At 36.8% G+C, this 72,089-nt stretch overlaps 5 protein-coding genes and 1 pseudogene across 5 annotated transcripts; 5 read left to right on the forward strand and 1 right to left on the reverse strand.

The window, feature by feature from the left end:
- Positions 1 to 3,542: 3,542 nt before the first annotated feature.
- On the forward strand, positions 3,543 to 4,481 carry LOC147358638 (olfactory receptor 5J3-like). The gene has a single exon (XM_086342091.1). It carries the CDS (start codon positions 3,543 to 3,545, stop codon positions 4,479 to 4,481), a length of 939 nt encoding a protein of 312 aa, XP_086198217.1.
- Positions 4,482 to 14,426: 9,945 nt separating this feature from the next.
- Positions 14,427 to 15,377, forward strand: LOC147358639 (olfactory receptor 8I2). The gene has a single exon (XM_086342092.1). The coding sequence runs from the start codon at positions 14,448 to 14,450 to the stop codon at positions 15,375 to 15,377; it is 930 nt and encodes a 309-aa protein (XP_086198218.1). The 5' UTR covers positions 14,427 to 14,447.
- A 6,192-nt stretch (positions 15,378 to 21,569) lies between these two features.
- Positions 21,570 to 22,514, forward strand: LOC147358640 (olfactory receptor 8H1-like; annotated as a pseudogene).
- Positions 22,515 to 33,527: 11,013 nt separating this feature from the next.
- Positions 33,528 to 34,475, forward strand: LOC147358641 (olfactory receptor 8H1-like). Its single transcript, XM_086342093.1, has one exon. The coding sequence runs from the start codon at positions 33,528 to 33,530 to the stop codon at positions 34,473 to 34,475; it is 948 nt and encodes a 315-aa protein (XP_086198219.1).
- A 12,632-nt stretch (positions 34,476 to 47,107) lies between these two features.
- LOC147358642 (olfactory receptor 8H3-like) lies at positions 47,108 to 48,037 on the forward strand. The gene has a single exon (XM_086338200.1). The coding sequence runs from the start codon at positions 47,108 to 47,110 to the stop codon at positions 48,035 to 48,037; it is 930 nt and encodes a 309-aa protein (XP_086194326.1).
- Positions 48,038 to 57,834: 9,797 nt separating this feature from the next.
- LOC147358643 (olfactory receptor 5T3-like) lies at positions 57,835 to 61,706 on the reverse strand. The gene is made up of 3 exons (XM_086338201.1): positions 61,675 to 61,706; positions 58,124 to 58,800; positions 57,835 to 57,929 (listed from the first exon to the last, which is right to left on the reverse strand). Exons 1-3 carry the CDS (start codon positions 61,704 to 61,706, stop codon positions 57,835 to 57,837), a joined length of 804 nt encoding a protein of 267 aa, XP_086194327.1.
- Between the last annotated feature and the right edge of the window lie 10,383 nt (positions 61,707 to 72,089).

Raw genomic sequence — 72,089 nt, forward strand, 5'->3', positions numbered from 1 at the left:
TCTTGAAAGCATCAGTGGGCTTAGTCCATATTTCCTCAAGTAGCTGTGCTTAAAATTTCACATAACTATATAAATTAAAACAAATAATATATTCAAAGAAATTCTTTAAGAACTAAAACGAATTCTTGCAAACTGTTGAATTTTGTTAAATCTGAGGGAAAGAACAGTCATTTATTACCAAAGCTAATCTTGAAACTCAAAGATTAATTTATTTTATATACCTGAATTTATAGCAAAAGAAAAGTGCTGTTATAAGTCAGTATAGAGGAAAATTGCTATTTATTAAGTGATCCTTGGTGGCTCAGATAGTAAAGAATTTGCCTGTAATGTGGGAGACTTGTGTTTGATCTGTTGGTCAGAAAGATTGCCTGCAGAAGGGGATTCCACTCCAGTACTATTGTCTGGAGAATTTCATGGACAGAAGAACCTGGCGGTCTATAGTCCATGGGGTTGGAAAGAGTCAGACATGACTGAGAAATTGACACTCAAGCAAAAAAGAAATATGAAATCAATGAAATAAGAAACTCATCATTAAAGAAAGTTAGTCAATGCAAAGTTAACAAAACGAAACCCAAAACAGCAAAGATCCAAAAAGTGATTTTAGCCAAAAGCTGTTTGTCCTGTGTATCAACAGATAGTCTTATCTCTATTTTCCCTATTAGTTTTACTTTGAATATAAAGCAACCTTTCAGAGAGTACCTATGGTATACAACATGGCTTTCACATGTTTTATTTAATTCCCATAACTACATCTGAGGAAGGGCTTTATGTGAAGCTAAGAGACATGAAACCACAGCTTAAGGTGGTAAAAAGTGTCTAGTCATTCTTTTTTACATCTTGTGCTTTGGTAACATGGACATAATCAAAGGTATTTTGTAACATGGTTTGCAGTATTTGAATTGTTATTAATAACTTACATCAGATCAGATCAGATCAGATCAGTCGCTCAGTCATGTCCGACTCTTTGGACCCCATGAATCGCAGCACACCAGGCCTCCCTGTCCATCACCAACTCCCAGAGTTCACTCAGACTCACATCCATCGAGTCAGTGATGCCATCCAGCCATCTCATGCTCCATCGTCCCCTTCTCCTCCTGCCCCCAATCCCTCCCAGCATCAGAGTCTTTTCCAATGAGTCAACTCTTCGCATGAGGTGGCCAAAGTACTGGAGTTTCAGCTTTAGCATCGTTCCTTCCAAAGAAATCCCAGGGCTGATCTCCTTCAGAACGGACTGGTTGGATCTCAATAATTTTATTAAATAGCTTACTTTACACCACATTGATAATAAGGTATAGAGATCCAAACTCATTCATTCTTCATTCAATACCAGGAAGTATTATTTCCAAAGCATGGATTTTTGGAACATAATATTCATTAATTTTTAGTGAAAATATATTCAACTGTTAATTGGATGTGAAACACGTTCAACATGTTCTATATTTATTTATTTGTTGGCACTCACAAAACATAGTCATATACTATGCACTACTAAAAGTTCTGCAGTAAAGAAAACCTTCCTTAAAAATTGTTTAATCAAGTATTTCCCCAATATATTAAATATCAAAACCTTGATTTTTAAAATTTATTTATTTTTAATTAAAGGATAATTGCTTTACAAGAACCTTGACTTTTATGTACTTTGAGTTATATGATAAAAATCTAAAAGAACATAATGATCTAACTATTCCTGGATAATTATACCTGAGTGAAAATTCACTCCAGTGTTCTTGCCTGGAGAATCCCAGGGACTGCAGAGCCTGGTGGGCTGCCATCTATGGGGTCACACAGAGTCGGACATGACTGAAGTGACTTAGCAGCAGCAGCAAAAATTCAGATATGGGATGAAATATGACAAAAGCATATGCATTATACTTGAAATTAGATTTGAGACTTTTTGACTGCCAGGATTAAAAAATATTGAAAGTTTTCTATCTTAATTTAAAAATCTGATATGGACTAATTCAAGCCATTGGATAATAAAATGGGAAATCAGGATGAAATAATAAATATCTATTGAAGGAGCAAAGAATGACTTCCTGCAGTGAGTGAGTTTTAACAATTAAGGTATGTTAGGAGAGACAGTTTTTAAATTTGTTACTTTCTATATTCTAGATGCCCATAATTGTCATTTTCCATTTTTTATGGATAATCATTAATTTTATTAGGTGAAATTATATACATGCATATATATATGCATATATATTCTATTCATTTGTTATTTTTATTGCTCAACATATGTTTTTTGTCTAAGTGGAAAAGTTGTTATAGAGAATAATTTTGCTAGATGTCCCAATAATTTATCTGTTAAATACTGATTTTTTTTTTTTTTTGCTCTTTGTTAACAAATGTACTTTCTTTAAATATGAGATTCTTGTCTATGTCTGGAATTTGGACTATACTGTTATCCAGGATCTATCTCCTGAATTTTCTTTTTTAAATATAGGGCTCTTCATGAGGAATTTAATTTCTCTAGCGGTTCTTGTATGGTGGATAATGCCAGGTTACATGCACTGGTGACACTTTGTACCAAATAAAGTTTTATATCTGGTAAACTTTTCATACTAAAAAGAATTAGATTATTATACATTCAGATCAGATCAGATCAGTTGCTCAGTCGTGTTCGACTCTTTGGACCCCATGAATTGCAGCATGCCAGGCCTCCCTGTGGATCACCAACTCCTGGAGTTCACTCAGACTCATGTCCATCGAGTCAGTGATGCCATCCAGCCATCTCATCCTCTGTTGTCCCCTTCTCCTCCTGCCCCCAATCCCTCCCAGCATCAGAGTCTTTTCCAATGAGTCAACTCTTCGCATAGGTGGCCAAAGTACTGGAGTTTCAGCTTTAGCATTATTCCTTCCAAAGAAATCCCAGGGCTGATCTTTAGAATGGACTGGTTGGCTCTCCTTGCAGTCCAAGGGACTCTCAAGAGTCTTCTCCAACACCACAGTTCAAAAGCATCAATTCTTCGGCACTCAGCCTTCTTCACAGTCCAACTCTCACATCCATACATGACCACAGGAAAAACCATAGCCTTGACTAGATGAACCTTTTTTGGCAAAGTAACGCCTCTGCTTTTGAATATGCTATCTAGGTTGGTCATAACTTTCCTTCCAAGGAGTAAGCATCTTTTAATTTCATGGCTGCAGTCAACATCTGCAGTTATACATTACTATTATTATTATTGAGGCTTCCCTGGTTGCTCAGGCAGTAAATAATCTGCCTACAATGCAGGAGACCCAGGTCCCATCCCTGGGTCAGGAGGATCCTCTGGAGAAAGCAGTGTCAACACAGTCTAGTATTCTTGCTTGCAGAACTCCCTGAACAGAGGAGCCTGGCAGGTTTACAGTTCATGGGTCCACAAAGAGCTGAACAAGACTGACTGCCTAGCACTTCACTTTCACTTTCAGCTTATTATTATTAACTAAAACCATGCAGTTTTCTAAAGCTACTAGCAGATGGAATTCATATATTCAAGTTATTCCTTTGCTTATTTTCTTTCTTCTCTTACCCTCTGCAGATCCGTCTTAGAGGAGTCACATAAATGGCTGACAGCAATGTCAGTGGGATAACTGAATTCATCCTCCTGGGGCTGACTGATAACCCGGAACTGAATACAGTCCTATTTGTGGTGTTTCTCTTAATCTATCTCATTACTGTCCTGGGCAATGTCTGGATCATCACCATCATCCTGGTTAGTGATCAGCTCCACTCTCCCAAGTACTTTTTCCTTAGCCAGTTGGCTTTCCTGGATTTCTGCTATTCCTCAGTCTTCATTCCTAAGCTGTTGGTGAACTATGTAGCAGGACAGAAAGTTATCTCCTACAGTGGTTGCCTCCTGCAATACTCCTTTGTCAGCTTGTTCCTGACCACGGAATGCTTCCTCTTGGCTGCCATGGCCTATGATCGGTACCTTGCCATCTGCCGCCCTCTTCACTATAAAGGTCTCATGACACCCACCTTCTGCATCCACCTGGTCACTGCCTCCTATCTACTGGGCTGTGCCAACTCACTCACCCACCTGTCTGGTTTGCTCAGTCTGTCCTTCTGTGGACACAATGTCATTAACCACTATTTCTGTGATATCCCACTGCTTTTCCAACTTGCCTGTTCTGACACCCATTACAGTGAGGCTTTATTTACCATCCTCTCTGGAGCCACATCAGTGGCTACCTTTCTGATGGTGGTTAGTTCTTATCTGGGAATCCTTCTCACAGTCCTGAAGACACGGTCTTTGAGAAGCAGATACAAAGCCTTCTCCACATGTGCCTCCCACCTAACGATAGTGAGTGTCTTCTATGGAACAATGATTTTTACTTATTTGGGGACCAGCTCTAGCTACCCAGATGAGAAAGCCAAAATCTTGTCTGTGTTCTATACCCTTTTGCTGCCAATACTAAATCTTCTGATATACAGCATAAGGAACACAGAAGCCAAAGAAGCAATGAAAAGAATTATCATGAGAAAAATATTTGCTCAGTGACTATGATTTTCAAGCAGAAACTTTTAACAATAGTAGTTGATGCTACATATGGATACATTATTAAATATGTGAGAGAATTTTGGAGAAAAGAAGGATGATATTTTAAATTTAGCATATGCACAAAGATACTTTTCATTGGCGTTTGGAAACAGATGCCCAAACATTATATCACATCTTATGTGTGTGCATATACATTCATACATATGCAATACTTTCTGTCACGAAGGAAGAAACCTTTTCTTTTACTTTCTTAGGTTTATTAATTAAAGGACTGTGGATTAAATTGACAAAAGGTAGATTAATGGGAGAATAAATGAAGTTTATTCATATGAACATCAGGAAGTTCACGGTTCACATATTGCTGAAGCCTGGCTTGAAGAATTTTGAGCATTACTTTACTAGCGTGTGAGATGAGTGCAATTGTGTGGTAGTTTGAGCATTCTTTAGCATTGCCTTTCTTTGGGGTTGGAATGAAAACTGACCTTTTCCAGTCCTGTGGCCACTGCTGAGTTTTCCAAATTTGCTGGCATTTGAGTGCAGCACTTTCACAGCATCAATAATTCAATAATGTGACAATATAGGAAAGGAAGAATGAGAAATGGCTTCTGTGAGAAAAACAAATGGGCTTATAAGGGAAGAGATGGGAGATAAGAAATCTTGGGGCATCATTTATTTAAGATAGAGGCAGGTGGCCTTCTCTGTCTTTTCCTGGAAGACAAAGAAGCCCCAAAGAGAGGTGGTTTATGGCAGCCTCACTCTCAGAAGTTCTGCCTTCAGTCAGATAAAGGAATCTCTGAGAAGTCTCTCTACATTGAATCCAAAGTATCTCCAGTATACAATAATTTTATACCACTGTACACTTTGGATTCCTTCAATTCCAAAATTATTATTTTGAATCTCTTCTAACTTCTTATGTAAGAAACTGACACCATCTTCTACAGGTTGTTTAGTTATAAAATATGATTTTCAGTTTTGATTGAATAATAATGAACCAGTAGATGATAATCACACAAACACCCAGACATACATGCTTCTATACAAAGCACTTCCCCCCAAAAATCAGTTACAGACAGTGGTCTCAATTTTCCTTCTTTTTTAAACTCTATAGGAACTAATCCATTTTGTAGTTGAGGAAACAAAGGATCAATGGAGTTAAAAGCTTGATCAATGGAGAACACAGGTATACCTGTGGTGGATTCATTTCGATATTTGGCAAAACTAATACAATATTATAAAGTTTAAAAATAAAATAAAATTAAAAAAAAAATGAACTATCATCTGAGGATCCAAATGTTAAACCCCTAGTTACTGTTTCTAAGTTAACTGGAATAAATAAACAAAAAGGAAAGATTAAAAAAAAAAAAAGCTTGATCAAGATCAAAAAAATCAAGATTTCAGAAGTAGAATTCAAGCACGCATATGTTCATATATTAGAATATAGTCCTCCTACCATTTTACATAAACAAATAGAATTCCCTATATGTATTTTGTAATTCCATATCAACCTACAGAAGACACCAACACAACATTGTACATCAATTATACTCCAATAAAAATTTTTAAAAATGTATAAAAATAAACAACAAAAAATCATGATTAGTATGAAAGTCAAACAGTAGAGGAAACAGTTCAATAAATGTGGATGTATGGTTGTAATAGATTATTACAAAGCATTTATATTAAGGACATGAGATACTGACTGAATGTGTGCTTAGTCATTCAGTCATGTCTGACTCTTTGCGACCCAATGGACTGTAGACCACCATACTCCTCTGTCCTTGGGGATTCTCCAGGCAAGAATACTGGAGTAGGCTTGCTCCATGCAAGATCCAGGGGATCTTCCCAACCCAGGGATGAAACTCAAGTCGTCCACATTGCAGGCAGATTCTTTACCATCTGAGCCACCAGGGAACTGATTGAATATATCAAAATCCACTAAGGTATCTATTGAATACCTGGTAAAATCTTAATACCATGCAGCATATTTTATAATTTAATTTAATTTTCACAAACGTGTAAGGTGGGTACTACTACTGTCACTTTGCAGACAAGGACACTGTGAATCAAAGTGATAAGAAATGCTTACATGGCCATAAAGCTAGCAAATGGTTTTTCTGAACACAAACTCAGAATTATGTTTCCCAGTTCTAAACATCTTCAACTAAACCATAGAGTCTTCATTTATAAAATTATGATTAGAAAGACTTGAAACTTAAAAACATTAAAAATGTTAAAAACTTTTATATATTCTTAAGGGAAAAATATAAATGCACGCACGAAAATGAAATGCAAGTGAAAATAAAATATCCTGGATTCCAAACACCCTACTCTCATAAAAGATAATGCATCCTTGGAAAAGTGGTTGTTTCCCCAGGAAAATATAAAATAAACCTGGAGTACCTTGCGCTTCCAGGGTGTAAGAAGTAAAAATAAAACAAAGAGAAATGACAAGCATGTACAAACAACAGTGCACAGAGGAACAGTGATGTCCCCACTAACAAAGCTAGAACAATTTGAACAACAAAGTAAGTGATGACAGTGTTGGATAATAACCTCAAAGGACAAAGCACTTATAAACAAGTACGTACTGGTATAAATAAATGCATAAGAACCACTCTCCCTTAGAGGACATTTTCAATTAAAATAATTGAAAGAATATGGGAAATGGAAATTTACTATGAAAGCACCACTGTGATATTCATTAGATGTAGCTTATTGATGGATTCCAAAAAGTATCAATGAAATAACCTTACATAGTCTGTTTTCTTACATACATATGAAAATGTATAAAAGACATAGTAAATGATATCAATTTAAGTAAGAATGTTCATACTGCATATATATGTAATTATATATTCATATTAATTTATGTAAATTACATAATAAGGAATCATATTTTTACAGTAAAGAATTCAGGCAGACACTACCTTAACTAAGTGACCAAGTTTAATATTACTAGAAATATTGATCAATGTAATGTATCCTCTGATAATATGAAAAAGGCATATATATGGGCCTCTGGTACTTTTTCCCATAATGAATAATTTCAAGTTAGTCATGAGAAAAAACCAGGCTAACTTAAATTGAGAGACATTTTTCAAAATACTTGACCAATTTCTTTAAAATACATCAAGATCATGAAGGAAAAGGAAAGGAAAAGAGGCAATCACTGATAACAGAAAACTAAAGAGATAAGACATTAACTGTGTTGCCAAAAAAATGACCTCTCTTTGCTAATATTGAAAAGAAATATGGAGACAGAGTTTTGGAGGAGTAGAAAGGAGTAGCTATATTACTTTGCCAGTCAAAGGGGAACCACAGCAAACTAATACTTCCAAGACTGCACCCCCTTCCTCAGAAGTTGGAAGAAGTCTTATAGTCTCAGGATGGAAAGTGGGGCTGAAGACAAAGATCAGGGTTGATGTGGTCTTGTATTCTTCTCCTCCTGGAGGCATTGAGATCTTTAGGGTGATTCCAGGACCTCAGGTGATTCTAGGACAGGTTCTGATGTTTCTTGAGATCATCATCCTGTAATACTCTTTCTGGAATGAAGAATGCCCTCAGAGGAAAGGACTGTTAAGAGAGTGTTGTCTTGGAGGGGTGTAGCTAAAGGGTAAACATTTTCAGAGTGCAATTAAGCAAGAAAGAGAGGAAGAACAAACATCTGTAGGTTAAATGGGTGGAGAAAACAAGAGCTGAAGAAAGGCTAACATAATGGGGTGCCTCAACAGTGTCTGCGAGAGCAACTGCCGCATGCTATGCTGACTCAGATCTTGGAACAGGAAAAAAGAACTTAGTGTAAACACTGGTAAAATTAAGTAAACTCTTTAATTTATTTCTTCTTTATGCTAATAATTATGCTATAATCATGTAAGCTGTTAGCGTTCCTGAGCAAGGTAAGGTGCATCTGTAAGTCTGAAAATATCTAATAAAAAGTAAAAATATAGCTGATTAACAGCCAGAACCCAAAGTGGGTTTATTTTCTTGTTATTGTTGTTTACTGGCTAAATCATACCTGACTCTTTGCAACCCTATGGCCTTCAGCATGCCAAGCTCCTGTCATTCACTATTGCTCAAATTCACGTCCGTTGAGTCAGTAATGCTCTCAACCATCTCATCCTCTGCCACTCACTTCTGTTGCCTTCAGTCTTTCCCAGCATCAGGGTCTTTTCTTCACATCAGGTCTTCTTGTCTTCACATCAGGTGGCCAAAGTTTGGAGCTTCAGCATCAGTCCTTCCAATGAATATTCAGGGTTGATTTCCTTTAGGATGGACTGGTTGGATCTCCTTGCAGTCCAAGGGACTCTTAAGAGTCTTCTCCAGCATCACAATTTGAAAGCATCAGTTCTTTAGCACTCAGCCTTCTTTGTGGTCTAACTCTCACATGGTGTAACTCACGGTCTAACTCAGTCCCTACATGGCTAATGGAAAAGCCACAGCTCTGATTTTATGGATCTTTGTCAGCAAAGTGACATCTCTGCTTTCTAATACACTGTCTAGGTTTGTCACAGCTTTTCTTCCAAGGAGCAAGAATTTTTCAGTTTCATAGCTGCAGTCACTTCCTGCAGTGATTTTGGAGCCCAAGAAAATAAAATCTGTCAATAAAATCTTCCACTATTTCCCCTTCTATTTTCCATGAAGTGATGGGACTAGATGTCATGATCTTCATTTGTTTGTTTGTTTTAATGTTGAGTTTCAAGGCAGTTTTTTTCACTCTCTTATAAATGGGTTTATAAGATATATGAACTGAATTGAGCAAGCATTTATTACATAGTAAAGAACCCTCCTGCTAAGGCAGCAGACATGAGCCGTGGGTTCCATCCTGGGTTGGGAAGATCCCCTGGAGGAGGGCACAGGAACCCACTCCAGTATTCTTGCCTGGAGAATCCCCATGGACAGAGGAGCCTGGTGAGCTGCAGTCCATGGGTTGCAAAGGGCTGGACATGACTGAAGTGACTTAGCATGCACGCACACACTTACTCTATAGCACAGCCAAACAAAGTCCCTAAACCAATTAAGCAATGGTAGCCACGATAACTTTAGCTCATCAAACATCAGAATTTTGAAGAACTGAGACAAATTTTGAAACTTGAAGGAGGCAACCGACTCTAAGGGATGCAAAAGTAGAGATGATTTTATTCTCATCTTTGTTTTCCCACATAAAGCACAGTTGCTGCTAAGTCACGTCGGTCGTGTCCAACTCTGTGCGGCCCCATAGATGGCAGCCCAACAGGCTCCTCTGTCCCTGGGATTCTCCAGGCAAGAATACTGGAGTGGGTTGCCATTTCCTTCTCCAATAAACCGCAATGAACCTTAAACATATCGAACAAGATTAAATGATTAAAAGTTTAAATGTTCTTCGTAGTTTCCAGACCATCCCTAATTCTGCTACACCATAAACTGCAGGTACTGAACGAATGTTCAAAACCACGGGTATATGTGGCAGATCCATGTTGATGTATGGCAAAACCAATACAATATTGTAAAGTAATTAACCTCCAATTAAAATAAATTTATATAAAAAAAAAACATACTCCATAAGCTCTGCTGTCAAAAGGAGGAGTTTATCTTGTCTCATAATTTCACAATGATACAGGAAAACAGGTTTCCCACTAGGCTGTTAATAAACTGCGAAATGGCAGTAAAGTACAGATCGGGGAAATGGCACGTAACAACGGGTCTACCTAGCCAACTACGTCTATGCAACTCTACCGGTGAGAAAGGTAAAGAGACAAGCCGCTCAGAGTCCGAGAGATGCGGAGACAACATTTCTAACCCAGCACAGTTAGAAAGCACCATATCTGTTATTTAATAGTTGCTCGATAAAAGTATGTTGAAAGAAGTAAGATAATGGATGGAAATTTGATATTTACAGCCCAATGTTTTAAAAGTCTAAGTTTTTCAAGATACATACTAGAGGGGGAGAAATGTAGTACAATTTCTTGCTTCCTAATGTCTTAATTTGCTGTCCACCTTTAACTGATATGGCCCATGCATAATAGATTTTATTTCTCTTTTTAAATCTATAGTGCAACAAGTAGAATTAGAGATGTGTTTTTTTTTCTTCCCCAATGAAAAATCTGTCATGTTTCATCATTGTAATACTAAATCCCTTCTAAAGGTAAGTAAAATAATAAAATATAATGATACCAATTGAAAAGTAACTTAATTAGATAAATCTGTGAGATTCTTCTAAGCTAGTATTTGGAAAGAGTCCATGGACCTGAGACACTTTAAAAATTTCACCTTTGTGGGTCAGTCACAGATTTACTAACCTAGAATCTTTATAGGGTGTGTCCTACCAAGCTGATTAGAAAATAAAGAAACAATAATAATATAATTAAATTGTTTCAAATTTCTGACCATTCCACTGAGCATGAAACTCAGAGCACAAACTTTAAGATTTTTTGTTTATTTTTCTAGATGGCGTACTTATTCTCAGTTAGTTATTTTGTGTACATACAATGGAGCAAGTCAATTAAAAATCACTGAATGCCTGCAATAAAAAAAAAAAGCATACATGATTTATCAACCTGGGTGGTAACATAATTTCAATGTTAAATCAGTAGATAGGAAGATGCACTTTTCTTTTGGGAGAGCTACCTGGGAAGCTTAGAAAGGGGCAGTAGTTATCTGATATTTTCTAATACCATGAATCTCATATACATTTCATATTTTAGAAAAGCTGTTATATATATTTATATATAATATGAATAATATAATATATATATAACACTTTAATAACAGAAAATCTTAAATGTATAAAATAAAAACAAATATAATAAGTATAATGTTAATAATTTAAATGTATAATAAAAATAAATATAATTTTGAAAACCATATTAAATTGCACTTTTCAGTATGCCTATGGACATTTAAACAAATACACACAATAAGGGCTATTTATTTCCAAACTTTTTCACTGTGGATGTATCCCATGCAAATTAAAAATAAACCTTGGGGTACAATTAAAATACAAATCTCAAGAGATGAAAGGTGCTAATTGACCAGTTTCTTTATGATATATATTTGTGAGTTTAAACAGAGATTTTGATACAAAAAGACAGTTTAAGACTAGATTTCTGAAGATAATTCTTTGTCATAAGAATGCTTTATAAAAACACTGAGAACAAAAATAATTCTGAATGTAAATCTAAATTTGAACTAAAAAATAGATTTGAATTCTTGAGAAGGTACATACAGATAAACAATCACTTTGCTATTTTGGCTCATATTTTATCCCATCATTGGAAGGTGATATATGTATTTTCCATAATTGTCATCAAAACCACCACCATTTTCCCCATCAACTTCCTGATATCATTAGGGGTCCATTATGTTAGAAATAGAGCTCTGTGATAAGCCCAGTGGCAGCAAAAACAGCAACAGATCCAAGTCATCTTACTGGGAATTCACAGAGTTCAGAATTATAGGTGAGAAAAATATAGTTATGTGCCAAAAATTATGATGAATTTTGCAAGTATTAAGCAATGTTTTCTCTTTCTATTGTCTGATCATAAACCTGAAAAAAGGTAGAAGAGTCCTGAGTGAAAAGAGAGTTTCCTTTTGATGACTAAATCCCAGGTAAGTCTCATTTTATCACCCTCTTCTTTTAATTATTGTGTAGTTATGTGCGTTTCTCACATTGACACAGTTTTTATTTTTATACACCTGCAGCTTCCAGTATGCTTTAAGAAAAGTGCCTTTAATGACAGCCAAGACAAAATGTCTTCATTGACTAAATGCTAAATAAAGGAATGAGTGCATAAGTAAATAGGAACACTGTGAACATGAGAGATACTAAGGGATTAAGTATACTTTATATAACATAAGATTCCTTTGGGCTACTCAAGCAGAGTGCCACATGTCTGAAATAAACTTATCACATGCTTATGTCAATGTAACTAGGAAAATAAGTTATTTAATTTTTAGTGAAATCACTTTATATTTAAATTTTCTGTTTTAAATATAACAAATCATTCATTTTACCATTTGTAGGCTTCTTCACATCATATTATTGAGTTGAATCCTGTTATTGGCAACGAATTAGTTATTGCCTGATGTTGTAGATAACCAAATGTTTCATTCTGTCAATAAACCTGATTCTAACCACAGAGGCAAAACAATTTGGCTGCATCATAGACTATGTTCCCCATTTAGAAATGTTCACCAATAGAAACAAAGGGTATGTGATAGAAAAAAAAAAAGTAGAGAGGATTTTAGCATTAACATATAAAATAAACAAGATGTTTCTTTCCTTTTATAATAACATATAAGTCCCCTACATATGAATGAGTTCTGTTCCTAGAGCACATTGGGAAGTCCAGTTTGTTCATTAAGTCCAACAAAGTTAAGTTAGGTACCTAGCTAACACAATCAGCTATATAGTTTTGTCCTGTAGTAGGTTTATAATAATTTTTGCACACATAATGCATAAAAAACAAACACAAAAGAGAAAGAAAACATTTTTAGTCTTACAGAACAGTACCTTGAAAAGCACAGTACTACAGAACAACAGCTGGCATACAGGGGTTGGCACTGAGTGAGGAGGCAAGAAAAACAACCGACTGAAGGGAAGAGAGGAGCTGAGAGATGGCAGAGCTGAAGATCGTCAGTGATAGTAACAGGGAAAGCTGCGGTGTCACTCAGGCCTGACGCTGATGCACAGGTTCTTGCTCCTTGCTGGATTCAGTTCTATCGATGAATACCCTCTTGAAAAATCGATGCAACGATGTCTGAGTAGTAGCTCTTTTATTCTTGTCATAGATGACAGGCTAGCAATGGATTGCATTCTGAACGGCTGCTGCAGCTTTCATGCACCATTCTACATTTGGGTCCTGTGCCTCAAAAAACTGCAGTGTCTCCTCAAATAAATAAAATCCCTTTACCATTTCCTGAGTCTCTTCTGAGCAGTGCCAGCTACATCACTGCTGCTTTTATGCTTGCTTCCCCCCAACCTGCACTTGAAATAAAGATCCTGCACTACTGCACTCCACATAGCAATGTACAGTAAAATACACAGAAGCACAACCAATTGTAGAGGACGGACAACACACGCCAGACATGTAAACTGACATGCAATTGAACATGTGAACTCACATTTGCATCTTTGAAAGCTCACAACTTGGGGGTTCGTATTAGGGGACTTACATGTATACATATAAAGTGTGTGTGTGTTAGTCACTCAGTTGTGTCCAAATCTTTGTGACCCCATGGACTCTAGCTCACCAGGGTCCTCTGTCCATGGGATTCTCCAGGCAAGAATGCTGGAGTGGGTTGCCATCCCCTTCTCCATTTTATATATATAATATCTCACTTACTCTATGTAAATATATGCATATGTTTATATATAACATTTTGTAAAATATACATTTTATATATTTAAATGCATATATATATTTGCAAAATGTAGCAAGCTTTATTGAGTCCAAGGAACTATTAGATATGCCCACTGAAGATCTCATTAAGCACCTAAAACAAGCCTGTAAAGTAGTTATTGGCTGCTGAAATCTTATGACTGCCACACAAGGTATCATTGCATACCAAAATTTAAATTTCCAGTTGAGCTCCATGTTTTCTAAGAATAATACATAATCAATCACAGTATGTAAGTTTCTAAGTATATGAATTGAGTCCCAGTGATAGATAAGGGAAGAGGATGGTTTATCTCTAGAGAAATTTCTTTAAAAAGCAATCCAGATAGATTTGGTTTTTTAGAGTGCAACCAATTCCAGTGAATGTGCACTTGGAATTTTTGATTAGTGTTTGTTAGTTCTATTGTTTTTAAATTAAAATCATGTATAAATTCTCAATTAACTTGAAGTCATTTTATATTTGTTTTCCATCTGTTACTGTCTCATTATAGGAGTCTAGGTCAGGGCTGGTTATCATGCCTTTGGACTTGAATTTCCTCTAACTTTTCTTATCATTTTTCAGTAGAGAAGTCAAGGGTCTGAGTTGACAGAAATGGCTGGGAACAATTTCACGGAGGTGACGTTCTTCATTCTCTCTGGATTTGCAAATCACCCTGAACTACACGTCAGCCTCTTCATGATGTTCCTTTTTATTTATCTCATCACTGTTTTAGGGAACCTTGGACTAATTCTGATAATCAGAATTGACTCTCAGCTCCACACACCTATGTACTTTTTCCTTAGCAATTTAGCATTCATTGATATATTTTATTCTTCTACTGTAACACCCAAGGCACTGGTAAATCTCCAGTCAATTCAGAAAACCATCTCCTTCGTTGCTTGCTTTGTTCAAATGTACTTTTTTGTGGGTTTAGTGTGTAGTGAGTGTTTTCTTCTGGGGTCCATGGCCTATGACCGCTATGTAGCTATCTGCAATCCCTTACTGTATCCCGTGGTCATGTCACAGAAGGTGTGCAGGTGGTTGGGAGTCATGCCTTATATGATTGGCTTCACCAATTCTCTGGTCTCCATCTGTGTGATCAGCAGGTTGGCATTCTGTGAGGCCAGCATCAATCACTTTTTCTGCGACACCACAGCTCTTCTGGCTCTGTCCTGTGTGGATGCATTCAGCACAGAAATGGTGATCTTTGTTTTAGCTGGCTTCACCCTTCTTAGCTCTCTCTTCATCATCACAGTCACCTACATTGCCATCATCTCAGCCATCCTGCAGATCCGGTCTGCAGCAGGCAGAGAGAAAGCCTTTTCCACCTGTGTGTCCCACATCGTGGGGGTGACCGTCTTCTATGGGTCCCTGATTTTCACGTATTTGCAGCCTGATAACACATCTTCCTTGACCCAGGCACAGGTGGCATCTGTATTCTATACCATTGTCATTCCCATGCTGAATCCACTTATCTATAGTTTGAGGAACAAAGATGTAAAAAATGCTCTCCTGAAAGCATTTCAAAAACTGTTTCCATGACAAATCTGTGCATACTGCAACTAAAGCAAACCTGGAGTGCTTCAGGCATTCAATGGCTCAAAAATTTGGGAGCTAGTAGAGTAACCCCCAAAAGAATAAAACAAAGTAAATGATAACAGAGTCATGAAATGCAGGAGCTGAATTATCAGTTTATTTATTGATATGGATACTGGATCACCATGGAAGGTGTTCATTTCAGTACTAAAATTATTCAGACATAGACATGCACAGATATGTAAAGCATCTGAATGGTGGCTAAACCCACCTATGATTATGCCATCACACTGCAAAATGTTGAACTACTATTAAATTGATTTTTTATACGTTTTGACATGGTGTTTTCTCCACTGTCAACAAATTGAGAGTAGAAAATTGGTAGATTAAGAAATGGTGACTCAAATACTATTAACAAGAAATGATTGCTGATTAGCTGAGAGGAAGTGAAAGCATACTGCTGCTGCTGCTGCTAAGTTGCTTCAGCCATAGAGAAATAATAAAAGCGATTATAAATCTGTGGCCGGGAGGGAGTGGTGAGGGTTAGAGTTATTAATTTTCATGAGGTGTAAACACAAGTGATAAGAGGACATTGGGTGATACAGAGAGATCTCTTGGTAATGCGCATTCATTTTGCCGGGAGGGTTAAAATCCTTACCATTTATCTATGAAACCTCATTTTATGAAGTAGAGAATATTTCAAAAACCACAGAGTTCCATTTCTTAACAAATACAACGTGCCTCTCTAAGTTCAAAGACTGAATAAACTGTGTGTGTGTGTAGATTAATAGAGCACTGGCTATAGCACAATTCCTGAGGCATTTTGGAGGCATCTACAGAGGTGGTGGCTCAGATGCTAAAGAGTCTGCCTGCAATGCAGGGGGCCGGGGTTTGATCCCTAGGTCGGGAAGATCCCCTGGAAAATGGAATGGCCATCCACTCCAGTATTCTTGTGGGAAAATTCCATGGACAGAGGAGCCTGGCAGGCTACAGTCTGTGGTATACCAGAGAATTGGACATGACTTAGCAACTGAGTACAAATGTACATTAGCACTCAAAAACTATTAGTTTTGTTGAAAATTCTATTTAAGCAATCATTTCAAAGACATCTGTCAGGGTCTGGGCATGGGTTGGATACGAATTTCTAGACATGAGACAGAATGAGAGGGAAATAAAGTTTATTAGAGTGGGAGATGCTTTTTGAACAGCAGATCAGCTCAAGGGAGAACTGATGTTGAACAGGGATCCTTAGTCCACTTTTATTCCCAGGGTACAAGGAGTGGGATATGGGACTTGTGGGTCATTTGCTGATTGGATGAGGCAGGTATACTGAGCAGGGGGCAGAGTAAGGCAAATGCTATGTCTATGGAGTAGGAGGGGGGACAGGTTATACTGTTCAGGAGGACCTGAAATCCATTAATAGTTACAACACAGGGGAGGGAAGGACGATAAGGGTCTGGTGTTTCTGTTCCTGCATTCCAGGACCCTTCTTGGTTTTATCTGCTCTTTTGTCCTTGGTTCACCACAATATCTTTTATTTATAAATATCTTTTCAAATCACGTTTTCCTTAGTGGTTAGGACATTGAAATGAATGTATACAGAATTCTACATTGCATAGGTGATTGTAAGTAACTGAATTCAACTGGTAGGTATTGTTGAGAAATGTTGCTATTTGGAGCAAAGAAAGCTTTATTCCAAGGTTAAGCAAGAAGGATGTGGTGTTCATTTTCAAAGGGCTTCCCAGGTGGCTAGTGGTAAAGGACTCGCCTGCCAATGCAGGAAACATAAGCGATGAGAATTCAATCTCTAGGTGAGGAAGCTCCCCTAAAGGAGGGCATGGCAACCCACTGCAGCATTCCTGTCTGGAGAATCCGATGGACAGAGGAGCCGGCAGACTACATTTCGTTGCATTGCACAGAGTCGGACACGACTGAAGTGAGTTAGCACACATGTACATATGTTCAAAAGACCCAAACTCCCAGGTGATTTTCAAGGAAAAGTTTTATAGGCAAAATTTGCAAGAGTTCTACAGGATACGTGACCTTCCTCTGATTGGTTGGTGGTGAGGTCACAAGGTAGTGTTCCAGAGATCTACCTTCTGGTACCAATCAGTCTGGGGTCCCCGTTCTTGTGCTCAGCCTGAAGTTACCATGCTCCACCTGGGTGGGGCCTTAGTTCCTATAGAAGATCGAAGTGACATGCACTGTTATGTGCCTCCCTTGTGGAAGAAGCAGGACACTGGCCCATTACTACACTATTGTTGCTTTCCATGTGTGCTAACTGACCTAGTTATTGTTTGAATATGTCCTTCGGAACTCAAGAAAGGTCAAGGAGGATGAAAACCTTCTTTCTACAAACAGGAAACTGGGGACTAGAAATGGCATTTGTACCTGGGAAGGCCCCAAAAGGTCCTGCTGGGTTTCAATCCCTCTTTGATAATTCTCAACTTTGTGGGGAACAGGTGTTGGACAAGGAAGGGAATAATTGTTGGATAAAGATGTTAATGATAAACTCAGCAGAGGAGCTCGATTTTATGAGGACTTCATATTAACATGACAAAATAAATGGTCATGGTCAAATAAATAAATATTCTGAAAGCATAATCCTAAACTTCAACAGAATGAGTTTCAACATTGGGATATTACTGAGCAAGAACTTGCTTCTGATAATTTTGCAATCACTATGGTTATTGACGTGACTTTAGACTGAAAATAACTGAGAGTTTCTCAGTTGGTTTAACTCCCAAAGTTGTCTGTTGTCAAATAAGTTTACACTGGCATTTTTATTTCTAAAGATTCCTGTTTTAGCAGCACTATCATTTGATGAATAGAATTGCCCTGCGTCAAATGTCTGGAGAAGGCAATGGCACCCTACTCAAGTACTCTTGCCTGGAAAATCCCATGGACAGAGGAGCCTGGTAGGCTGGAGTCCATGGGGTCGCTAAGAGTCAGGCACGACTGAGTGACTTCATTTTCACTTTTCACTTTCATGCATTGGAGAAGGAAATGGCAACCCACTCCAGTGTTCTTGCCTGGAGAATCCCAGGGATGGGAAGCCTGGTGGGCTGCTGTCTATGGGATCGCACGGAGTCAGACACAACTGAAGTGACTTAGCAGCAGCAGCAGTATCAAATGTATAACACATAAAAATGTAGCTTCTTTATCAACACCAATAAATTATTACCTGTAATTCTGGATGTATAGGAAAACTTTCTTGTAAGATTCACTTTTAAATCTACATAAACATTGATTTCATTATCATGAATCAGCAGAAAATTTATAATAATATTGTAATATGATATTTAGTCTACCCCCTTTTAGAATCTTCTTCTTGGGCAAATAATCCTCAATGAAATATTTAATATTTGATGAACTTTTCTGGAGGGGCAGAAATTACTTTGTTGACAAAGGATTATATAGTCAAAGCTATGGTTTTTCCAGTGGTCATGTATGAATGTGAGAGCTGGACCATAGAGAAGGCTGAAAACCAAATAATCGATGCTTTTGAACTAGGTGTTGAAGAAGACTCTTAAGAGTCCCTTGGACTGCAAGGAGATCAAACCAGTCAATCCTAAAGGAAATAATTCCTAAATATTCTTGGAAGACTGATGCTGAAGCTGAAGCTCCAATAGTTTGGCCACCTAATGTGAAGAGCCTACTCATTAGAAAAGACCCTGATGCTGGGAAACATTGAAGGCAGGAGAAGAAGGGGATGACAGAGGATGAGATGGTTGGATGGCATCATCGACTCAGTGGACATGAGTTTGAGCAAACTCCAGATGATGATGAAGGACAGGGAAGCCTGGTATGTTACAGCCCTCGGGGTCACAAAGAGTCGATACAACTCAGTGACTGAACTGAACTCTGGAGGAAAGTTGTTCAAGGGGTATCAGTCAATGCATAAGGCATTTAATTATGTGATTTATGAAAGGCTAGTATAAAACTGATCACACTATATTGTGAAATTTTAGTTATAAAATGCAGATGGATACTGACTATATAATATGATAAGTATGCAAATATAGAAGAATACAATTAAGCATTCAATGAACAAAAATAGCTCAGACATTCACCAAAATTTGAGTTTGATTATTTTCATATCATTTTTGAATTTTGTTATATATTCATTTTATTTTTGTACATGCTATATTTTAGTATGTGGTGGTGATCTTTAGAAATCATTTTTTACAACAAAACACGCACATGCATAGAAGAACACAAGGGGATTTTTGGAGATGATGGCTAGGTTTAGAACCTTAAATGTGGTGATGGCATTTGGATATATGCAGATGTCTAAATTCATTAATAAGTATATAGTAAATGTGTATAAATCTTCCTGTATCAGTGATGCTTCAGTAAAGCTAAAAAAATCAGTTTTCATCACCCCTAGAAGAATTATCCTATTCATATTTGGAGATTTCATTTTGTATCTAATGGACATATTTACTCTTAGCATAGTGTCACACATATATATAAACATAAAATATAAATATAAAATTTTATTGTAAAAAATTTATCTTTCCATCCCTGATGGTTACAGTCATAGATTAATCCTTTCTCTAGAAATAATTACTCTACCACCACAGGAATAAATTTAGAACATCCCAAAGGAAAACTAAAGCATTGGGCTCTTCATTGTTTGGCTCCTAAGGGAAAATGCAACCAACTTTTCAAAGCTTAGCACAGCTGCATTTAGTCCTTGAATTCTTGTACTTGGAGACATGCAAGGCAATCTTTGATGGAAATTGGTCCATAGGGATGACCAGATGTTGCATAATCACCAATCCCCAGTATATGAAGTTCCCTTGAGTTACCAGGATGAGAGGCAAGGCATATTCTACTCTGCATTCTTGCACAGTTAGATCCCTGGTATTTTAGACACAACTTCCTGAAAAATTTTACATTTGAACAGCAGTTGAACAAAATTTCTACATTGATTTACTTTTCCCACAGAATAAAACAAAATAACTAAAATTTAATAAGAACATATCAAAAATATTATGTTATGGAAATTTTCAGCTGAAATGGGTCTTTATATTTTATTTGTGAGGGAAACTTTGTCATACTGCTAGTCAGATAATATTGGAAATAGTTGTTTTCCCACCAACTCTGGCTGCTGGTAAGTATTATTCTGAAAATCAGAAAGTTTTAGTTAGGTTCAAATAAAACAAGGACATTAGAGAAGCATACATGCAGATATCATCTAACCTTACCCTAGGTACTCCCAGGACTTGTGAAAGATAACATTGACATAATCAGGGACTGCAATGAATGTGTGTATTTTAGAAATATAATTTTTTTTGTAGAAATTTGATTTTGAATATCAAGTTATTTTTTGGAAATTAATGCTAATATGTGGTCGATCATTTTAATACACCCTAATGAATTCCAAAGGTTGAATTTATATTGCATTAGTATTAAATAATATTGGAAAAAAAGAATTGTGCATGATGTGTTGAAACAATTCTTTCATCATTATTTTATATCTAGTATTTGTTTTTCAGGGTTGCTGAAATTAATTATGAATAGGAATTAGTATTATGGGCATGCACTCTGTGATCAATCTGTCTTCATAGAATTACCGAGACAACATGTACTAGCTCTGACTCTGGATAAATTATCTAAATTCTCTACGTACTTCTTTTCATCTAAAAAATGTGACTAATATTAATATCTATGGTATAATTTTCTCAGTGGAATTAAACGCTATAATAAAGTGAAACATTTAAAACACTACAAGGCTATTTCTAATTTTCCAATACAGTAGCTTTTAATACATTACATCTAAATGTCAATTTATACACATTTCTATATTTAGAAATCAAGTAAAAGATTTTTCTCTTTATACTTGAGACACCCCTCTATATTATCCTTTTTCAGAAAAAGCTAATATAAATATGCTATGTTGTTCATAGAAACATAAATATTTTTTTTTCTTGTTTTTTTTTTTTAATTTTATTTTTTAAAAAAAAATCACATGCTCCCCATCCTGAACCCTCCTCCCTCCCAACCTCCCCATACCACCCCCCTGGGCCTTCCCAGCGCACCAGCCCCAAGCATCCAGCATCGTGCACTGAACCTGGACTGGCATCTCGTTTCATACATGACATTTCACATGTAGAAACATAAATATTTTTTGCAGTGATTCCTGCTAAGAATCAACTTTGATTTCTCAACAGTTTGGAGCATTTTAAAACTATGGGCAGAAGGAATATCACTCGTGTCTGACTTCATCCTCATGGGACTGACAGATTCTGAAGAGATACGGCTGGCCCTCTTCACCCTATTTCTCCTGATGTACCTGATTACTGTGCTGGGCAATGCAGGAATGATATTGATAATCTGCCTGGATCTCCAGCTTTACACACCCATGTATTTTTTCCTCATTCACCTGTCATTTCTTGACCTCAGTTTCTCAACCGCCATCACCCCTAAAGCTTTAAACAACTCACTGACTTCCAACAGGTATATTTCATACTTGAACTGCTTCATCCAGATGAATTGTTTTGTCTTTGTGGGGGTCACTAAATGTGTTCTTCTCTCCTCCATGGCCTATGATCCCTATGTAGCCATCTGCAAGCCTCTGCATTACCCAGCTATTATGTCCACTAGATGCTGCTGCTCTCTTGTCTTTGGATCCTTCTTGATTGGCTTCATGGACACCTTTGTCAATGTGCTTTGCTTGAGCAAATTGCATTTCTGTGACTCTAATGTAATCTATCACTTTTTCTGTGATGCACCCCCAGTTTTAGCCCTGTCCTGCACTGACACACATGATATTGAAATCACAATATCCATTTTGGCTGGCTCCACCCTAGTGGCGTCTCTTATCACAATATCAGTGTCCTACGTGTCCATCCTGTCCACCATCCTGAAAATCACTTCCACTTCAGGGAAGTGGAAAGCCTTCTCTACCTGTGCCCCCCATCTCCTGTCAGTCACCATCTTTTATGGCACTACGATTTTTACTTACATAAAACCAAATAAGTCCTACTCTTTGGGAAAGGATCAAGTGGTTTCTGTTTTTATAGTATTGTCATCCCCATGCTGAATCCACTTATATACAGTCTTCAAAATAAAGAAGTAAAAAATGCTCTCAGCAGAGTCTTACAGAAGAGAATGAGCTCCAAACAATTAAAGTAACACCGATCCTGAACTTTTAAGCTCCTCTGTTTGTCTGTGTATGTTTTTATTTTTGTCCCTATAGTCTATTTCCTTGCTCTTTCTCCAAAACACATAGAACTATTTATTTATTTATTCTATTCATCCATCCTTTGCTTGAATAAATACAATCTCAGGCCTTTCTAAGAATATGACTTTAGAAATCTACACTGTAATTAGAAACCATGAAACACATTTAAACCATGGTCACAATATGTATATTTTTAAGGGCAACTGATTTTCAAAATGAAAAGTATAGTTGTCAGTTTTTAAAGTGTGCTGTACAAATCCCCATGCGTAATCAAACTTTAGAGAATTTTATGACTGAAAAGAGTCCCATTTTGGAAAAAAATGATACCAGTTTCAGAAATCATTTCCTTTACTTGATGGAGAAGCAGGAGAGCAGAGTAATTATGAGTACTTGGTTGAGAACCATAAGTTCTAGGATTTAGATTCCAAACCTTCTACTCAATTACCTATAGAATGCTTTAAAAAAAATCACTGAAACTTTAAGTTTCAAGTTCCTAAACTGCACAGATAAATAACAATTCAAGGTCCAAAGAGTTACTGTAAAGATTAAATCACTTAATTGATGTTAACTTTTTAAGGCTGGATCATGGAAAAAGCAAGAGAGTTCCAGAAAAACATCTATTTCTGCTTTATTGACTATGCCAAAGCCTCTGACTGTGTGGATCACAATAAACTGTGGAAAATTATGAAAGACATGGGAATACCAGACCACCTGACCTGCCTCTTGAGAAACATGTATGCAGATCAGGAAGCAACAGTTAGAACTGGACATGGAACAACTGGTTCCAAATAGCAAAAGGGGTATGTTAAGGCTGTGTATTGTCATCCTGCTTATTTAACTTATATGAAGAGTACACCATGAGAAACGCTGGGCTGGAGGAAGCACGAGCTGGAATGTGGGGAGAAATATCAATAGCCTCAAATATGCAGATGACACCACCCTTATGGCAGAAAGTGAAGAAGAACTAAAGAGCCTCTTGATGAAAGAGACAGAGTCTCTAGAGTGAAAAAGTTGGCTTAAAGCTCAACATTCAGGAAACTAAGATCATGGCATCTGGTCCCATCACTTCATGGGAAATAGATGGAGAAACAGTGGAAACAGTGACTGACTTTATTTTTCTTGGCTCCAAAATCACTGTAGATGGTGATTGCAGCCATGAAATTAAAAGAAGCTTACTCCTTGAGAGGAAAGTTATGACCAACCTAGATAGCATATTATAAAGAAGAGACATTACTTTGTCAACAAAGGTCCATCTAGTCAAGGTTATGGTTTTTCCAGTGGTCATGTATAGATGTGAGAGTTGTACTATGAAGAAAGCTGAGCACTGAAGAATTGATGGTTTTGAACCGTGGTGTTGGAGAAGACTCTTGAGAGTCCCTTGAACTGCAAGGAGAGCCAACCAGTCCATCCTAAAGGCAGGACTGATGCCAAAGCCGAATCTGCAATACTTTGGCCACCTCATGCGAAGAGTTGACTCATTGGAAAAGACTCTGATGTTGGGAGGGATTGGGGACAGGAGGAGAAGGGGATGACAGAGGATGAGATGGTTGGATGGGATCACCTACTTGATGGACATGAGTTTGGGTATACTCCAGGAGTTGGTGATGGACAAGGAGGCCTGGTGTGCTGTGATTCATGGGGTTGCAAAAAGTTGTACATGACTGAGCAACTGAACTGAATAAATATTGGCCATTATCATCAGAACACTCACCTCCCAGTATTTTGAATGCCCAATGCCTTTTTCTTAACAAATATTCATGTGTAGTTTTACGAATTAGCTTTGGTTGATTCAAAGGACAAACACACAAAAAAACTAAAGGAAAACCTAGCATGTCACAGTTTTGCTTTTAGAATGGAATGTGTTAATATTGGAGATATTTGAAAATTTTAAGGAAATAGAAATGCCTAAGAAGTTTTTCAGGGTTTTGTATGTGTTCTTCTAGATTGATAATTTTTTATTTATTTATTTTAATTTGAGGCTAATTACTTTACAATATTTTGGTGGTGTTTGCCCTAATGTGAAATGAATCAGCCATGGATGTACATGTGTCCCCAATCTAATCCCCCATCTAAACCCCCCTCCCACCCTGGTCCCTATCCCATCCTTCAGGGTTGTCCCAGTGCCCCGGCTTTGAGTGTCCTGTCTCATGCACAGAATTTGGACCGGTGCTCTGTTTCACATGTGGTAATATACATGTTTCAATGCTAGTCTCTCAAATCATCCCACTCTCACCTTCTTCCTCAGAGTCCAAAAGTCTGTTCTTTATATCTGTGTCTCTTTTGCTGTCTCGCATATAGGGTCATTGTTACTATCTTCCTAAATTCCATATATATGCATTAGTATACTGTATTGGTGCTTTTCTTTCTGACTTACTTCACTCTGTATAATAAGCTCATTAGAACTGAGATAAAAAAATGCATAAAAAGTGCATTATTTTTAATAGCTGAGTAATATTTCATTTATATATGTGCCACAGCTTTCTTATCCAGTCATCTGCCAATGGACATCTAGGTTGCTTTCAAGTCCTAGCTATTGTAAACAGATGGATAGTTTTAAATAGATATACAGGGGTGTGTGTGTTTGTGTGTGTGTATTAGGTATATGAACAATATTCTTATCATTTCCTGTGTCCTTTTTTGAGGTTTTCTGTGTATACTTACAAGTTTAATCTTCGATTATTCCTTTATCATTGAAATCTAAAAGGACTGTGTTTGGTTAGAAGATCTAGATTCTCATTTTGCAGTGTTTTGGACATGAAATACTTGTAAATTTATTAAGTTAAAATTCTGCATGCAGTGTTATCACTTTTATGGCTCCTGGAATATATCAATTCTATTTTATTAATATTTATTTAGTTTTTTACTGATGTATAATTGTTTTGCAATGCTGTGTTAGTTTCTGCTGTACAACAAAGTGAATCAGTTATAAGTATACACATATTCCTTCACTCTTCGATTGGCGTTCCGTTCCCAACTGAAAATATTTAATAAGGCTATCTTTCTGTTACATGTCAATAAGCTTCAGTAAATGCATCTTTGATGAAATTCTGTGTATTTTAAAACATTACTGCCTTTCTGCTAATTTCTATAGGTTTGATATGACTATTAAAAATAAATTCTTAATCTAAATGCTTGGTTCATCTAATCATTTTTTTTTAACAGAGAAAAGTTTTAAAGCTGCCAATTTGCAATGAATTCAGAAGCTCTGGTAACCTATAATCTTTAATCACTAGGATGCTAAAATTTCTTATATTTTAAAGCTTTTCTTGTACATAACCTTGAATTGCAATTTTAATTTTCTCTATTGAAAGCTTATTTTAGAAAGTGTTTTTTATTTTCCAGGTATTTCATATATCTTGTTTAATTTGAAACTACATAGATCATTTTATTCAAACATCAGTGGTTATATAAAATTTGCTACTTGAAATTTAGATTGCTTTCTATGTAAAACAATCTTTGATTTTTGTAAATATTTTTAAATGTTAAAAATAAAATGCATAAGCATAAACTCTATTAGGAGATAATGTAAATTATTTGTATTAATTCAAAACTCTCAACAAATTCAAATGTTTTAAAAGTGTATTGTTTCACCTACACAATTTATTTTAATTATTTTCCATTTTTACAAATTCCACTTAAGATTATTATGACTTATTTTTGCTCTGATATCCATGTTTTCTAGACTCTATACTTAAAGCAATTGCTATTTATTTTTGCTTGCATTTGTTCAATAATATACTTTTTAACCCCTCTCTCATCTTTCAGAAGCATAATGCTTTTTCTTATATTTCTGGGTATTTTTCATTTTTCTAGTCTTTTGACAAGTTATGTTTATACCTTGTTTTCAAGATAAAGGTGATGCATTTATGCAGTGGAGTACAGAACTCATAAAAAAAGAGCTGGGTTTAATTTTTATTCACTATAATGAGCTTCCCTAAGATCAAAGAGTCAATAATTTTTTAATGTTTATGTGTGTGTGTCTATGCGTGTGTGGAGAGACATGAAGAACTTTAGCATAGCATAATTCCTAAGCCATTTTGGAGATATATTTAGAGATTCTCACTTCTCCAAATCAGGCAGAAAAACTTCATTAAATCCATAGTATTAAAAATAAAACTGGGTTTTGCTTTTATTTTTCCTTGAAAAGAGACTTGAACATCAACCCAGTTTAATGTACTCTTCTCAGCATTGTTACAAAATGACCTCTGGAAAAGATGAAATCCCCGCTGCTGCCTTCACTGTGCATGAATCTTGAGAAGGAATGAAACAAGTTGAGCAGTCAAAACATTTATTGAAAGGAACCAAAGATTAATTTCATGAAGTTCTTTTAGGAGAAAATATATGTATTTAAAATATTTGTCTTTCTCTTCAACAAGATTGTAAGCTCTTTGAGAAAAATGTATTTAGTCATAGTTTTGCTCTCCACAGCATGGAACAAATGTGTCACATATGCAGTATACAAGTAAATGCTTTATTTGCTTTTTTGGCTTGTGGAAACATAGTGATGAATTCATTAAGGTTAAGAATTCTATTTTATTCATGTTTATATCTTTCCTGGTATTTAGACAATCCTGTGCATATCAGCACTCAAAAAACATTAGGGAGGTGAGAGGGGGGCTCAGGATAGGGAACACGTGTACACCCATGGTGGATTCATGCTGATGTATGGCAAAACCAATACAATATTGTAAAGTAAAAAAAAAAAATAATAATAATAATAAAAGGGGGAAAAATAAATACACATGGTATCAAAAAAATAAATAAATAAAATAAGAAGAGACATTACTTTGCAAACAAAGGTCCATCTAGTCAAGGCTATGGTTTGTCCAGTGGTCATGTATGGATGTGAGAGTTGGACTGTGAAGAAGGCTGAGTGCCAAAGAATTGATGCTTTTGAATTATGGTGTTGGAAAAGACTCTTGAGAGTCCCTTTGACTGCAAGGAGATCCAACCAGTCCATTCTAAAGAAGATCAGTCCTGGGTGTTCTTTGGAAGTACTGATGCTAAAGCTGAAATCCAGTACTTTGGCCACCTCATGCGAAGAGTTGACTCATTGGAAAAGAGCCTGATGCTGAGAGGGATTGGAGGCAGGAGGAGAAAGGGACGACAGAGGATGAGATGGCTGGATGGCATCACCGACTCGATGGACGTGAGTTTGGGTGAACTCCAGGAGTTGGTGATGGACATGAAGGCCTGGAGCACTGCGATTCATGGGGTCGCAAAGAGCTGGACACTACTGAATGACTGAACTGAACTGAACTGAACTGATCTGAAGGCTGTCTTAGCAACTCATCACTCATTCCCTTTCTTAAACCTACATACATTTTTCATTCTAAGCACAATATCTGATTCAGATGATTGCTTTCATTATATTTCACCATCATCATGGAAAATTATTAAACTGATATTTCCTTTTTCCCCCCTCTATCAAAGCTTTTCATTTATGCACTGTAACTATAATGCTTAAATTTTTATAATTGTGTGAAAAATGTCAGCTGTTGAAATTCATTTATATTTACCTATATTTTCCTCGGTTCTAATATGTGTATTATTTGCACTTGCACTGTGTATGTGTTCTGTAGATCATTTCAGGCCTTTATCTTTATTGAGTATTAATAAAATTATATATCAAATTGTTATTTTTTATGTTTTAATGTTTCCTAGTTAATCTCTCTCTAAGAGCAGAAACATACCACACTTTTCCAGTTAATCATAAAATGTAGAAATATATTTTACTTGTCGAGTTATGATTAAATGTCCATATGTATACATATTTTGATATACACCTCAAACTTATCCTTCATGACCTCTCATCATTCTGTCTTTGAACTGCTCTATCTGTACCATCCCTCAAAACCTCTAGTTCATATGTTTCCATAGTGGGTTAAGCAGGTATTACTAGGTCTTAGGGAAAATACAGTAAATTCAACCTGAAAGGGAACAGAATTTTCAATGCCAATAGATGCTTTCTATGCTCAAGGATTATCTAGTTATTTAAAAATAAAATAGTAGACACAGAAGATGTTCTGGAAACTGAAGTTATCCTTTTGTAGGCGGCATTTACATTTAAAAGGGAAATGTCCATGTAGCTCAGATGGTAAAGAATCTGCCTGAAATGCAGGAGACCTGGGTTCAATCCCTGGGTGGGGAAGATCCCTTGGGGAAAGAAATGGCAACCCACTCCAGTATTCTTGCCTGGAGAATCCCCACAGACAGAGGAACTTGGTGGACTACAGTCCAATCCATGGAGTTGCAAAGAGTTGGGTACTGAGTGAGTAACACTACTACTCTCTATTTGGAAGGATGTCTCCCTCTCTGTGGTCTTCCCTGCTGGCTCAGTGAGCAAAGAGTCTGCCTGTAATGCAGGAGACCTGGTTTGATCCCTAGGTTGGGAAGATCCCCTGGAGAAGGGAATGGCTACCCACTCCAGTATTCTTGCCTGCAGAACTCCAAGGACAGAGGAGCCTGGAGGGCTACAGTCCATGAGGCCACAAAGATTCACAAACAGTCTGACATGACTGAGTGACTATCACTTTCACTTTGCTTCCCTTTCTATGCCAGGAGAAAGATGACTAAATCTCTATTCAATGAAAAAGAATGAATTTGAGTCTGCATTAACAACTGCACTCTTGGTTACTATTCTTTCCTGACTCCCACCCTCCCACATCTTCTTTTACCTTTAGCTGGAGATGGTATTTAAGGTCGTGGCTTGGACCCTTTTTGGAGAATTACTCAGTTTTATTGGATGTCTCCCATGTATAAAGGGGATATATATATTACTAAATTTCTATTTGTTTTTATCCTGGTCACCTGCCTTTCATTACAAGAAGGTGGGTTTCAGCCAAAAATCCGAAAGGACAGAGTGAAAATTATTTTTTGTTCCCCACAAATCTCATAATGTACGTGAAAAGTGATACAAATTAGATAACAATTAATGAATTAGAAAACAAAGAAAGATAATTTAATAGCATTTATGAAAAAAGACAGAGGAGCCTGGTGAACTATGGTCCATAGAGTTGCAAAGAGTTCTACATGAATAAAGTGACTAAGCAGCAGCAACAGCAGCATCCAAAGAAAATAAAAGAAACATTCTTTCATTCATTAAAGAAGAAAAAAAAAATTAACCATAGAGTCCAAGAGAGAAAGGAATGTGAAAGGAATGTTTGTGGATGGCATAGTTAAAACTAACAAATTAAAGGATAAAGCTATATCATATTAAATCAAGAGAGATTTAAAAAAAAATCTCTGAGGAGACTTTGGTTTCTTCTATGGTACAATAAAAGGTGCAATAATAACCCCAAATCATAAAAAAAAATATTGAACATAATCAAGATAAATTTCAAGGATGGGAAAATATTAAGCAACTGATTTGCTCCTGGTCATTTTGCAGTCACCAAATTATAGTCACAAATATAGAGTCAAAATTATAGTCACCCAAAGCTTCAAGGAAACTCCTGTAGCTCAGATGGTAAAGAATCTGCCTGAAATCCCCAAGACCTGAGTTTAATCCCCAGGTCGGGAAGATTCCCTGGAGAAGGGAATGACTACCCACTCCAGTATTCTCACCTAAAGCATTACAAGGACATAGAAACCTGGTAGGCTATAGTCCAGGGGGTTGCAAAGAGCTGGACACAACTAAGTGACTAATGTTAATATTATGGTTGTTGAGGTGGTTTTTACATTGAAAATTACTATTAGCCTATTTTACTTAACTCCCGAAGTTACCTATCATCAAATAAGTTTACTCTGGCTTTCTAATCCCTAAATAAGACTGGATTCCCTGGTGGCTCACAGTGTAAAGAGTCTGCCTGCAATGCAGGAGCCCTGAGTTTGATCCCTGGGTTGGGAAGATCCCCGGAGAAGAAAATGGCAACCACTCCAGGATTCTTGCCTAAAAAAGTCACACGGATGGAGGTGCCTGGTGAGCTATAGTCCATAGGGTTGCAAAGAGTCAGACTTTCAGTGAAAAATTAACTGGTCACTCGAAGAAAGAAATGGAAACTTTTATTCAAGTCAAATTGAGGATTGTAACCTGAGGACAGCTCAGAAATCCACAGGAACTTTCTGCCCCTTAGAAGTCAAAGGACAGTTACATAAGTTTTTGAGACAGAGACCTGTACATTAAATGATCTATATTTGACAGTAGATACAATCTAGATCTAAGCAAGTACTAGGTTATCGTTCATGTGAAAGGGTTAGTTTCTCAGTTGGGTCTGACTCTTTATGACCCCATCCCACCAGGCTCCTCTGTCCATGGGGTTTCCCAGGCAAGAACACTGGAGTGGGTTGCCATTTCCTTCTCCAGGGAATCTTCCCGACCCAGGGATCAAACCCAGATCTCTCACATTGCAGGCAGATTCTTTACCATCTGAGCCACCAGGGAAGTCAGGGGTCATAGTGGTATCATATGAGATTTAGAAGGAATATCTTAAGGAGTTGCTTTGTTGATGCTAGAAGAATGTCGCTTTTTATGGCTGAGCAGGTTTCTGTTGACAGTGGAGGTTTGGCCAAAGTATAATGCAGATACACAATGCACGGTAGAGGGGAGAGAGGAGGTGAAAGGACAGAAGGACATTTTTGTTTATAATTTTTCTTACCTTTATCATAAAATATGAATTTTATTTCACACCTATTCTAGCAGAACAAAGTTTGGGTGAATATAAATGCCCTTCCAAAATTCATTAAAAGTACAATAAATGCACAATTTTTTTCTTTTTTCCAAACTACAAAGTATCTCCTGAAGTTCGGGAGGATGACCAGAGTTTCCTGTAAGAGTTACTTTTAAATCTATATGAAAATTGGTTTAATTCTCATGAATTAATGAAAGATTCATAAGAGTATTTTAACCTGATTCTCAGTGTACCCCTTTTTATAGCCTTTCCTTGTTATTTCACCTTGGATAAACAATATTCAATAACATTCTTAACATCTGAAGAAGACTTCACTAGAATAAAGTTGGTTATAGGGTGTCAGTCAATAAATAAAACGTGAAGTTATTGGTTTTATGAGAGACTAGAATAACATGGTTATAGTATGTTATGAAATTTAAATTATAAAATGAGGATGGATACTCAATATCCAGTATGATAATAATTATGAAGTTCTATAGGTATGCAAATGAGCATTATATTAAAAAATCATCTGGAGAAATTTACCAAAATGTTACAAAATTTATCAAAATGTTATATAATGTTGAAATTTTTCATATCATTCTTTCAATTTTGTTAAATTCTCAATTTGTTTCTAATGCAAATGTCTACTCCCATAACAGTGTCACACAATTAAATATAAAAGACTCATTATGAAAAATGAGTCTTTCCTCAGGAATGAAGGAATGAAAAAATCATTCTTTCCCTGACAGTTTCAGGCATAGAGTAAATATTGCTCTAGAAATAGTTTCTCTACCACCCAGGCAAAAATTTAGAGCATCACACAGGAAGACCAAGCCTTTAGGCCCCTCACTGTGGGTCTTGGAAAGGAAGACATCTAGTTTCTCATGGCCTAGCATACCTGCATCTAGTCCCTGAAGACATGCCAAGTACCTTTTGTCCTTGGAGATATGCCAAGAATTCTTCCATGGAAATTGGTCCACAGGGATGACCAAGTGTTGCAATCATCAATCCCTAGTATGTGAGGTGCCCTGGAATTACTAGGATAAGAGGCAAGGCACACTCTGCTCTGCTGATATTCATTTTAGACATACATTCCTGGCAGATGTTACATTTGATCAGGAACTGAACAAACTTTCTAGGTTGATTAATTTTTCCTTCAGAATAAAACAAAATGACTGCACTAAAATTTAAAAAGAATTTATCTCAAAGAAACAAATATTATATTAAAGAAAGATAGATAATATTAGAGGAAGCTGTTTTTCAGTCAATCTTGCTTCCCAGTAAGTATTGTTCTCAAAAATTGAAGATTTTAGTTGAAATCAAATAAAGCATGAATAATATCAGAAGAGTATGCATGCAGATATCATTTTAGATATCTTTGCCTTCAGTAGTGCCAGGACTGGTGGACCCAGAAATATAGAGTTGTTATGATCATGGTCTTTTAGCCATTTAGAAATATAATTTTGGAAGAAATTTGATTTTGAATGGCCAGATTATGATAAGTTTGTATCTTTTGGAAATTAATACTAAGTATGTGGTTAGTCTACTAAAGTCCAAAGATTGATAGCTATTTTTCATTAGTATTAAATAATATTGGGGAAAATAGCAGAGCATAGTATATTAAAAATATTCTACTATGATTGTTTATGATACATATAGCATTTTAGTAGACATATTTGAAATTAACTATGACAGGAATATATAATGGACATGCTCTCTGGAGTCAATCTATCTTGGTAGAAGTACAGAGCCAACATTTAATAGTTCTAACTATGGACACGTTACTCAAATTCTGTTCCCTTTTTCTCATATGAAAAATGTGGGTAATAATACTATGGTATAATAAACTCGTGGGCATTAAATGCATTAAAAATGTGAAGCATTTAGGAGGCTTCTGTGGTGTCTCAGAGGTTAAAGCCTCTGCCTCCAGTGCGGGAGACGTGGGTTCAATCCCTGGGTTGGGAAGATCCCCTGGAGAAGGAAATGGCAACCCCACTCCAGTACTCTTGCCTGGAGAATCCCATGGATGGAGGAGCCTGGTAAGCTACAGTCTGCGGGGTCACAAAGATTCAGACACAACTGTGTGACTTCAGTTTCTTTCACTTTCAGGCTTATGCAATTTATTCAATATACTACTTTTTGTTGTATTTAAATGTTAATTTACATCTATTTATATATTTGGGAATCAAATTTTTTTCTTCATATGCTGTCCATACCTCATTATCATCCGTTCTTAGAAACACTGAACAAATATAAATATGTCAGGTCATATATAGCAACACAAACCTTTTTGAAGTAATTTCTGATAAGTTTCAACTTTGATTTCTCAACAGTTTGGAGCATTTGAACACCATGGGCAGAAGGAATATCACACAGGTGTCTGACTTCATCCTCATGGGACTGACAGATTCTAAAGAGATCCGGCTGGTCCTCTTCACCCTCTTTCTCCTGATATACCTGATCACTGTGCTGGGGAATGTGGGGATGATCCTGATAATCTCCCTGGATTCGCAGCTTCACACACCCATGTATTTTTTCCTCAGTCACTTGTCATTTCTTGACCTCAGTTACTCAAGTGTCATCACCCCTAAAACCTTAGACAACTTACTGACTTCCATCAAAACTATTTCATACGTGAACTGCTTCACTCAGATGTCTTTCTTTGTCTTCTTGGGCGCCACTGAATGTTTCCTTCTCTCCTCCATGGCCTATGATCGCTATGCAGCCATCTGCAGCCCTCTGCATTACCCCATTGTTATGTCCACCAGATGCTGCTGCTCTCTTGTCTTTGGATCCTATTTGATTGGCTTTACAGATTCCTTTGTCAATGTGCTTTGCATGAACAGATTGCATTTCTGTGACTCCAATGTAATCTACCACTTTTTCTGTGACACATCCCCAATTCTATCCCTGTCCTGCACTGACACACATGACGTTGAAATCATGATATTCGTTGTCGCTGGCTGTGCCCCAGTGGTGTCTCTTGTCACAATATCCGTGTCCTATGTGTTCATACTATCCACCGTCCTGAAAATCACTTCCACTGCAGGGAAGCAGAAAGCCTTCTCTACCTGTGCCTCCCATCTCCTGGGAGTAACCATCTTTTATAGCACTATGATTTTCACTTACTTAAAACCAAGTAAGTCCTACTCCTTGGGAAAGGATCAAGTGGCTTCTGTTTTTTATACTATTGTCATCCCCATGCTGAACCCCCTTATATACAGTCTTAGAAACAAGGAAGTGAAGAATGCTGTCGGTAGAGTCATTCAGAAAAGAAAGGTTTCCAAGCAATTAAAATAACAGTGATGCTGAAATTTTAAGCTATTTTTTTTCCTTCTTCCTTTTATGGTATTTCCTTCCTCTTTCTCCAGAAATGACTTGAAGACTTTACTTGTTCTTTATTTATTCATTTATTCAGTAGAATTATCCTTTGATTTACCAAATATTTTCTTGGACATTTATTAGAATATGCCTTAAGAAATCCACATTGTAATTGGAAACACCGACACATGTTAAATCCATGGTACAAATCTATCTGTTTTTAAGGCTAACTGATTAGCAAAATAAAAATTTTATTTACCACCTTTTGAAGTATTTCATGCATATTCAGAGAATTTTATGATGGAAAAAAGTTTCATTTTGGGAACAATGCTAACACTTTTAGAAATTATTTCATTTACATTGTGGAAAAACAGTATAGCAGAATGCTCTTGTTATTGAACCAAACACTCCAGACTTTTGATTCTAGATCTGCAACTCTTTCAGCTGTGTAACTCTTAAATAAAACACTTTCTCAATAGAATATAATAAATTATGATTCCAGGTCCATAGAGTTTTTCTAAAGATTAAATCATATAACTGATATAAGTGTTTAAGGTAGTACTATTAAAGGCAGACCATTATCATTAGAAGAAGAAGGCAGAAGGCAATGGCACCCCACTCCAGTACTCTTACCTGGAAAATCTCATGGATGGAAGAGTCTGGTAGGCTGCAGTCCATGGGGTCGCTAGGAGTCAGACACGACTGAGTTACTTCACTTTCACTTTTCACTTTTCACTTTCATGCATTGGAGAAGGAAATGGCAACCCACTCCAGTGTTCGTGCCTGGAGAATCCCAGCCTGGCGGACTGCCGTCTAAGGGGTCACACAGAGTTGGACATGACCAAAGCGACTTAGCAGCAGCAGCATTATCATTAGGACACTCTTATTTGTTCAGTATTTTTAATGCACAGTGTCTTATTCTTACAGAATATTCTCTTGTTTGTATAAAATTACTTTTGGTAGATTTAAAAGACAAATAGCTAAGAAAAAACTCAGCACCTCACAGGTTTGGATTTAAACTGGTACATGTCAATATTGCAGAAAACTTGAAAAGTGTTGAAAATTTAAGGAAATAGAAATGCCCTAAAAATTAATAACTTTGTATGTTTTCTTCCAGATTGATAGTTATGTGTGTGTGTGTGTGTATATAATGTGCTAGAACAATACTTCTGTCATTTCATATGCACCTTTTTGCAGTTTACTGTGTACATTAACAAGATTAACCTTTAACTATTTGTCAATGAATTCTAAGATGAATGTGTTTTTGACACATGGGAAAGATTGACTTTCATTTTGCAATTCTTTGAATGCAAAGTGTTTGTAAATTCATCAAGTTAAAAATCTGCAGATAGTTATATCTCTTTGGTTACTATCTGAAAATATATAAAAAAAAAATCCCTCCTTTCTATGTGTCAACAAGCTTCAGTAAATTGCTTTTTAATTGAAATTCTTATAACTGATATTTTATAGTGTAATTGTATTTTATAGTGTATTTTACAGTGTAATTGCCTGTCTCTCAATTTCTAGAGATTTGTAAAATTAAATTAATAAATTAAATGCTTTTTAAAATTTTTTTATTTTATTTTATTTTTTAACTTTACAATATTGTAAATGCTTAACTCTTTTGTTTTAAATTACTTAACAGAGATAAGTAGTTCAGTTCAGTTCAGTCGCTCAGTCGTGTCCGACTCCTTGTGACCCCATGAACTGCAGCACGCCAGGACTCCCTGTCCACCACCAAACCCCAGAGTTTACCCAAATCCATGTCCGTTGAGTCAGTGATGCCATCCAACCATCTCATAACCTCTGTCATCCCCTTCTCCTCCTGCCCTCAATGTTTCCCAGTATCAGAGTCTTTTCCAATGAGACAGCTCTTCACATCAGGTGGCCAAAGTACTGGAGTTTCAGCTTCAACATCAGTCCTTCCAAAAAACACCTAAGACTGATCTCCTTTAGGATGGACTGGTTGGATCTCCTTGCAGTCCAAGGGACTCTCAAGAGTCTTCTCCAGCACCACAGTTCAAAGGCATCAATTCTTTGGCACTCAACCTTCTTTATAGTCTAATTCTCACATCCATACATGACCACAGCAAAAATCATAGCCTTGACTAGATGGACCTTTGCTGGCAAAGTAATGTCTCTGCTTTTCAATATGCTATCTAGGTTGGTCATAACTTTCCTTCCAAGGAGTAAGCGTCTTTTAATTTCATGGCTGCAGTCACCACCTGCAGTGATTTTGGAGCCCCCCAAAATAAAATCTGACACTGTTTCCACTGTTTCTCCATCTATTTGTCATGAAGTGATGGGACCAGATGCCATGATCTTCATTTTCTGAATGTTGAGTTTTAAGCCAACTTTTTCACTCTTGAGATTCTGTCTCTTTCATCAAGAGGCTTTTGAGTTCCTCTTCACTTTCTGCCATAAGGGTGGTGTCATCTGCATATCTGAGGTTATTGATATTTCTCCCAGCAATCTTGATTCCAGCTTGTGCCTCATCCATCTCAGGATTTCTCACTGACTATGCCAAAGCCTTTGACTGTGTGGATCACAGTAAACTGGAAAATTCTGAAGGAGATGTGAATACCAGACCATCTGACCTGCCTCTTGAGAAACCTGTATGCAGGTCAGGAAGCAACAGTTAGAGATAAGAAGTAAAACTAAAAATTTACAATGAATTCAGTTTTTGTGTTAGCTTATTAATTTTAGTCTGGTAGAGCACTAAAAATTTCCCTTATTTTAAAGTTTTCCTTGTACATAATATTGAATTTCAATTTTAATCTATTCTGCTATTTAAAGGTTAAGATCATATTTTTAATTTACCAAGCATTTAATATTTTTTGTTTAAATTTTTGTAACTAGATAATTTTATTCACACTATAATAATTTTAAACTTTCATTTTTTTAAATTAATTTTTTATCTACAAAACTATATTTGATTATTTTAATAATAATAAGATGCAAAAGTGCAATTTTCTTTTAGGAGTTAAAAGTTTACATTGTTTTACTAGTTCAAAACTGTTAATAAATTTAAGTGTTTTAAATATGAATTATTTTCTGATAATTTGTTTAAAAAGTTACTTATCATTTATCAAGGCCATTTGAAGTTATCATGACTGCTTTTCTCTGATTTCAGTATTTTCTAGATTCTATACTTAGAGCAATTGCTACTTGTTTTTGCTTCCATTAGCTTAACAGTATACTTTTTGTCTCCTTTGTTATCATTCATAAACATAATGTAGTTTCATATATTTATGGGCCCTTTTCAGTTTTCTAGCCTCTTTTATAAATTATGCTTTTACTATGCTTTCATTTCTATTTCTATGATTAGGAAATGTATCCTCTTATTTTCTGCAAACAAATATTATGAACAGATTCTATGATGTGGACAATTCTTAAATTAGGTAAATTTTAAAACAACTTAAACTCTATAAATTGACTATACTATTCTTATAATAATGTAGTTTAGAATACATTTATATGATAATAGAAACATAAGTAATATTATTATACATGTGCATTGTATTATATCATCTATAGGCCATATGAAATATTTCAAATATTTTTATTTTCCTAAATGTTCTTTGTTATATTAGTGCATACCACATTTTATGTAAAATGGAGTCTGAAGTAATTTAAAATATAATATGCTTTTTTATGGTGCCATGCCAAAATGCTATTTAATAAAAGTATGATACGGAGAAAGATGAAAAAACATAAACAGCTGCATTTACTGTCATAAATTGATAAATAGAATGATCATAATACATTTTTGCTAGGTATTTTCCATTTACCAGCCAATATTTAAAGGGCTTTAGATATAGACTGAAAAGAGTTTATCTTCACAAGAGAACTTACAGGTAAGTACCAGCAACATCTACATGTTAATTTCAGGTGATGGAAGGCCATCCTCCTACTTATTCAGTCAATGACTTAAAAAGACTCCTGAAATTTTCTCTTTATCTCACACACCTCACATCCAATCTATCAAGATAGTGTATAGATTCAAAATACATGGTATATTTGAAGTCTGGCTACTTCTCAACATCTTTTCTGCTACCCACACTGGTTCAAAGAACCATCATAGTCTTAGAATCGTTGCTGCAGTCTCTGGACTTGTCTCTGCTTGGCCTTGTCCCTCTTGAATTTAAATGTCAATGTGAGAGCCAGAGCGATCATACTGTTAAAGAGTATGTTGGAATATATTACTTTATTCAATAATCCTACAGATCTCATCTCACTAAGAGTAAAAATGAAAATCTTCATAAGATCCCATTGGTCCATAATAACCTTGCATCCACTACTAACCTCGGTGAACTCATTCCTTACTATTGTATCAATTATATTCACTTTGATTTAACCACATGACATCCTAACTCTTCTGTGTATACTAGTCCTGATACTACCTGAGATTTTTCCATTTTCCTTCATTCAGAAATTCCTGTTTATAGACAACTACATTTTTTTTTTTTTGGTCTTATTCTATTGAATAATAACATCCTTGCCACTTTATTTAAAATTGTACCTGTTCTCTATTCTTTTTCATGTTTCATTTGTTTCCCATACCAAGTATCTACATCCGACCATTAATAATATTTTGCTAGTGCATTTTTGCATTATTTTTCTTTTCTGCTCCTCTCCCCCCTGCACACACACATTATCATATAAACGTAATAAGTTCAGGATTCTTGCTTAATTTGTTCAACATTGTATCCCCAGCACTAGATCTATGCCTCAAAATATATCTGAAGGTTGCAATTTACAGATAAGGAAACTGCAGAGCAGAAAGAGTAAATAGTGGTCCATGGTCACTCCACTAGTTAAAGAACAAGCTAGCTCACATTTGAACCCAGATACCCTAACTCTAGTGTTCATAAAGACAACTTGTGTCTTTATCACCACTCTCTGATTGGATATTTTTTCAACGTAACTGTACTACAATTATCAGAGTTGAAAAAGTAGAATTCACAGCTATATTAAAGAAAACATTAAAGAAAATACCAGGGGCTGTCGAAAGGTGTATGTAGCTGGCAGACATTCTCTGGAAATGCTGATTGAAGACAGTATAGTTTTGGCATTACTAGATAGGCCTTGGCAAACATACAGTCACAGTCCTATTCACAGAAGGAAAATTAAAGAACAGTTTATCCCTCAATAGTATTAGTCTAAAAAAAAAATCTGTGATAGTCAGGGAACAGGCTATGTTGGTGTAATAGTGGGATTCAGAAACAGAGTGGCTCAATAAAGAAAACAATATCCTCAGTTGCAAATTCCTAGATGTTAACTGTTTAGGGTGTGTGGATGACTCTTTTTCACAGAACAATCCTGGAAATTATGTTTCTTTTATGTTTTTGATTGGTTAGCCCCCAAATGTTGTCCTTTTCTGCACTGTTGAAAGTGAAGAGGAACTAAAAAGCCTCTTGATGAAAGTGAAAGTGGAGAGTGAAAACGCTAGCTTAAAGCTCAACATTCAGAAAACGAAGATCATGGCATCTGGTCCCATCACTTCATGGGAAATAGATGAGGAAACAGTGGAAACAGTGTCAGACTTTATTTCTGGGGGCTCCAAAATCACTGCAGATGGTGACCACAGCCATGAAATTAAAAGAGGCTTACTCCTTGGAAGGAAAGTTATGACCAACCTAGATAGTATATTCAAAGGCAGAGACTACTTTGCCAACAAGGGTTCGTCTAGTCAAGGCTATGGTTTTTCCTGTGGTCATGTATGGATGTGAGAGTTGAACTGTGAAGATGGCTGAGCACCGAAGAATTGATGCTTTTGAACTATGGTGTTGGAGAAGACTCTTGAGAGTCCCTTGAACTGCAAGGAGATCCAACCAGTCCATTCTGCAGAAGATCAGCCCTGGGATTTCTTTGGAAGGAATGATGCTAAAGTTGAAACTCCAGTACTTTGGCCACCTCATTGAAGAGTTGACTCATTGGAAAAGACCCTGATGCTGGGAGGGATTGGGGGCAGGAGGAGAAGGGGACGACAGAGGATGAGATGGCTGGATGGCATCACTGACTCGATGGACATGAGTCTGGGTAAACTCCGGGAGTTGGTAATGGACAGGGAGGCCTGGCGTGCTGCGACTGATGGGGTCGCAAAGAGTTGGACACAACTGAGTGACTGAACTGACTGACTGACTGACTGATGAATGGATATAATGTATTCTGTGTAAGTCAGTAAAGAATGATCAGATTAAAGTATTGGTTAAAGTCAAAATGTCTTTATTATGTTAAACATTTTTATACAATTTAAAGCAAAAATTAAAAATTTCTGTTTAGTTTTATCTTATCTTGCCATAAACCTGATTTTTATTTCACACTAGTTTTAGTAGAACTAACTTTTGGTGACTAAATTGCCCTTCTAAAGTTCAAAAATGTTACAATAAATGCAAAAGTAACTCCTTTATCTGAACCAAGAAATTGTCTCCTGAAATTCTGGAATATGAGCAGAGTTTCCTGTAAGAGTCACTTTTAAATCTATATAAAATAGGTTTAATTATCATGAGTTGATAAAAGATTCACAAGAATATTTTAATCTGATACGTCTATATATATCTAATATGTCCATATATATATGTCCTGAGAAAACCATAATTGAAAAAGACACATACATTTACACCAGTGTTCATCATTGACTATGTTTTTATGAGATGTACTCACTTTGAAATTATTTGTCAGGACTTGTTTTCCATTATCTAACATAAATAATATTTAGAGAAACCGTAGGCATTTTCTTAAAGTTGTATACCATAAATTTCACCTAAAACACCAAAGCCTTTTACTATGTGAATAACAATAAACTGTGGAAAATTCTTAAAGAGATGGGAATATCAGACCACCTGACCTACCTTCTGTGAAATCTGTATGCAGGTGAAGAAGAAACAGTTAGAACCGGACATGGAAAAACAGACTGGTTTCAAATTGGGAAAGGAGAATGTCAAGGCTGTATACTGTCACCCTGCTTATTTAACTTATATGAAGAGTACATCATGAGAAATGCTGAGCTGGATGAGGCACAAAGTGGAATCAAGATCGCTGGGAGAAATATCAATAACCTCAGATATGCAGATGACACCACCCTTATGGCAGAAAGTGAAGAAAAACTAAAGAGCCTCTTAATGAAAGTGAAAGAATAGAGTGTAAAAGTTAGCTTAAAGGTCAACATTCAGAAAACTAAGATCATGGCATCTGGTCCCATTGGCAGATAGATGGGGAAATGGTGGAAACAGTGGCTGACTTTTTTTTTTCTGGATATATATATATATATATATATATATATATATATATATATATAGAATGGAGAAGGCAATGGCACCCCACTCCAGTACTCTTGCCTGGAAAATCCCATGGATGGAGGAGCCTGGTAGGCTGCAGTCCATGGGGTCGCTAAGAGTCAGACACGACTGAGCGACTTCACTTTCACTTTTCACTTTCATGCACTGGAGGAGGAAATGGCAACCCACTCCAGTATTCTTGCCTGGAGAATCCCAGGGATGGGGGAGCCTGGTGGGCTGCCATCTATGGGGTCGCACAGAGTTGAACATGACTGAAGCGACTTAGCAGCAGCAGCAGCATATATACAGAATCTAAAAAGATGGTAATAAGGAACATATTGGCAGGGCTGCAATGGAGACACAGACACAGGGAACAGACTTGTGGACACAACAGGGGATGGAGAGGGGGTACAAATTGAGAGAGTAGTGTGGAAACCTATACATTATCATATGTAACATTAGATAGCCAGTGGAAATTTGCTATATGACACAAAGAGCTCAAATTTTGTACTCTGTGACAACCTAGAGGGGTGGGATGGAGTGGGAGGTGGGAAAAGGGTTCAAGAAGGGGAGGACATATGTATACCTATGGTTGATTCGTGTGTATGTATGATAGAAGCCAACACAACTTGTAAAGCAATTATCCTCTAATTATAAATAAATAAATTAGAAAGAATATACTGAGGAAGATAGTAGGACAACATAGATCAAGAACCCAGAATATGCATATATTTTGATCCTCCAAAAATGAAAACTAAGTCAAAGAAAGAGAAGAGATATCACAAAATATCACAAGATTTATCTTTCCCCAAATATAAAAAGATTAAAAATTACCTATTGAATACATATAATGTGTTATGAGTAAGTCAACAAAGAATAACCAGTATTAAAGTATGTATTAAACGTGAAAGTCGCTTAGTCCTGTCTGATTTTTTGCTACCCCATGGACTAACCTGCCAGGCTTCTCTGTCCATGGAATTCTCCAGGCCAGAATATGGAGTGAGTAGCCTTGCCCTTCTGCAGGGGATCTTCCTAACCCAGGGATTGAATCCACGTTTCCTGCATTGCAACCAAATACTTTACTGGTTGAGTTATCAGGGAAGCCCAAGAAGACTAGAGTGAACTGGGGTCTCCTGCATTGTAGGGAGATTCTTTACTAGCTGAGCTACAAGGGAATATCTTTATAAAGTTGAAGTTTCTTTATGCAATTAAAAAAATTAAATTTATCTTAATTTTTCCTAATCTAGCCATAAGAATGAATTTTGTTTCACAATTGCTTTAATAGCACTAATTTATGATGAGTAGATTTGCCAGTCCAAGGTTCATCAAAGATACAATAAGCACAAAAGTACCTCTTTTATCCAAACTAACAAACTATCTCCTGAAATTCTGGAGTATGAGCAGACATTCCTTTAAGAGCCACTTTTAAATCTACAGGAAAATTGGTTTAATTATTCTGAGTTAATGACAGAGTCACAGGAATATTTTAATTTGAGTCTCAGTATAATGACAATTATGCAAATCTCAGTTCAGTTCATCGCTCAGTCGTCTCTGACTCTTTGCGACCCCATGAACCGCAGCACGCCAACTCCTGGAGCTCACTCAAACTTGTGTCCATCGAGTCGGTGATGCCATCCAGACAGCTCATCCTCTGTCGTCCCCTTCTCCTCCTGCCCCCAATCTTTCCCAGCATCAGAGTCTTTTCCAATGAGTCAGTGTTTCCCATCAGGTGGCCAAAGTATTGGAGTTTCAGCTTCAACATCAGTCCGTCCAATGAACACCCAGGACTGATCTCCTTTAGGATGGACTGGTTGGATCTCCTTGCAGTCCAAGGGACTCTCAAGAGTCTTCTCCAACACCACAGTTCAAAAGCATCAATTCTTTGGTGCTCAGCTTTCTTTATAGTCCCATTCTCACATCCATACATGACCACTGGAAAAACCAGCCCTGACTAGACAGATCTTTGTTGACAAAGTACTGTCTCTGCTTTTTAATATGCTGTTTAGGTTGGTCTTAACTGTCCTTCCAAGGAATAAGTGTCTTTTAATTTCATGGCTGCAATTACCATCTGCAGTGATTTTGGAGCCCCAAAAAATAAAGTAAGCCACTGTTTCCCCATTTATTTTCCATGAAGTGATGGAACCAGATGCCACGATCTTCGTTTTCTGAATGTTGAGCTTTAAGCCAACTTTTTCACTCTCCTCTTTCACTTTCATCAAGAGGCTCTTTAGTTCCTCTTCACTTTCTGCCATAAGGGTGGTGTCATTTGCATATCTGAGGTTATTGGTATTTCTCCCAGCAATCTTGATTCCAGCTTGTGCTTCCTCCAGCCCAGCATTTCTCATGATATACTCTGCATATAAGTTAAATAAGCAGGGTGACAATATACAGCCTTCACATACTCCTTTCCCTATTTGGAACCAGTCTGTTGTTCCGTGTCCAGTTCTAACTGTTGCTTCCTGACCTGCATACAGATTTCTCAAGAGGCAGGTCAGGTGGTCTGGTAGTCCCATCTCTTTCAGAATTTTCCACCGTTTATTGTGATCCACACAGTCAGAGGCTTTGGCATAGTCAATAAAGCAGAAATAGATGTTTTTCTGGAACTCTCTTGCTTTTTTGATGATCCAGCAGATGTTGGAAATTTGATCTCTGATTCCTCTGCCTTTTCTAAAACCAGCTTGAATATCTGAAAGTTCATAGTTCACGTATTGCTGAAGCCTGGCTTGGAAAAGTTTGAGCATTACTTTACTAGCGTGTGAGATGAGTGCAATTGTGCAGTAGTTTGAACATTCTCTAGCATTGCCTTTGTTTGTGGTTGGAATCAAGCAGACCTTTTCCATTCCTGTGGCAACTGCTGAGCTTTCCAGATTTGCTGGCATATTGAGTGCAGCACTTTCACAGCATTATATTCAGGGATTTGAAATAGGTCAACTGGAATTCCATCACCTCCACCAGCTTTGTTTGTAGTGATGCTTCCTAAGGCCTACTTGACCCACATTCCAGGATGTCTGGCTCTAGGTGAGTGATCACATCATCATGATTATATGGGTCATGAAGATCTTTTTGTACAGTTCTTCTGTGTATTCTTGCCACCTCTTCTTAATCTCTTCTGCTTCTGTTAGGTCCATACCATTTTTGTCCTTTATTGCACATCTAGAGGTCTACAAATAAGCATTTTATGAAGAAAAAGATAATTGGGAAACTTTAATCAAAATGTTAAATTAGTTTGGATTATTTCATATTGTTCTTTGAATTTTATTATATTGACTTTTTTTTTCCCCAACGTACATATTTACTACTATATTGCATGTGTGCTAAGTCGCTTCTTTTGTGTCCAGCTCTTTTCAATACTAAGGACTATAGCCCACCAGGCTCTTCTGTCCATGGGATCAATAGGCCAGAATACTAGAGTGGGTTATCATTTCCTCCTCCAGGGCATCTTCCCAGGCCAGGAATTGAACCCGTGTCTCTCATGTCTCCTGCATTGGCAAGCAGATTCTTTACCACTAGTGTCACCTGGGAAGTCCACTCCTATAATATTGGCACAATTTAAACATAAAAGTTTTATTGTGAAAAATGCATCATTCCATCCCTGATAGTTTCAGTCACAGAATAAGAAAGTATTTCTCTAAAAATAGTTTCTCTACCAAAGCAGGCATAGATTTAGAGCGTAACGTTGGAAGGCCACAGCATTAGGCTCTTCACTGTGTGGCTTCTAAGGGAAAAAAAAAATTAGTTATAACTTAGCATAGCAGCGTTTAGTACTTGAACTTTTGTCCTTGGAGACATGCCAAGTAATTTTGCTTGGAAATTGGTCCACAGAGATGACCAAAGTTTGCATTATCATCAGTCTCCAGAATATGAGGTAGCCTGGAGTCATCAGGATGAGAGGCAAGAGATATGGTGCTCCACTTACATATATGCACACAGTTGATCCCTGATACTCATTCTAGACATAACTTCCTGGCAAATTTTATGTATAATCAGGAGTTGAACAAAACTTCATTTGATTTATTTTTGCCTCAGAATAAAACAAAATGAATGCACTAAAATTAAAAAGAACTTATCTCAAAGAAAACAAATATTGCATCATAGAAATTTTCAACTGAAATGGTCTTATGTGTTATTTGTGAGAAAAATTGCAGTTTGACATACTTCTAGAGAGAAAATATTGGAAGAAAGTATTTTTTTCACCAACTTGGCTGAAAGTAAGTATCATTCTCAAATTTGGAAGGTTTTAGGTAGGATCCAATAAAACGGGAAATTTATCAGCAGAATATGCATGTAGATATCTTTCAGAACTTATTAAAAAGTGTCAGGATGTGTGGAAGGAGAAGTACAGAGTTGATATGATCAGGGTCTACAAGTCATTTGCATTTTTAGAAATATAATTTTGGAAGAAATTTGATTTTCAGTGGTCAAGTTAGAAAAATATCATATATTTTGGAAATTAGTACTAACATATGGTTTATCATTTTAATACACCCTATTAAAGTCCACTAAGTTTGGATACTTGTCATTAACATTAAACAGTATTTGAAATGAAAGAACAGAACATGGTACATTAAAACTTTTCTTTTATCATTCTTTATCATATAGCTAGCAGTTTACTCTTGGTTTTGTTGAAATTAATTATAAATAGGAGTATGGTATTATAGTGTGGTGTAGTGGTAAAGAATCTGCCTGCTCTGCAGGAGACATAGGTTTGATCTCTGAGTGGGGAAGATATACTGCAGGAGGATACGGCAACCCACTCCAGTATTCTTGCCTGGAAATTCCATGGACAGAAGAGCCTGGAGGGCTACAGTGCATGGGATTTGCAAAGAGTCGGACATGCCTGAGCACACACACACATGGCCTTATGGACATGCTCTCTGAAGTCAATCTATGGAGGTGGAATTGCAGGTTCAAAATTTAGTAGTTCTATATCTGGACGAGTTAATTAAATTATCTGTGCACTTTGTCTCATCAGAAAAATATGGCTAAAAGAGTACTAATTATGATATAAAAATCTCATGAAATGCATTAATTAAATAACAGGAGCATTTAGGACCATATCAGGCTTATTCTAATTCTTCAATGAATTAGTTTTTGTTATAATATATCCAAATGTCAACTCACACCTATTTTTATATTTGGAAATCAAAATAAGTTTTTGTCTCTGCATACCCTATACACACCTCCTTATCATCATTTCATGGAAACACTAAATTAATATAAATAAGTGATGTCATTCATACATACACAAAGTAATTTTTTTTTTTAATTTTTGAAGTAATTCCTGCTGAATATCAACTTTGGTTTCTCAACAGTTAGGAGCACTTGAACACCATGGGCAGAAGGAATATCACACAGGTGTCTGACTTCATCCTCATGGGACTGACAGACTCTGAAGAGATCCGGCTGGTCCTCTTCACCCTCTTTCTCCTGATATACCTGATCACGGTGCTGGGGAATGTGGGGATGATCCTGATAATCTCCCTGGATTCCCGGCTTCACACTCCCATGTATTTTTTCCTCAGTCACTTGTCATTTCTTGACCTCAGTTACTCAAGTGTTATCACCCCTAAAACCTTAGACAATTTACTGAATTCCACCAAGAACATTTCGTACCTGAACTGCTTCATCCAGATGAGCTGCTTTATATTCTTGGGTGCCACTGAATGTTTCCTTCTCTCCTCCATGGCCTATGATCACTATGCAGCTATCTGCAACCCTCTGCATTACCCGATTGTCATGTACACCAGACGCTGCTGGTCCCTAGTCTTTGGATGTTATCTGATTGGCTTTATGGACTCTTTTGTTAATGGACTTTGCATGAGCAGATTGCATTTCTGCAAATCCAATATAATCTTTCACTTTTTCTGTGATCTATCCCCAATTTTAGCCTTGTCCTGCACTGACACACATGACATAGAAATCATCATATCCACTTTTGCTGGCTCTAGCCTAGTGCTGTCTCTTCTTACAATAGCAGTGTCCTATGTCTCCATCCTGTCTACTATCCTCAAAATTACTTCCACTTCTAGTAAGCAAAAAGTTTTCTCTACCTGTGCATCACATCTTCTGGGGGTCACTGTCTTTTATGGCACTATGATTTTTACTTACTTAAAACCAAGTAAATCCTACTCCTTGGGAAAGGATCAGATAGCTTCTGTTTTTTATACTATTGTCATCCCCATGCTGAATCCACTCATATACAGTCTTCGAAACAAGGAAATAAAAAATGCTCTCAGTAGAGTCATGCAGAAGATGAAATGAAAGTCGCTCCGTCGTGTCCAATTCTTTGTGTCCCCATGGACTCTACAGTCCATGGAATTCTCCAGGCCTGAAGTGGGGAGCCTTTCCCATTTCCAGGGAATCTTCCTAATCCAGAGATTGAATTTGGGTCTCCTGCATTTCAGGCAGATTCTTTACCAGCTAAGCCACAAGGGAAGCCCAAGAATACTGGAGTGGGTAACCTGTCCCTTCTCCAGGGGATCTTCCAGACCCCAGAATCAAACCAGGGTCTTCTGCATTGCAGCCTGATTCTTTACCAACTGAGCTATGAGGGAAGCCCAGGTAAAGTGTTCTGAACAATTAAAATAGCATTGAAGGTAAGTGTTCATACTCACCAGTTTATTTTTTTTTCCTTATCTGTATTTTATTCCCCTTTTTTCTCTTTCCAGAAACAAACTGAATTATTTATTTATTTGCTTTCTTTCTGAATGATTATTTGCTTGATCTAATATGATCTTGGGCATTTCCTGGCACTTTGGTCATGCTCAGTCGTGTTTGACTCTTTGTGACCCCAGGGACCATAGCACACCAGGCTCCTCTGTCCACAGAATATTCCAGGCAAGAATATGGAAATGGGTTGTCATTTCCTGCTCCAAGGGATCTTCCCAACCCAAGGATTGAACCATGCATCCTCTACATCTCTTGCATTGGCAACAAATTTTAACCTTGAGCCATGGGAAGTCCTTTTCCTGGAATATGCCTTAAGAAAATAATTTGAAATGTTGAAACATGCTAAATTCATGGTGTTCTTTTAAGGACAGCTGATTTGCAGAATTATGACTTATGGTTATTACCTTTTAAACAGTATCATACAAATTTAGAGAATTTTATTATGAAAAAAGGTCCATTTTAGGAACAGTAATAACACTTTTAGAAATTATTTCATGTACTTTGTGGAGAAGCAATATAGCAGAGTGATTAGTAGCACTTGCTTTGGAACTGTCCATTACAGGATTTCCGTTCTTGATTGCAACCCTTGTAGCTCTGTAACATGTGAAAAAATCACTGAAACTTTTGGACTCGTTTCCTCAACCTCACCAAGTAAGTAATAATTCCAGATCTATAGTGTTATTGTAGGTATTATACCACACAATTGATGTAGAGCATTTAAGGCCTTACAAAGAAATGCTATTATCATTAGAATGTTCACATCCTTGCTTATTTTTAACTTATAATGTTTTATTTTTTTCTTAAAGAATATTATTCTAATTTATGGGAACACATGTATACCTGTGGCGGATTCATTTTGATATTTGGCAAAACTAATACAATTATGTAAAGTTTAAAAATAAAATAAAATTAGAAAAAAAAATTAAAGCAAAAAGCCATTAGAGAAAAATATAATAAAGTACTAGGAAACAAAAAAAAAATTACCTTTAGTTTATTTAAAAGACAAATACATGAACAACTAAGTAAATGCTCAACGCTTCAATATTTCTTCAAGAAACTTGTAAAATATAAAATTGGAAAAAAAAAAGAAGTTTTTTATATATATTCTTCTGGGCATTCCTGTTGGCTTAGTGGTAAAAAAATTGGCCTGCCAATGAAGGAGATACAGGCTCAATCCCTGATTTAGGACGAACCTCCAGAGAAGGAAATGGCAACCCACTCCAGTATTCTTGCCTGGCAATCCCCACAGACAGAGGAGGCTGATGGGCAATAGTCCATGTGGTCACACAGAGTCAGACACAACAGAGCAACTGAACAGCAGCAATAATATATTCTTCTAGGGGCTTCCCTGGTGGCCCAGTGGAAAAGAATCCACCTGTCAATACAGGAGTTACCAGTTTGAGCCCTGGTCCCAGAAGATTCCCTGGAGAAGGAAATCAAACTCACTCCATGGACATGCCATGAAAACGCACTCCATGAAAATGCCCATGGACAGAAGAACCCAGTGGGCTAGAGTCCATGCAGTCACAACGAGTTGGACACCATTTAGGGACTAACAACTATGACATATGCTCTAGATTGATAGTTATGTATGTGCATGGTATTACATTATATATGTCATATTTCTCTCATTTCCTATGAAGTTTTCAGCAGCTTTCTTTGTACTCTTACAAGTTTACCATTAGTTATTCTTCTGTCATTGAAATCCAGAGTGAATGTGTTTTTGGCAAATGGGAAAAATCCAGACTCATTTTGCAATGCTTTGGACATGAAATGTGTGCAAATTCATCAAGTTAAAAATCTGCATGCAGTGATATTTCTTCAGTAGCTATCTGAAAACATTTAAAACACATAAATGTGTGTGATGTGTCAAAAGCTTCAGAAAACTGCTTTTTTTGTTGTTGTTGTTGAAATTCTGTGCATTTTACAATAGCATTGCCTTTCTCCTAATTCCTATGTTTGTTATGATTATTAAAGATAAATTCTTGAATTAAAAGTTTCACTCTGTTAATGGACATATAGCTTGCTTCTATGTTCTGGCCTCTGTAAATAGTGTTGCAATGAACATTTGGGTGTACGCACTTTTTGAATTATAGTTTTTTCTAAGTGTATGCCTAGGAGTGGGGTTTCTTTGTCATGCGGTTGTTCTTTTTGTGTTATAATCTTCATAATAGCCCACTGCTCCACAGTGACCTGTCCCCACTCCTTACCTCCATTAACTCATTCTTTATTATTCTATCAATCATACTCACTTTGATTTGACGACTGACACCCTAACTGTTCTGTCCACACTAATACTGATAGTTCTTGGAATTTTTCCATTTTCCCTTTCATTCAGAAATTTCCTATTTGCAGAGAAATGCATGCTTTCCTTCCTATTTTATTCTTAATAAAAACATTCAAAAGTGTACCTATTCCCTTCCCCCTTGCGTGTTTCATTTCTTTTCCATAGCAGTTATCTACATTTCACCTTTTATAATATTTTACTAGTGTATTTTGCTTCTTGTCTGCCGCACCTCACACACTATCATGTAAGTTTAATGAATGAGGATTCTTGTTTAGTTTGTTCAACATCATCTCCCCAGCACCTAGATCTAAACCTCAATGAATGTATCTGAAGGTTGCAATTTATAGAGGATGAAACTAAAGAACACAGTAAACAACTGGCCCATGATCACTCACTAGTGAAAGAACAAGCTCACGTTTGAACACTGATAGTCTGACTCCACTGTTAACTTTTCTCATCACCACTGATTGGGCATTTTCAACAAAATTGTGCGATGATTACCAGAACTGAGAAAATAAAATTCACTACTATATTAAAGAAAGTATTATATAAAATACCAGGGGCTGTTGAAAGGCTTATACGGCTGGCAGACATTCTCTAAAACATGCTAATACCAGCCAACGTGATTTGGACAATACTAGCTAAGTCTTTTCAAACATCCAGGTCCAGTCCTATTCACAGAAGGAAAATTCCATTAAGCAAAGAACAGTTTGCCCAAAGATGATATTGTTCTAGGAAGAGAATCTGTAATAGTCAGGGTACAGGCTAGCTTGATGTAAAAATGGAATTCAGAAAGACTGGCTCAGCAAAGAAAAAAGTATCTTTGGTTATAAACTACCAGATTTTAGCTGACTAGGGTATGCAGATGAGTCTTTTTCAGAACATAATTCTAGAAACTGGGCTTCCTTGGTGAATCAGTGCTAAAGAATACTGCTGCCAATGCAGGAGCAACAGATATGGGCCCTGGTCAGTAAGATCCCCTGGAGAAGACCCAGGCTAGCATTCTTGCCTGGAAAAGCCCATGGACAGAGGAACCTGGTGGGCTACAGTACATGTGACCAAAAAGAGTCTGACATGATTTAGTGAATAAATGACACCAATCCTGCAAACTAAGTTTCTTTTATGTTGCTGATCATTAACCTCCAGAATGCTGTCCTCTTCTGCACTGTTGAATGATTGAATTTTTAAAAAAATAATATTTGGTACATTTCATTACAAAGCCATCTGGTTTTGGTCTAATCTTCAGTAACTAAAGTTAACTGAAAGCATAAATTCACTTAAATGCATGCATGAAAATGTTCATGAGCACTATGAATGAAAGCCAAAGGACAGAAACAACTCAAATGACCATCAAGTGATTCGTTGGAAGGACAGATGTTGAAGTGTTGCAGCTGAAGCTCTATTACTTTGGCCACCAAATGGGAAGAGCTGACACACTGGAAAAGACTCTGATGCTGGGTAAGAGTGAAGGCAGGAGGAGAAGGGGACGACAGAGGATGAGATGGTTGGATGGCATCACGGACTCAATGGACATGAGTTTGAGCAAACTCCAGAAGTTAATGGAGGACAGAAAAGCCTGGCATGCTGCAGTCCATGGTGTCACAAAGAGTTGAGCATGACTGTGTGACTGAGGAACAACAAAATATTAGTTACATGAGATGAAGGAAAAGAGATCATGGGACTTTTTTAATATAAATTTATTTATTTTAATTGGAAGCTAATTACTTTACAATATTGTATTGGTTTTGCCATACATCAACATGAATCCACCACGGGTATACATGTGTCCCCCATCCTGAACCTCCTTCCCACTTCCTTCCCCATACCATCCCTCTGGGTCATCCCAGTGCACCAGCCCCGAGCATCCTGCATCATGCATCAAACCTGGACTGGCGATTCATTTCACGTATGATATTATACATATTTCAGTGCCATTCTCCAAAATCATCCCACCCTCTCCCTCTCCCACAGAGTCCAGAAGACTGTTCTATATATTTGTGTCTCTTTTGCTGTCTCGCATACAGGGTTATCATTACCATCTTTCTACATTTCATATATATGCATTAGTATACTGTATTGGTGTTTTTCTTTCTGGCTTACTTCACTCTGTATAATAGGCTCCAGTTTCATCCACCTCATTAGAACTGATTCAAATGTATTCTTTTTAATGGCTGAGTAATACTCCATTGTGTATATGTACCACAGCTTTCTTATCCATTCATCTGCTGATGGACATCTAGGTTGCTTCCATGTCCTGGCTATTGTAAACAGTGTTGCAATGAACATTGGGGTACATGTGTCTCTTTCCCTTCTGGTTTCCTCAGTGTGTATGCCAGTAGGGGATTGCTGGGTCATATGACAGTTCTATTTCCAGTTTTTTAAGGAAAAAATGAATAAATTTTATTAAATTAAAGTCTGGAAAATAGAACAAAGGAAAAATATATAGACAAAGAAAGCAAGACATGCTTCAAAGATGTTCAAAGATGAACACCAAGCCAAATTAACAGAACATATCACAAGGTACAAATAAGGTTTTTTTCCCCCTGAAAAGAAAAAAATATATATATATATTCTAAACTTCCTAATGAATGGATATAATGTATTCTAAGTCAATGAAAAATGATCAGTACTAAAATATTTATTAAAGTCATTTTTGTTATTTATTAAATTAATTTTATACAATTAAAAAAATAAATTCCTTTAAAATTTCTTTACATTTTTCTTATCTAGCCCTAACTATGATTTTTATTTCACACTTGTCTTAGTAGGACAAACATTTCATGATTGCACTCATCTCACATGCTGGTAAGGTAATGCTCAAAATTCTCCAAGCCAGGCTTCAACAAGAAGCCTCTGAACTTCCAGATGTTCAAGCTTGTTTTAGAAAAGGCAGAGGAACCAGAGATCAAGTTGCCAACATCTGCTGTATTGTCAAAAAAGCAAGAGATTTCCAGAAATACGTGTATTTCTGATTTATTGACTGTTCCAAAGGCTTTGATTGTATGGATCACCACAAACTCTGGAAACTTCTGTAAGAGATGGGAATACTAGACCACCTGACCTGCCTTTTGAGAAACCTGTATGCAGGTGAGGAAGAAACAGAACTGGACATGGAACAACAGACTGGTTCCAAATAGGAAAAGGAGTATGTCAAGGCTGTGTATTGTCACCCTGCTTATTTGACTTATATGCAGAGTACATCATGAGAAATTCTGGACTGGATGAAGCACAAGCTGGACTCAAGATTACCAGGAGAAATATCAATAACCTCAGATATGCAGATGACACCACCCTTATGGCAGAAAGTGAAGAAGAACTAAAGAGCCTCTTAATGAAAGTGAGAGAGGAAAGTGAAAAAGTTGGCTTAAATCTTAACATTCAGAAAACGAAAATCATGGCATCTAATCCCATCACTTCATGGCCAACAGATGGGGAAACAATGAAAAGAGTGTCAGACTTTCTTTTACTGGTCTCCAAAATCACTGAAAAGTTGTGACTGGAGCCATGAAATTAAAAGATGCTTGCTCTTTGGAAGAAAAGTTATGACCAACCTAGACAGCATATTAAAAAGCTGAGACATTACTTTGTCAACAAAGGTCGGTCTAGTCAAAGCTATGGATTTTCCAGTAGTCTTGTATGGATGTGAGAGTTGGACTATAAAGAAAGCTGGGCACCAAAGAACTGAAGCTTTTGAACTGTGGTGTTGGAGAAGACTCTTGAGAGCCCCTTGGACAGCATGGAGATCCAACCAGTCCATCCTAAAGGAGATCAGTCCTGAATGTTCACTGGAAGGACTGATGTTGAAGCTGAAACTCCAATTCTTTGGCCACTGATGGGAAGAGCTGATTCATTGGAAAAGACCCTGATGCTGGGAAAAATTGAGGGCAGGAGGAGAAGGGGACAACAGTATGAGATGGTTGGATGGCATAACTGACTCAATGGACATGGGTTTGGGTAAACTCCGGGAGTTGTTGATGGATAGGGAGGCCTGGCATGCTGCGGTTCATGGGGTCACAAAGAGTCAGATACGACTGAGCGACTGAACTAAACTGACTTAACCTTAAGCATATTCTCAATAAATATTACCATCTACCTTCAGTATAATTTTTGGAGTTTCAAAATGGACCTAATCTGTTTCTATGATTTGACAGTAATCAGAAAACACCTTAATAATGGAATAAAGATATATGATGTTGAGCCAAACTGGAAAAGTCATGCCCATATACCTGGATGGAACATATTGTGTGAGCTCACATGGAGGTTCTTCACAGGGGCTCCATAATGGAGAAGTAACTTCATGATGTGTGCTGAAGACTTCCTATAATTAATGTGAGCTAATATCAATCACAGAGAAGGCAATGGCACCCCACTCCAGTACTCTTGCCTGGAAAATCCCATGGACGGAGGAGTCTGGTAGGCTGCAGTCCATGGGGTCGCTAAGAGTCAGACACGACTGAGTGACTTCACTTTCACTTTTCTCTTTCATGCATTGGAGAAGGAAATGGCAACCCACTCCAGTGTTCTTGCCTGGAGAATCCCAGGGAGGTGGAGCCTGGTGGGCTGCCATCTGTGGGGTATCACAGAGTCAGACACGACTGAAGCGACTTAGCTTAATATCAATCTACCGAATCCCAAGATTATAGCTATAACAATAGAATGTGAAACAAATCACAGAATGAATGACAACTGCAGTACTTACATCAGTGAATACTTAATATGGATCAGTTTAAATGTAATAATCAGCATATAAATGATATGAAATATATTTGTAAAATGTTACATTGATGGACTCAGTTCAGTTCAGTTCAGTTGCTCAGTCGTGTCTGACTCTTTGCAACCCCATGAACTGCAGCATGCCAGGCCTCCCTGTCCATCACCAACGAGTGGAGTTTACTCAAATCCATGTCCATTGAATTGGTTATGCCATCAAACCATCGCATCCTCTGTCGTCCCCTTCTCCTCCTGCCCTCAATCTTTCCCAGCATCAGGGTCTTTCCAAATGACTCAGCTTTTCCCATCATGTGGCCAAAGTATTGGAATTTCAGCTTCAGCATCAGTCCTTCCAATGAATATTCAAGGTTGATTTCCTTTAGGATGGACTGGTTGGATCTCCTTGCAGTCCAAGGGGCTCTCAAGAGTCTTCTCCAACACCACAGTTCAAAAGCATCAACTCTTTAGCGCTCAGCTTTCTTAATAGTACAACTCTCACATACATGCATGACTACTGGAAAAACCATAGCCTTGACTAGACAGACCTTTGTTGACAAAGTAATGTCTCTGCTTTTTAATATGCTGTCTAGGTTGGTCATAACTTTCCTTCCAAGGAGTAAGTGTCTTTTAATTTCATGCTGCAATCACCATCTGCAGTGATTTTGGAGACCAGAAAAATAAAGTCAGCCACTGATTCCATTGTTTCCCCATCTATTTGCCATGAAGTGATGATGGGACCTTTTACCATGATCTTTGTTTTCTGAATGTTGAGATTTAAGGCAACTTTTTCACTCTCCTCTTTCACTTTCATCAAGAGGCTCTTTAGTTCTTCTTCACTTTCTGCCATAAGGGTGGTGTCATCTGCATATCTGAGGTTCTTGATATTTCTCCCGGCAATCTTGATGTCAGCTTGTGCTTCTTCCAGCCAGCGATTCTCATGATATACTCTGCATATAAGTTAAATAAGCAGGGTGACAATACACAGCCTTGATGTACTCCTTTTCTTATTTGGAACCAGTCTGTTCCATGTTCTGTTCTAACTGTTGCTTCCTGATCTGCATACAGGTTTCTCAAGAGGCAGGTCAGTTGGTCTGCTATTCCCATCTCTTTCAGAATTTTCCACAGTTTATTGTGATCCACACAGTCAAAGGCTTTGGCATAGTCAGTAAAGCAGAAATAGATGTTTTTCTGGAAGTCTCTTACTTTTCGCAAGATCCAGCAGATGTCAGCAATTTGATCTCTGGTTCCTCTGCCTTTTCTAGCACCAGCTTAAACATCTGGAAGTTCACTGTTCACGTATTTTTGACTCCTGGCTTTGAGAATTTGGGGCATTACTTTACTAGCGTCTGAGACGAGTGCAATTGTGTGGTAGTTTGAGCATTTTTTGGCATTGCCTTTCTTTGGGATTGAAATGAAAACTGACCTTTTCCACTCCTGTGGCCACTGTTGAGGTTTCCAAATTTGCTGGCATATTTAGTGCAGCACTTTCACAGCATCATCTTTCAGGATTTGAAATAGCTTAACTGGAATTCCATGACCTCCACTAGCTTTGTTCGTAGTGATGCTTTCTAAGACCCACTTGACTTCACATTCCAGGATGTCTGGTTCTAGGTGAATGATCACACCATTATGATTATCTGGCTCATGAAGATCTTTTTTGTACAATTCTTCTGTGTATTCTTGCTCCTTTTTCTTAATATCTTCTGCTTCTGTTAGGTCCATACCATTTCTGTCCTTTATTGAGCCCATCTTTGCATGAAATGTTCCCTTGGTATCTGTAATTTTCTTGAAGAGATCTCTAGTCTTTCCGTTTCTATTGTTTTCCTCTATCTCTTTGCATTGATGGCTGAGGAAGGCTTTGTTATCTCTCTTGCTATTATTTGGAACTCTGCATTCAAATGGGTATATCTTTCTTTTTCTCCTTTGCTTTTCATTTCTCTTCTTTTCACAGCTATTTGTAAGGCCTCCTCTGACAGCCATTTTGCTTTTTTGTATGTCTTTTTCTTTGGGATCGTCTTAATCCCTGTCTCCTGTATGATGTCATGAACTTCTTTTCATAGTTCATCAGGCCCTCTGTCTATCAGATCTAGTCCCTTAAATCTATTTGTTACTTCCACTGTATAGTCATAAGGGATTTGATTTAGGTCATACCTGAATGGTCTAGTGGTTTTCCCACTTTCTTCAATTTAAGTCTGAATTTGGCAATAAGGAGTTTATGATCTGAGCCACAGTCAGCTCCCAGTCTTATTTTTGTTGGACTAGTAATGTTTTATTCTAGGTTACACAAACGTTAGTAACTGAAATGGAGCATTTTCTTCTCTAGTTACTTAGCATCAAGATATCAACATTTAAGTTCTTTGCAGCTTTATCCAGTACTAAAAATACACTATGGTTATAAACCAACTTCTCTGAACAATTTTTTTATTGCCTCTTTTACATCTTTATTCCTTAAACTGTAGATGATAGGATTCAGCATGGGAATGATAATGGTGTAAAATGTTGACACGATCATGTCATGGTTTGAGTCATAGCTGGAAGTTGGTCTCATATATGTGAAGAGGATGGTTCCATGATAAATAGTCACTCCAGTTAGATGAGACCACAAGTAGAAAAGACTTTCCTTCTCCCTTCAGCGGAATGCATCCTCAGAATGGCCAACAGAATGAAGCTATAGGAGATCAGGACAATCAGGACAGTGACTATCTCAATGGAGCCCACAAGGTAGAAGAGCAGAAGCTGGTTTGTGTGAGTGTCAGAGCAAGAAATAGCGAGGAGGGGAGGGATGTCACAGAAGACATGTCTGATTTCATTGGAGGCACAGAAGGAGAGGCTGAAAGTAGCCACTGTGTGTACAGTAGCATGCACGATGCCACCAACATAGGAAGCAATGATGAGTGGCACGTAGAGTCTGGGAGCCATGCTGGCTGAATACAGGAGGGTGTCGTAGATGGCCATGTAGCGATCATATGCCATTGCAGCCAGAAGAAAGCATTCTGTGGTCCCAAAAGTAACAAAGAGAAGCATTTGTGCTGCACATCCAAGATATGATATGGTTTTATTCTCTGACAGGAAATTAATCAACATTTTTGGAGTGACCACTGAAGAATAGCAGGCATCCAGGAATGACAAGACACTCAGAAAAGAGTACATTGGGTTTTGGATCCAATAATCCACAATGACCAACATAACCAGTCCCAAATTTCCTACCAGTGTAAAAAGATAGGTTGCCAGAAAAAGTAAAAATAGGTAGACTTGCACCTCTAAATCATCCATAAAGCCCATCAGTATAAACATGTTTACTTCAGTCACATTTTTCATCTGGATCTGGTATGAATCTAAATCTGATGAGAGCTGTACCCTTTTAGTTTATCTCTATAGATAAGGCAGTATTTTGTGAAAATAGAATCCACCCAACTATATCTTCCTATTTGTTTCTTATCAGGATCTAATGATTTCCTTTGTAGTCATGGAATGATCAGTGATGAAGATGTTGGATTCAAATGAATGCATTTTGCTGTTAATAAAAGAAGTTATTACATTCAATTGTTGACTAGATTCATCATGTTAAAATACCATGTCAATTTAAGTGATTTATTTTCCAGTTTATTTTTTGTTATATTCTTTACCATCTGTTTTCATACTACATAGCTTTAAAATCAACAAATATGAATAACCATAGGACTATTACAACTATGCAATATTATAGTGGAAAGTACACAATTAATACTAGCTTTGCTATAAGGTGCATGAAGTATCTTTTTATGTTCACAACTGTAAAAATGGAAGTAATCAAACATTACAAGATTGAGTTTGATTTAAATAAGAAAACAATATAAAATTATGTAATATGAAATGTTTCCAGATAAGTAAGAAATGGCATAAATGAAACCTATATTTCAACTTTTTGTGCAGAGCTGTTTGTTTAAACAAAATCATTTTATATCCATTTATCTGGCAGTTATATTGTCCCATTAATTTCCATTCAAGAACAATGATACACTGAACAGCAGACAGTATTTTGGAGAATATGTACCCATTTTGCAAAGAATAAGAATATGAATATTAATTTTTTTCTAAAAATAGGTGTCATTAAGGTGATCATGTTGGCCTCTGCAGCTTATCATACTGTTTTAGTTCAGTCACTCAGTCATGTCCGACTCTTTGCGACCCCATGAATCGCAGCACGCCAGGCCTCCCTGTCCATCCCCAACTCCCGGAGTTCACTCAGACTCACGTCCATCGAGTCAGTGATGCCATCCAGCCATCTCATCCTCTGTCGTCCCTTTCTCCTCCTGCCCCCAATCCCTGCAAGCATCAGAGTCTTTTTCAATGAGTCAACTCTTCGCATGAGGTGGCCAAAGTACTGGAGTTTCAGCTTTAGCATCATTCCTTCCAAAGAAATCCCAGGGCTGATCTCCTTCAGAATGGACTGGTTGGCTCTCCTTGCAGTCCAAGGGACTCTCAAGTGTCTTCTCCAATACCACAGTTCAAAAGCATCAATTCTTTGGTGCTAAGCCTTCTTCACAGTCCAACTCTCACATCCATACATGACCACAGGAAAAACCATAGCCTTGACTAGATGGACCTTTGTTGGCAAAGTAATGTCTCTGCTTTTGGAATATGCTATCTAGGTTGCTCATCTAGGTTTCTTCCAAGGAGTAAGTGTCTTTTAATTTCATGGCCCCCAAAATAAAATCTGACAGTTTACACTGTTTCCCCATCTATTTCTCATGAAGTGATGTGACCGAATGCTATGATTTTCCTTTTCTGAATGTTGAGCTTTAAGCCAACTTTTTCAGTCTCCACTTTTACTTTCATCAAGAGGCTTTTGAGTTCCTCTTCACTTTCTGCCAAAAGGGTGGTGTCATCTGCATATCTGAGGTTATTAATATTTCTCCTGGCAATCTTGATTCCAGCTTGTGTTTCTTCCAGTCCAGCATTTCTCATGATGTACTCTGCATATAAGTTAAATAAGCCAGGTGACAATATACAGCCTTGATGTACTCTTTTTCCTATTTGGAACCAGTCTGTTGTTCCATGTCCAGTTCTAACTTGCTTCCTGACCTGCATACACATTTCTCAAGAGGCAGTTCAGGTGGTCTGGTATTCCCATCTCTTTCAGAATTTTCCACAGTTTATTGTGATCCACACAGTCAAAGGCTTTGGCACAGTCAATAAAGCAGAAATAGATGTATTTTTGGAACTCTCTTGCTTTTTCCATGATCCAGTGGATTTTGGCAATTTGATCTCTGGTTCCTCTGTCTTTTCTAAAACCAGGTTGAACATCAGGAAGTTCATGGTTCACATATTGCTGAAGGCTGGCTTGGAGAATTTTGAGCATTACTTTACTAGCGTGTGAGATGAGTGCAATTGTGTGGTAGTTTGAGCATTCTTTGGGATTGGAATGAAAACTGACCTTTTCCAGTCCTGTGGCCACTGCTGAGTTTTCCAAATTTGCTGGCATATTGAGTGCAGCAGTTTCACAGCATCATCCTTCAGGATTTGGAATAGCTCAACTGGAATTCTATCACCCCCACTAGCTTTGTTCATAGTGATGCTTTATAAGGCCCACTTGACTTCACACTCCAGGATGTCTGGCTCTAGGTCAGTGATCACACCATCGTGATTATCTGGGTTGTGAAGATCTTTTTTGTACAGTTCTGTGTATTCTTGCCATCTCTTCTTAATATCTTCTGCTTTTCTTATGTCCATACCATTGCTGTCCTTTATCAAGCCCATCTTTGCATGAAATGTTCCTTTGGTATCTCTGATTTTCTTGAAGAGATCCCTAGTCTTTCCCATTCTGTTGTTTTCCTCTATTTCTTTGCATTGATTGCTGAAGAAGGCTTTCTTATCTCTTCACACACGTATAAATGCTTGTACGTAAAAGGCATGTTGATTGATACAACACAAACACACACAGGCATGTGTGTATGTAACTTTTCTTTAGCATATTATGTATTCTTTTCTTCTTTCATCTTGATATAACTAGAATGTATAGTCCCCAATATTCACAACGTTATTAACATTATATCTGACTAGCTTAATTAAATTCCAGCTAATCAATACCAAAACCGTAGTTCATATGGTTCCATATCATGGAGTCATTGGTATCTGAATTCATTTCAAAGCATTCTGATCTACCCTTACATTTATTCATTGGCAGCTATCTAATCCCAGTCTGTGGTTTGGGGACCATGGATAACATGTTCAAATTCCTGGTGTTAACTACCGTGCTGATTTGTAAGGATGCATTTCTTCCATTTTTGTTATTTCATTCAGAGCTTGAGTGCTAAACAAATCTTTTAATTTCTCACAGAAAATAAAGTCCAGGCATTGACATCTATCAAGATCACACATTAAAAAAAGACAAACACAATTCAGAGACTAGTGTATAACTGGCCTGTGTATTCGGTTCTTTCCACAGCTGAGCCCCAATCCACCTTTATGGATTTGATTACAGGTCTGGTGCTGACTCAGATTTTAGCTCTCTGTTCCTTGGACCCTTTCAACTCTGATATGCCCCTGCAGAAACCCCCACTCCTCATGCTCAGGCCCAAGAACCTCATTACAGAAGGGTCCCTCCTACATGCATGTTTAAGCCCTGTTTCCAATAGACCTCATTTTCATTGCAAAGACATGTGTCCTTCAGAGATAACTTGAAGATGTACTGTTCCCTTTCCTGCTTTCGCCCATTTGTATTTATTAACTTTTAATTACAATTTGCAAAAACTCATTTTCTTCTTAAAGGAACATCCTTATTTTTAAATCCAAGACAATTTTCGAAGATTCAAGGTCCAACCTAATGATACTTTTGTGAATTGGAATTAAGTTTAAATTATAATTCAACAGTTCTTGTGCAGAACTCTCTCACCTATATTACCTGTTTCAAAGTGCTGGTAGCTCTGTTGTCTCCATATCTTTGCAACACCGTGGACTATAGTCTGCCAGGCTCCTCTGTCCATGGAATTCTCCAAGTAAGAATACTGGAGTGGGTTGCCACTTCCTACTTTAGGGCGTCTTCCTGACCCACGGATCGAACCTGGGTCTCCTGCATTGCAGGAAGGTTCTTCACTGCTTGAGCCATCAGGGAAGCCCTTATTGTATTTATTCCTATGCAATATCTCTGCTCTTATTTCTCCTGTTTGGGACACTCTCCTCACTGCTATTCATTTGGTTTCTTCTACTAAATATCAAAACTAAACCATGTTCACTGATATTAGTTATAGCTGAAAATCCAAACTATGCAAGTGTGTTGTTGAATAATGTGTGTATATGCATGTGTGTGTGTGTGTGTGTGTGTATCATTCGGCATTGAAGAGATTCTTAAACATAATTCAATATTACAAGATTAAATTTTATGCTTTAAAGAAAAATAAACACATATATATTGAAAAAACTAGCTATAAATAAGAGAAAATAGGTACAGTTATGCATCCGTTAAATTTATAAATCATAGAATACATACAGAAGTATGTACATAGTATGTACGTACAGAAGACGTACCTAGAATTATGGTTTCTCAGATGGTGCTTTGGTAAAGAATTAGCCTGCCAACGCAGGAGACACTACAGATGTGGGTTCAATCCCTGGGTCAAGAAGATTCCCTGGAGAAGGAAAAGGCAACACACTCCAGTATTCTTGTCTGGGAAAGCCCATGGACAGAGAAGTCTGGTGGGCTACAGTCAATGGGGTCCATCAAGCTCCTCTGTTCACGGGGTTGCAACAGAGTCAGAAGTGATTTAGTGATTTTAGCAAGATCAGCTAAAGTGATTTAGTGATTTAGCAACAATAACTAAAGACTTGAAGTTAATTATCTCCATGAAAATCCTATTGGTATAATAGTTACATTCTGAAGTACAGAAGGTTAGGATTTCAATTTATGTACATTGGTATATATTCTATGTATATTTACACACACACAGTCCCATAGGCATGAAATCTTTACCTTAAAATATGTAGTGTCAACTTTCTTCTCATATAATCCAAAATAGCTATGTTACTGTAGTTGCAATTACTAGTAATCCGATACTTATATATCTGACTAGTGTGCTTGCCTGGAGAATCCCAGGGGCGGGGGAGCCTGGTGGGCTGCCGTCTCTGGAGTCAAACAGAGTCGGACACGACTGAAGTGACTTAGCAGCAGCAGCAGCTTAAGCAAACATAATCTAATCAATAGGAAAACCACAGCTCACCTACTCCCATATCATATTCCATGGAATCATTGGTTTGGACTCCAGTTCTAATCACTCTGCTCCAACCTCAGATCTCTGCATTGGCAGCAGTCTATTCCCAGTCTGTGGTTCATACATGTGTGTTCAAATGCCTGTTGCTATTTTTATGCTCTTTGTGTCAGTGCATTTCTCTCCCTCTTAGCATTTCATCCAGAGTATGGGAGGAGAAGGGGATGACAGAGAATGAGATGGTTGGATGGCATCATTGTCTCAATGGATGTGAGTTTGGGTAAACTCTGGGATTGGTGATGGACAGGGAAGCCTGGCGTGCTGCAGTCCAGGGGGTCGCAAAGAGTCGGACATGACTGAGTGACTGAATGAACTGAACTTATGGATAGTAAATTCATTCAATAATTCATCACAGAATATAGACACTAGGCATTAGCATTTACCAAGATTACACTTAATTCTCAAGGATGACGGAAGACAAGCACAATTCAGAGAGTTAGGTAGGACTGACTGGCATATGGAGCTTGTCCCAAGCTGAGCTCCACCACATCTTCCTGGCTTTCCCTGCAGGCCTGGTCCTGACTCAGCTTTGCCTGTTTTCTTTTGACTCTTTCCACTCTGTGAGCCCTGGTAGATGCCACCATTCCTTGGTGTCGGGGACAATGAACAAGGTACAAAAACATCCCTACTGTGCTCATATTAAACCCTGCTTCCAACAGACTTCCTTTTCATTGCAAGGGCATGTCTTTCAAAGTTAATTGTATCAGTATTATATGTATTTTTCCTTCCTTCTATCAATCCTTCCATTATCATTAATATTTTGGGGGTGTAAAATCATTTTAGTTTTAATAGGGCTACCTCCTAAATAAAGACTCTAAGCTGAAAATGTTTCCCTAAAATGGGATTACATTACAAGTTATTACATTTAGTTGTTGGCTAAATTAATCATGTTAAAATACCATGTCAATTAAAGTAGTTTATTTTACAGCTTATTTTTTGTTACATTCTTTATCATGTTTTCATAGTTTAAAGTCCACAGATATGAATAAATGTAGTTCTTTCAATATTGAAATGTTATTGTGGAAAGTATACAACTACATACTAGCTTTGCTATGAGGTGCCTGAAGTGCCTTTTTACATCCACAATTGTAAAAATGGAAGTAAGTAAGCACACATAGCAAGATTTTGATTTGCTTAAAATAAGAAAATAATATAAAAATTATTTAAGTGCTTCCAGATAACTAGAAAATGGCATAAATGAAACTTATTTCAACTTATTGTGCAGAGCTGCCTGTTTAAGTAAAATCATTTAATATCATTATCCTATTCCATTAGCTTCCAGTGTTGAATTGAAGAGCATACAGTATTTTGGAGATGTACTCTTTTTGCAAAAAATAACGATATGATTTTATTTTTTTTTTCTTATTTTCTAAGAATACATGTTACTAAGTTGTTCATTTTGACCTCTGCAGCTTATCTTATGGGTACTGATTTTCAAATTTTTTCTCAGTAACATGTGAGGTGCTTCTCAATTCATGGTCTTATTATCTCTGCAAAGTCCTTGGAAATATTTTTGAAATATATTTCAGTCAAAAACAAATTGTGGATGTTCTTTTATTATATTATAGTTGCTAATGGAGTTTCTATTTTTTCTCCAATGTCATTACACTATTACTTAATTGGTGGTATAGGAACAAAGGGAAGTGTATGACTTTTTTTTAAAGTTAAAGACATTTTTGTATCTGAACTGAAATCTTAGTTATTGAAACAAAATTAATTACTGGATTCATCACATTAAGGGGCAGATTTTTGGCATGTTAACTTTTGTTTTTTCTTCAGCTTGCCATAATTAAAAAAGTATTTAAGTAGTGAGAAATCTGCCATATACAGGGTCAGGCTGAATTTAATAGTTTATGATGTTAAACATGCTACATTTTTATTGAATTTAATTGTCCATACCTCAGGAAGAATAAAGCTTCAGCTTGCTGTTAGAAGAAAGTCACATCTTTATTTTCCCAGAAATGTTTCCATAAATCCATGTAGAAGACATTTCTAATGCACAAAATAAATTGATAAGTATGAGTTTAAGGACTTCCCTGGTTGGTCAGTGGTAAAGAATCTGCCTGCCAATGCAGGAGACCTGGGTTCAATTCCTGGCTTAAGAAGATCCCCTGGATAAGGAAATGGCAATTCACTCCAGTAATCTTGCCTGGGAAATCCCAAGGACAGAGGAGCCTGGCAGGCTACAGTCCATGGGGTAACAGAGTCAGATACGGCTTAGGGATTAAAAACCAACAACACAGGCAAGAGTTTACCACACCAAAAAATGTTCATTTAATTCTCACAAAAGTCTAGTGTAAAAAAAATACAATTAAATTTTATTTCTGTATAAATTCATACAACTTACATAATAATCATGAGAACACACAGAGACAAAAACAATAAAGTATCATTAGGTTTGAATTGTTATATTAATAAAATAGTCTATAAAGCATCAATTAATAGTACAAATATGTATTAATAAATTTGGAGCATCGTAAAAATTACCTTAATCTTTAAAAATTCTATTTTCTTTTTCTCTCCAAACCTCTCTCCTACTTTCCTTCTCTTCCTGTTGCTTTCTCTTTCTCTCTCAAATCCATGGAACATATACAAAGATGTTTACTATACAGAGTAAGATGAAAAACAGGAATTAGGTACAGAAAATAAATACAAATATGCAAATGAATTTTGAAAAATGGACCAGTAGGTAGTCTAGCAAGGAATCCATCACAAAATATAAATTAACTGATAGATACAGGAGACATTTCAGTGACATTACAATTCTAACCTTTCCTTAACTAATGTGCTTGAAATAAAATAACAGTGAGAAATTAAGAACTTTATTTGGAGTTAAAAAAAAAAAAACTGCATTGAAATCTCAGATTTAGCACTTAGTGACAGCATTAACTCAGAAAAGTTATTTCTGAACCACACACACACAGAAAAAAAAACTAATTGACCAAAATTTTCAGGTATATTTTGTTCATCTACATGGATATGGTATAATTTCAGAGCACTTTTTAGCAGCTGATTAAAATATGTTTCATAAGTTAAAATATTAAGCATCTGTGAAGGTTGCCTATATATTAACTATAACTTCTAAATTTTACTTAAATCAATGAAATTAATAGAGAATTTAAAATCAAAGTGTAAAAATAAAAGCACTGGGCAATTAATGGGTCCCAAAAAGAAACAAGGAATTTCTTTTTTAAGCTATGTATACATTTGCATGAGATAAAATATATAATAAACTCTATTTTATTGATAATAAACTGGGTCAGTCCCAATATTCTATGCTATAAGAAACTTTAAAAAGCCTTTCTGTCCCTGCATTATGCCTTTCCCCAAATTAGAATGGTAAATCATCTTTTCTGAAAACTAGCCCAATCATGAACATCCTTTCAAAAAAAATAATCAAAATTAAAAGTGTCTTTAAAATTAAAATTTATAAGTTGTATTCTGTGATTCAGTACACCAAAACCAAAAACTTTGGAGAACCTTTTAAGCTTAACAAAGGAAAATTTAAAGAATTAGCACCAATTTCTTAAATAAAAATATAGAATGGTAAATAAAAATTTGTGGACACATCAATAAAATAAAATACTAGTATATTTATTTAAGTTCTCCTGATACTCTTGTAGGTATAAATTTCTAGTAAACTTTTATGTCTCTGTTCTTGCCTGTAGAGCAAGAAGAAGAGTTCCTGAATAAAAGTGTGTTTTATTCTAATTTATGTCCCATTAGAAAATTTATCTATTTCACTATAGGGCACTGGGTTCATGATAGAGAAAAGTATGAGGTTTAGCTACTGTACAACCCCATTGACTGTAGCCAACAAGGCTTCTCTGTCCATGGAATTCTCCAGGCAAAAATACCAGAGTGAGTAACCATTCCCTTCTCCAGGGGATCTTCCTGATCCAAGGATACTAACCTGCATATCCTACATTGCAGGCAGATTCATTACCACTGAACCACCAGGGAAGCCTACCACTGAGGTATAACATATGTAAACTTATATGCATATTTAATGCACTCCTCTTGAAGATTTGGGGGAAGAGTGGTCATGAAAGCATGACCACTATCAAGGCCATAAAGATATCCTTATTTCTCAAAGTTTCCTCTGCCTCTTTTATTTTTATTATAATTTTATAATAAAAACACAACATAACATGTACCTTATTAGCAGCTTTGAGTATACAAAACAGAATTATTAACTATAGGGACTACACTGTATAGAAGATCTCCTGAACTTAATTTAACTTGAATAACTGAAACTTTGTATGTTCTGATGATCACTTTTCCATTTCTCCCTTCCCCAGTCCCTAGAAATCACCATTCTTCTCTCTTTGCTTCCATGAGTTTGACTGTTATACATAACTCATATAAGATCATCCAGTATTTACCTTTCTGTGTCTGAATTATTTCACTTAAAAAATGGCCTCCAAATCCTTCTATATTATTGCAATGTCAAGATTTCCTCCTTTATTAAAGTTGAGTAATGTTTTCACTGTTTGTATATGTCAGTTTTTTTAATCCATATATCCATAAATAGACATTTAAGTGGTTTTTATATCTTAGTTATTGTGAATAATGCTGCAGTGAACATGGGAATGCAATATCTCTCCAAGATTCTAATTTCATTTTTTTTATATAAATATCCAGAAATGACTGGCAAATGACATAGTAGATTTAATTTTTTGACAAACCTCTATAACATTTTACACAGTGGCTGTACCAATTTCCTTTATATCATTAATGCCCAAGGGGTTCTTTCTCCATATCTTTGCCAGCACTTGCTGATTTTTTCTTCTTCAATAATAGCTGTCCTAACAGCTCTAAGGTTATATGCAATTGTACTGTTGATTTGAATTTGATAAAATATCCATACTACCCAGGTCAATGAAAGATTCGATGCAGTGCTTATCAAAACAACATTGGAGTCATCATGCATCCTGGTTTCAAAATATGTTACAAAGCTACATTATTTGAACAATATAGTATTGGTATAAAGACAGATACATAGACCAACAGAACAGAATAAAAAGCTTGCATATTAATTTACATATATTTAGTCAATTGATTGGAGAAGGCGATGGCACCCCACTCCAGTACTCTTGCCTGGAAAATTCCATGGATGGAGAAGCCTGGTAGGCTGTAGCCCATGGGGTCGCTAAGAGTTGGACAGGACTGAGCGACTTCACTTTCACTTTTCACTTTCATGCATTGGAGGAGGAAATGGCAACCCACTCCAGTGTTCTTGCCTGGAGAATCCCAGGGACGGGGGAGCCTAGTGGGCTGCTGTCTATGGGGTCGCACAGAGTCAGACACGACTGAAGCGACTTAGCAGCAGCAGCAGCAATTGATATTTGACAAGAGTGTCAACAATACACCAAGGGAAAAGGATAGTCCCTTTAGCAAATTGTGTGGGGAAAACTGGGTATTCACATGGAAAAGAATGAAGGTCAACCCTCAGCTTTCACCATGAATGAAAATCAAAAGACTTAAACCTAAGACCTGAACTTAAAAAACTAGCAGAATATATAAGGGTAAAACTTCATGACTCTGTACTTATTAATGATTTCATGGATATGACATGATAAACACAGGCAACAAAAACAAAATTAGATAACTGAGACTACATCAAACTAAAAATATACACAGAAAAGGAAAGAGTCAAACAGAGTAAGAAGGCAACTTTCAGAATGGGAGAAAATACTTGCAAGCCCCTTGAACAGGTGTTTTCTTCAAAGTAGATACACAGACAACAGGTTAGTATGAAAAAATAATTAATATCAATAATTATCGTGGAAATGTAAATCTAAAATTTTGTTATAAATCAGGGACCAAAGGACTCTATTTATTCAACAAATATTAGCATGCATTCAATCATTTCAGGACTGTTTTCTTTTTTATTGAGTAAATTGTCATGTTGCTATTTTGATCCAGGAGGTAATTAGGACATATTCCCCTTGGAGAATCTCCTGTGGTTTCATCAATAGTTGAGTAAGTGGATATAAGCATTTTGAGCTACTTTTATTCACACTGTACCTAAACCTGCCTTTGCTGATCCACAGGTAAGAGGAAACTTCAGGTCATTTGCAGAATAATTTAATATTTGCAGAATAATAATAAAACATAGTATCAGATATGACATGCAATCCTGTTAGTTGTTGCCTATCCCATAGGTGAATAAATACAACAGAGAAGATAGAAGGCATTATATGGTTTTAGTTAAATGAGGATGTGTGTATTTGTGCTCAGTTGTGTCCAACTCTTTGCAACCCCATGGACTGTAATCCACCAAGCTCCTCTGTCCACGGAATTTCCTAGGCAAGAGTACTGGAGTGGGTTGCCATTTCCTCCTCCAAGGGATCTTCCCAACGAGGGATCGAACATGCACCTCTGGCAACTTCTGCACTGGCAGTCAGGTTTTTTATTGCTGCACCACCTGAGTGTACTCTTTTATTTACTTGACAGATGACAGATCGGTTTAAGCCAGAAACAACCATGAAAATGTCTTATTCAAAAAGCATTTGTCCTATCAAACTATCAGAGGGATTATCTTTTGCTATAAAGAGGAAAACAATTATCCTTTTATTTTTGCCTTTGTGATGTACAAGCTACATCAGATTACTACTGCTTCAGAATGTTTCTCTAGATTTAATATTTAGAAAAATCTTTGAAAAATGAACTTCCCTGGTGGCTTAGATGGTAAAGCATCTGCCTACAATGTGGGAGACCCAGGTTCGATCCCTGGGTTGGGAAGATCCCCTGGAGAAGGAAATGGCAACCCACTCCAGTACTCTTGCCTGGAAAATCCCATGGACAGAGGAGCGTTGTAGGCTACAGTTCATGGGGTCACAAAGAGTCGGACACGACTGAGCGACTTCATTTTTTGAAAAATGCACACCAAAAAGCATGTTTTATTTGCTGGAGAGGTGAAGAATGAGGGGAAAGGACAGATAGGGAGTTTAGAATGGACATGTATACACACCAATATTTAAAATGGATAATCAATAAGGATCTACTGTGGAGCACATGGAATTCAGCTCAATGTTATGTGGCTGCCTGGATAGGAGGGGAGTTTATAGGAGAACAGATACATGTATGCATATGGCTGAGTCCCTTTGCTGTCCACCTGAAACTATCACAGCAACGTTAACTGGCTATAAACTTATAAAAAAATAAAAAGGTAAATAATAAAATAAATAAAATTCTCAGAAATGGAAAGTTTTATTTCACTGAGAGGAGCAAGAGGCAGGTCAGTTTCAGAAAGAAGCCATGGTATTACAGGAGGTGGTGAAAAATGATGAAAAGTGGATGCATCGTGGGGGATGCCTGGGATTGGATCTGGGCTCTGACAGTTCTGAGAGCTTCTATAAAGGGGAAATAAAATAACATGTACAAAAGCCCACCACTGTTGCATGTGCTCGGTGCATGGCTGTTATTATTTTTCCTCTTCTTTGCAAGCTTTGTTTTTCAAGATTGGATCAATATAGTTGGAATATTTACCTTCTATTAGCATTGTATTTTTGAAGAAGCTTTAGATTATTTTAGAAATTGACCCTGTATTATTAAAACCTTTGATAATCATAGTCATTTCCTCTTTAAAATTCTGAGTCCTTTCAATATATTCTAATAGTCATTTCCTCTTTAAAATTCCAAGTCCTTTCAATATATTCTAATATTGACTCGGTTATACCCAGTATGATTTTCATTTTGGCATCCAGTAGAAAAGCCTGTTTTCAGAGAAATGGAAATGGAAACCCACTCCAGTATTCTTGCCTGGAAAATTCCATGAAGAGAGAAGCCTGGGAGGCTACAGTCCATAGGGTCCCAAAAATTTGGACATGACTGAGCACACACATACACACACACACACACACATTTAACATCATAAGTCTTTCACTATCTAAACTTAAACTCACTGTAACATAGAAAATAGAATTATGTGATATGTGTGTGTGTTTTGGTATTACCAGAATACAAAATTTACAAAGCTTCCTTACTCTCTAAAGAAGATACCAGAGGCATGAAGAGTGAATAGGGGAATCAAAATCAAAATCAAATTATGATACATTGCATTTCTTCCTAGCAGAATATTGTTTTGGTATGTATTAAAAGTCACAAAACAAATTCATGACAAGTAGATAAAGGAGAAAATATCTGGATCAAGGATCTGATCACATATATTGTAAAATTATTAGTTATAGTATTAACTTTATAATCCAGCATTTGCTAATGTTTTAAATATATATACATTTGGTGATCAAAGTTCAATTATATGGTCATTCTAAATGTGTAACCAAACAAGACATATTTAAAGGAAATTGTTTTACATATTTATATTTTTTGCTTTGCATATTTAATTAGCCTGTGTGATTGTGTATTATTTTATCTGCTTGAGCATATACATGTCTTA

The sequence above is a fragment of the Bos grunniens genome, chromosome 15 (genome assembly GCF_055505025.1).
Source record: "Bos grunniens cultivar Pamir isolate PY7600 chromosome 15, Bosgru_T2T1.0, whole genome shotgun sequence".
Classification (NCBI taxonomy): Eukaryota; Metazoa; Chordata; class Mammalia; order Artiodactyla; family Bovidae; genus Bos; species Bos grunniens.

Bases quoted from the DNA above. Each gene is read 5' to 3' on its own strand.
- LOC147358638 (XM_086342091.1), top strand. From the start codon at position 3,543: ATGGCTGACAGCAATGTCAGTGGGATAACTGAATTCATCCTCCTGGGG.
- LOC147358639 (XM_086342092.1), top strand. From the start codon at position 14,448: ATGGCTGGGAACAATTTCACGGAGGTGACGTTCTTCATTCTCTCTGGA.
- LOC147358641 (XM_086342093.1), top strand. From the start codon at position 33,528: ATGGGCAGAAGGAATATCACACAGGTGTCTGACTTCATCCTCATGGGA.
- LOC147358642 (XM_086338200.1), top strand. From the start codon at position 47,108: ATGGGCAGAAGGAATATCACACAGGTGTCTGACTTCATCCTCATGGGA.
- LOC147358643 (XM_086338201.1), bottom strand. From the start codon at position 61,706: ATGGAAGAAATGCATCCTTACAAATCAGCACG. The intron at 58,801-61,674 runs GTAGTTAACACC...ATAAACTAAAAG, and splicing joins CATCCTTACAAATCAGCACG to GGTACAGCTCTCATCAGATT. The intron at 57,930-58,123 runs TGATCTCCTATA...CATTTTACACCA, and splicing joins AGTCACTGTCCTGATTGTCC to TTATCATTCCCATGCTGAAT.